We start from the raw sequence: 71700 nt of genomic DNA, 5'->3' as shown, positions 1-71700 counted from the left end.
CACCACATGTTTATATAAGAGCTTAGTAGATTTATTTACTTTATTTTTTTTTCTTTTATATAGGAATTAGAAACACTGCTCCTGTCAGCTAATTGCCAAGTTATCTGCCAAGACACAAGAGTTTGCAAGTACATAAGTACCATTGGGATCACAGTAAAGTTGCCTCCCCACACCCCAAAATCTGAACTGAAGTCCCTGCAGCAAGGTATGGTGAGGTAGAGACTATTCAGCAACAGATGGGGGGGAGAGAAGAGTGAGCACCCCACAGGAAGAGATGTGGTACTGGGTGGGTCCTCAAAGTCCAGGTAACAGAAATTAGAACTGTGGCCACCCTATGAGTTAATGAGTTCTACGCAGACCGATTTCCCAGTTTGTCAGTCTGACACAGCATAGTGTGGTCAGGAAAGGATTTCATGTCACTTGTACTGTCCAGTCAATGATTCAGGGAAGGGAGCCAGGCAATATGTGACCAGCCACCACTGTATGAAGCTCAGTCTGAGAGCCAGAGCACCAGGAGAAAACTTTAGGTCCTTTTATGAGGAAAGAGACGGAGCAGCCTGTCCCGGATCTGTCTGGTTCTCACTCCGTAGATGATGGGGTTTAGCATGGGGGGCACCAGGAGGTATATGTTGGCCATGAGAACATGGAAATGGAGGGCCACATTGTGGCCAAACTGCTGCGTGAGGAAGGAGAATAGACCGGGGATGTAAAAGGCTAAGATGACACAGAAGTGAGAGCCGCAGTTCCCAAATGTCTTGAGCCGGGTGTCCTTTGTGGGGAGGCTGAAGATGGTCCTGAGGATCTGGGTGTAGGACACAGCGATAAAAAGCATATCCAGACCAGTCACAAAGAATACCAAAAAGAGGCAGTAGTAACTACTGATGAGGGTATCGTTGCAGGCCAGCTCACAGTACGTGTGGGGAATGATGTTGGTTGTGCAATATGGCCACCGCCTCGCCAGGAAGGGAGTGGGCAGTACGAGCACACAACCACGCAGCACCACGGCCAGGCTGATCATGGCCACCACATGGTTTGTCAGGATGGTGGAATGTCTCAGGGGATCGCAGATGGCCACGTAACGATCCAAAGCCATGGCCACAAAGATCCCAGACTCCATCGTTAAGAAGCAGTGAATGAAGTACATCTGGGTGAGGCAGGCACTGAAATCGATCTCCCTGGAATTGAACCAGAAGATGCTCAGCATTTTGGGCAGGGTGGATGTAGACAGGACCAGATCAGAGACAGCCAGCATGCAGAGGAAATAGTACATGGGCTCATGGAGGCTCGGTTCTATCTTCACAATGAACAGGATGGTGAAGTTCCCCAAGATGGCTATGGCATACATGGTGCAGAAGGCGATGGAGATCCAGACGTGGGCTATCTCCAGGCCAGGAATGCCCAGCAGGATGAAGGTGGAGGGGTTGGTGAAGTCGGTTGTGTTGGAATCTGACATGGAGTAGGGGAGAAGGTGTCCAACTCTGAGGCAGAACCGTGTCTCCTGTATATACCATACATTCCCCTGACTTCCTGTATGTGCCCAAGCTCTAGGGTGATGGTCGTAGTACAAATTCCTGGATGGAGAGACAATGTTAATATGAGACACTACATGAACTCCTGGAGGTGTTCTCATGGGTGAAGCAGATTTGTCGCTCTTCACACACTGTTAAATGGTGTTTTCATAATACAGGGAAATGAATTATGAACAACTGACCCTACTAATGCCTATTCTATATATTATGTTGCTCCATGCATCAATAATTCCTACACATTGTGGTGTGGGTAACATTAATAGGCATGAGCAGGTAATGCAATGAAACCCAGGCTAGAGGGTCTATGCTGTAGGGATTTTCCCATTCCCCCAGTTGCTCAAAATCTGAGAATGAAAAAAATCCAAACCTTTGCCAAGACATGTGCCGGGGGAAACATCCCAAGTGCTACAAACCACAGGGGGAAAAAAACCTGTGAATCCTTGCTAGCAGCTCCATGGAAACACTTGCTCATTCACAGCAGTGGCTAAAACAAAGACAATGTTCAGATGTCAAAGGAATAGGGTGGAGAATAGGCTGCTCTGGACACCCACTGACTTTTGGTCACCCAGTCTATATAAAGAACATAACAAATAAAATGGAGGGTTCCGTGACAGGGTATGAGAATGGGGAGGTTGCCATATGTGGACAGAATAAAAAGTCAGGGAGTATTTAATGTAGAGAAGAGACAAAGAAGGGAACATATGATCGATGAGAGAAAAATAAAGAATGGAACTGTTTATATTAAAATGGACAAACAGAGAACAGTTCCCAACCAGCGATATCTATTGGCACTTATTACTACAAATGGGCTAATTCCCCAAAGCTGGGGCAAATTATCAGCTAAACTGATTGGGAGGAAAAAATACAGACAGGGAAATGAGAATAATTGGGAGTTCTTTAAGAAGAGTTCCTTAGATAGCTAACTATCCTCGATTCCACGATCAAAAAGTGCCCAATTTTGGCTAGAAACCCAGTTCAGTGGCAAATTGAAGGCAGCAATAACAGGGTGGAAAGCAATATAGAACTAATGGGATAAAGGGAAAATAGATGGCAAGAAATACATATTGGAAGGTCTGAAAATTAATTAGGGGCATAAAAAACATTGAGGAAAAATAAAAATAAATCCTAGAAAAGGTTTAAGCCAATTCCTAGTGGGCGAAAAGAAACTTGTTAAAGTTGCAGAAAAGGCAGATGTATTCACAGTATAGTTTTGTTCTGCATTTGGAAAGAAGTGTTATGATGTACACATATCACATGAGGTGATGAAATACTTTCTAGTCCATTAGCAGTCAAGGAAGCTGTTAAAGAGCATGTATAATGGAACCTTAGAGTAACGAACATCAGAGTTACAAACTGACCAATCAACCACACTTCTCGTTTGGAAGCAGAAGCACACAATCAGGTAGCAGCAGAGCCCAAAAAATATAAAAAAGGTAGATACACGACAGTTCTGTGTTAACTCTAAACTATAAAAGAAGACAGGAAAGTTAAAAAAAAAGATTTGACAGGGTTAGGAAATAATGGAAAAGCTGGTCTGGGATTAGTTAACAAAAAAGTCTAGGAATATCATTAATGTCAGTCAACAACAGGGTTTATGGAAAACCAGTCTTCTGAAATAAACCCAGTTTCATCCTTTAATGAGAGTGCCTTTGGCTGATCAAGGAAACTGCACAGGTGCAATAGACTTTGATTTCTCTGAGGCATTTAATTTAGTAAGGGAAAACATTCAGATAAAAACGAACACTCTACAATATCAGTGAAGCACACCTACAATGGATTAAAAACTGGCAGATTCAGACAGCAGCTGCCAATGGGCCGTTGTCACCGAATGGGGCTGTTTCTAGTGGGGTTCTGTGGGATCAGTTCTAGGCCCGATGCTATCGAATATTTCAATCAGTGATCTGGAAGCAAATAGACAATCACTGCAGATAAAATTTGCAGACGACCCAAAGACTGGCAGGGCAGTTACAATGAGGCTGCCAGGGCAGGCACACCGATTGATCTGGAGCGTTTTAATACAGCCAAAAGAGAAGTTATCATCTCGGAACAGGGAATGCAGGCCCAACCCCCAGACTACGGGACTGTATCATGGAACAGAGGGGCCTGAGTAGGGTTTTGGCGTCACTGTGGACAACCAACATATCGTGAGCCCCCAGTGCGATGCTGTGATGAAAAGGGTGATGTGCAGTAGCGTAGCTGGGAGGGTGCAGGGGAAGCAGTCGCTTCCCCTCAGCACATTTTCCAAAAGCGGCGCCTTAGTTAGGGGTTACCGTGGCGCCAGCGGGCGGGGCCCACGCTCCGCTCTGAGCTTGGCCTGCCGGGCCGGCACAGAGAGGGCAGTGGCAACAGTGAAGGTTACTGAGCATGCTCAGTTCCTGTGAACATGCTCAGTACACCCAAAGTCAACCAAAGTAGGGAATTGGGAGCAGGAGCTGTTTGTGTCCTTACACTGGCACTGGGCTCCTGCAGGCAAGGGGGGGTGGCACTGCCGGAGGAGCCATGAGGGGGGCCACGGGGGCGGCGTGGCCGGAGGAGCAAGGGAGGGTCTGCGGGGGTGGTACGGCACGGCCGGAGGAGCCATGGGAGGGGCGCAGCGCGGCCGGAGGAGCGAGGGGGGGCGCAGCATGGCAGCCCACAGCACGGCCGGGGGAGCCATGGGGTGGGGGGGCGGCGCAGCTGGAGATGCGGGGGGGCACAGCGTGGCAGCCTGCAGTGCATCCGGAGGAGCCATTGGGGGGCGGCGTGGCCGGAGGAGCCATGCGGGGGGGGGGCACAGTGCGGCTGGAGGAGGAGCCAAGGGGACATGGCCAGAGGTTGAGCCAAGGGGGGGCACCTTTTTAATGTTTGCTCCCCCTGCTCTTGGAACCTGGCTACGCCACTGGTGATGTGCTCCTTGGATACATAAACAGGAGAGTGGAGAGTTGGAGCAGGGGAAGGATTTTACCTCTGCACATGGTATTGGTGCAAAACAACTGCATCCAATTCTGGGGTCCACATTTTAAAAAGGATGTTGAAAAATTGGGAGAGAGTGCAAAAAAGAGCCACAAAAATGCTTTGAGGCTGGAGAAAATGCCTGGCAGTAAGAGACTTAAAGAGTTACACCTACTTATGTTATCAAAAAGACGATCAAGTGAGACGTTCATGAGAAGAACAATGTGGGTTATAATGGGATCTTTAATCTAGCGGAGAAAGGCAAGACCCAATGTCTGGAAGCTGAAACCAGACAAATTCCAAGGACAAATGGTTAGCACTGAGAGTTATAATAAGAGAATGAACAGAATAAACACTCATGAGTCTGACGAAGTGGGCATTCACCCACGAAAGCTTATGCTCCAATACCTCTGTTAGTCTATAAGATGCCACAGGACTCTTTGTCACTTTTTACTGATCCAGACTAACACAGCTACCCCTCTGATACTTGAGAATAAACACCGAGGGTGATTAATCATTGAAACAAACTGCGAAGGGAAGTGGTGGGTTCCCGAGGTCTACATGTCAGATAAAGACTCAATGCTTTTCTAGAAGATCTGCTTGAGGCCTTGTCCACACTTACAAGTCTACAGCTACCATAGGGCTTCAGTGTAGACACTACTTACAAGGACAGCAGGGGTTCTCCCGGCTGCGCAGGTAATCCACCTCCCAGAGAGGTGGTAGCTAGGTCGATAGAAGAATTTTATGTTGATCTCATTCTCTCTACACCGGGGTTAGGTTGCTATAGGTCCATCTTTCATGGCTGTGGATTTCTTTTTGTTATTGCAAAAACCCCACAGAAATGCAGTTTTGGGTTTCATTAACAGGAGCATAACATGCAAGTCATAGGAGGTGATAGTATTCTTCTACTCGGAACAGGTCTGGCCTCAGCTGGAGTTTTGTTTCTAGTTCCAGGTACCAGTGTATAGAAAGGATGTAGAAAAACTGGAAAAGATCCAGAGGTGACAGACAAAGCTGATCCAAGGAATGGAATACCAACCATACGAAAAAAAGGCTGAAGGAACTGGGTGTGTCTAGTTTGGAAACAGGAGATTAGAGGGGGACATGATAGCAGTCTTGAAACACTTGAAAGGGTGCCATAAAAGAGATGGAGAAATGTTCTCTCACCACATAGCACAAGACAAGAGGCAATGGGTTCAAACCACAGCACAGCAGAGTTAGATGAAATCTGAGGAAAAAATTCCTTAGAGTCAGACCCGGAGGGCAATGGAACAGTCGCCTCGGGAGGACATGGAAGCTCCCTCGCTGGAGGTTTTCCAAAGGAGGCTGGACAGTCATCTGTCCTGGATGCAACAAATCCTGCTTCTTGGCAGGCAGTTAGTCTACATGACCCCTGTGGTGCCTTCTCACCCTGTGTCTCTGTGATTCTATGATGTAAAATCCTACTGTAGACGAGGGCTCAATGAAACACAAGTTATGGAGCCCAATACAGGGGTAAAACTAGGTGAAATTTACTGGCCTGTGTTAAACAGTAGGTCAGACTGAACATCAAATGGGCCGTTCTGAACTTGAACCCTATGAATCGGTGGATAAAGAAACTAGATGAAGCATTTACATGTACTCTGTCTCATAACACACGCAAAGGGAACATTCAATTACATTGATAGTCTGAATATATAACACTGATAACAGAAAATGGTTTACATAATACCTATTTTGCCTGTAGGACTCCTTGCCACAGACATTATTGGAGCAAAGAGCTTAGCTGAATGGGATTCATAAATGGATTTGTGCTGGTGGCACCACCTTTAGTTAAGGGGACTGACACTTTGCATTAGAAGACCTCATTTTGAGTTGCATATGAGTTTGCCAAACTCTAAGCGTTTGGACTGATATTTACCACACTTTGCATCAGCTTATGGCCGATTTTTTTTTTTTTTTTTTTTTTTTAAGTTTCAGGCCTAACATTTCAATGACTTCTTGAATGAAGCTAGGAGAGAAGATGTCTTGCCCATGCTGACGAATTCTTATAATTGCCGCAGTGAGGAGCCCTGGCACCTCCACATTCTCCAGCAGATAAAAGTCAGGTAACATCCCCCCTGTTAACAGCAAAAGGAACAGGAGTACTTGTGGCACTTTAGAGACTAACAAATTTATTTGAGCATAAGCTTTCGTGGGCTATATCCCACTTCTTCGGATGCATAGAATGGAACATATATTGAGGAGATATATATACACACACATACAGAGAGCATGAACAGGTGGGAGTTGTCTTACCTGTTAACAGCCAGAGCCCTGGGTTTGTTGAGCAGGTGAGCTCCTCAGCAAGAGATGGGTACCTGTGAATTCTGAGATGGAAGTGTCTTCCCTGGGAATCCACCTCAGGTAGCCGTGTCCCACACCTCTGTCACCCCAGCATCTGCAGCAGATTCCATGCCGAGAGCCGACACAGGGGCATAGATTCATAGATTCATAGATTCTAGGACTGGAAGGGACCTCGAAAGGTCATCGAGTCCAGTCCCCTGCCCGCATGGCAGGACCAAATACTGTCTAGACCATCCCTGATAGACATTTATCTAACCTACTCTTAAATATCTCCAGAGATGGAGATTCCACAACCTCCCTAGGCAATTTATTCCAGTGTTTAACCACCCTGACAGTTAGGAACTTTTTCCTAATGTCCAACCTAGACCTCCCTTGCTGCAGTTTAAGCCCATTGCTTCTTGTTCTATCCTTAGAGTCTAAGGTGAACAAGTTTTCTCCCTCCTCCTTATGACACCCTTTTAGATTCCTGAAAACTGCTATCATGTCCCCTCTCAGTCTTCTCTTTTCCAAACTAAACAAACCCAATTCTTTCAGCCTTCCTTCATAGGTCATGTTCTCAAGACCTTTAATCATTCTTGTTGCTCTTCTCTGGACCCTTTGCAATTTCTCCACATCTTTCTTGAAATGCGGTGCCCAGAACTGAACACAATACTCCAGCTGAGGCCTAACCAGAGCAGAGTAGAGCGGAAGAATGACTTCTCGTGTCTTGCTCACAACACACCGGTTAATACATCCCAGAATCATGTTTGCTTTTTTTGCAACAGCATCACACTGTTGACTCATATTTAGCTTGTGGTCCACTATAACCCCTAGATCCCTTTCTGCCGTACTCCTTCCTAGACAGTCTCTTCCCATTCTGTATGTGTGAAACTGATTTTTTCTTCCTAAGTGGAGCACTTTGCATTTGTCTTTGTTAAACTTCATCCTGTTTAACTCAGATCATTTCTCCAATTTGTCCAGATCATTTTGAATTATGACCCTGTCCTCCAAAGCAGTTGCAATCCCTCCCAGTTTGGTATCATCCACAAACTTAATAAGCGTACTTTCTATGCCAATATCTAAGTCGTTAATGAAGATATTGAACAGAGCTGGTCCCAAAACAGACCCCTGCGGAACCCCACTCGTTATGCCTTTCCAGCAGGATTGGGATCCATTAATAACAACTCTCTGAGTACGGTTATCCAGCCAGTTATGCACCCACCTTATAGTAGCCCCATCTAAATTGTATTTGCCTAGTTTATCGATAAGAATATCATGCGAGACCGTATCAAATGCCTTACTAAAGTCTAGGTATACCACATCCACAGCTTCTCCCTTATCCACAAGACTCGTTATCCTATCAAAGAAAGCTATCAGATTGGTTTGACATGATTTGTTCTTTACAAATCCATGCTGGCTGTTCCCTATCACCTTACCACCTTCCAAGTGTTTGCAGATGATTTCCTTAATTACTTGCTCCATTATCTTCCCTGGCACAGAAGTTAAACTAACTGGTCTGTAGTTTCCTGGGTTGTTTTTATTTCCCTTTTTATAAATGGGCACTATATTTGCCCTTTTCCAGTCTTCTGGAATCTCTCCCGTCTCCCATGATTTTCCAAAGATAATAGCTAGAGGCTCAGATACCTCCTCTATTAGCTCCTTGAGTATTCTAGGATGCATTTCATCAGGCCCTGGTGACTTGAAGGCATCTAACTTTTCTAAGTGATTTTTAACTTAACTGTTTATAATATAGGTCTGTGCAATCCCATGGGGTTTCGCTCAGCCTCTAGTGCAGAATCAACATTTGGATGTAAACAGGCTGGAGATAAGCCTGTCTGCACTTCTGTGCTATTTATCCAGCTTTAGCAGTAAACAGTAATTAAGGGAACTTCCTAAAGGGAGATGAGAACTCTTGGGCTCTGTCCTCAGAGACGAATTGGCTGCTCTGTGTATTTGTGTATATTTAAAATATATAGTTAATTAGGAAGAAAACAGGGACAATGCCTAGATCTCCATAGGGCCTGATACCCTATGGATATCTAGGAGGGATGGGTAGATATTAGACACACAATTCTGGAGAATGATGAGTGAGGGGAGATACAAGAAAAAATAACAGGAGTACTTGTGGCACCTTAGAGACTAACAAATTTAGATACAAGTACTTTCTCCAGGCACACTGTGTTACCCGGGGTTCTTTTAACCCAAAGCTCTTGGTAACTTTTACTCTGTGCGAGGTGGTGTCAGGAAATAAATCAGGGGAGACACGGCCTTCCGACCGATAGATGGCTGGCACAAACAGGTCAACACAAGAGTGCTTTCACTTAAAGCTAAACTTTACTTACTCTCAAGCACTTACACATGTCCGCAACAAGATTAGTAAAACACTCCCAACCTTTGATAATTACAAAAGCTGAGTGTGGCTCTCGAGTGACACAGCGGCAGGCTTCCGGTGGCCAAATCTTCCGTTTGCCAGTGGGGACCATAAGATGTATCCAGTGGGAGAGTCCAAAAAGAGTCCAGAAGAGTCCTCAAGTGAGTCCAACTGTCTCAAGCTTTTCCCCTTATTTATACATTAGTAATAGAATGACATGTCCCTTAAAGAAACTTTGAGAAGTAAGCAGTTTCAATGATCAAGCAAGAGGTTCCTTCTGATTATTGATTAACCAGGTGTGGGTTTTTCCCTGAGACCCCAATAGACATTCCTGGGGCATATCCTGCTTTTCTAAAATGCATGTATCAGCAACTTCAACACAATTCTTATCAGAAAGGACATGGGGTCAAGCTGCCCTTTCTGTTGCACCCGAAAACTCTCCCCCCTCCCCGCCTTGGTCAAGCTGAGATTGCTGCATGGCCAATTTACAGCTTGCTGACTAGGCCGCCTTTAACAATAAGCCATAGTGGTTTCAAGCACTTTACTGGTTTGCCAAAGTCTCCCCTTACAACTGGACGGTTTCTAATGCATCAGAGATCTGTAATTCTCATGAGCAACTATCATCATGTTGTGCAGCACCTTTAATTGAAAGATTTTGAAAACACCTAGCAAAGGAAAGTGACTATTAACATATCCCCATTATACAGATAAGTAAACTGAGGCACAGGGCGACATGAATTGACACAGAGATTGAGTGTCAGAATGAGAGACAGAACCCAGGAGACCTGACTGCCCTGTCTTAACCACGGTCTCTCCATCATGCCAAGAGGGAAATGGAGTCCCGCTCTGGCAGGGATGGTCCGTTGGATGGGATGCAGAGGAAAGGTTGGAAGAGGGAGCCTTATCCTTTGCCATCCTTTAAGATGAATCTGAGGTTTTCAGAACTATCTGCTATCTGAGAGCTCCCCGCTCCTGTGAGGTGTGAACTCCAGGACTCCACTTCTGTTCCCACTCAGAAACCTGCCAACACATCACAGTCACTGGGGTCACTTCGGGGCAACAGACTCAGGAAAATGAACACCAACAGAATGCTCCTGTGGATAGAGTGTAGTCAGGGGCCTGACCTGGGAACGGAGGCCTGGCCCTCCCCCCACAGCTGCCCTGGAACAAGGAGGGCCCTGTAGGCTGGATAGAGTCTGGAGTAGTGTTTGCATTGGATTTGTTCTCTCCCTCTCGCTTCATTTCCTCCCAGTGTCTCCTAGGTGGAATTGAAATCTAATGTTCCAGGCTGAGTCAGACTTTCCAGGACTGCCGCAGCTGGAGGGCACTTGTATTCCCACAGCTGAACTCTCTGCCTGCACATCTGACTCATCGGGGATATTTCTCCAGTGGGTTTTTCTCACCTGGGTTTTTCTCAACTGGGTTTTTAAGCACTGAAATGAGACTGAATCAATTCTCCTGTCCAAGCCGAAAGGGGGTCGCCATGTGCACCTGTATTAAAGTTACGAACACTCTGTAGTTGGCCAGCATGGTTTGACTTTCATCTGTAGCTAAAGGCAAAGAGGAGGGGCCAGGCCCTGATTTACCTCGATAATTGTGTTTATTATTTATGATAATTATTTGTATTTTGGAAACTTCCAGAGACCCCGCTCCAGTTCAGGGCCCCTTCTGCTGGGCCCTTCACAAATACAGAAAGAGAAACAGCCCTGTCCAAAGAAGCTTATAAATCAAATTCAGACAAGACACAGCTACTGTGTGCAACAAACCACAAAGTGGGTGGACGGGAGAGGTTGAGGAGGAACAGCACTCAGAATGGGTGGTTACGTAGGCTGCGGGGTGGGTGTGAGACAACTGAAACGCACAGCCCTGCCCTGGCTGTTAGAAGTGTGTCCTGGGCCTTTAAGAGCAGGGCACATGTTTGGGAAACAAGGCTGGGACTACAGAGAACTGGCCAGTGAGTAGCAGCTGCACCAGACAGACAGCTGGGAGCACATGGCTCTCCCTTATCTTGTGTAACTCTGCTTTACTTGCATATAAACAGGACAAACCTATTTAGCAATTGACACCTGACAGGACATATTTTGTACACCATTTGTTGCAATTGTATAACTGGTAGCAACATGATAAAACTGGTCATTATTCAATCATACAGCATCACACCATGTTCTCGTCCCACGATGATATGAGAGCTGTTAGCCACTAAAGCAAGGGGCATTACCCAGGCTCTAGCAGGGCAAGCAGCTGGGACATTAGAGCCACTGGAGGACGGGAAGAACAGATAAAAAACGGTTTTACTGCAAGGTCCCTACTCCTTATACAAAGACAGAAGGAAAGAGTTCTTTAAAAGTGAGCGGTGGACGTCCGTGAAGTAGACTGTTTCCTCCAGCATAGCCAGCCAGCATCCTTGGCTTTGAACCTTAACTTCTGTTTGACTAAAGCATCTTCCAAAAATGCATCCAGGGCTAGATCTACAAAGGCCCTTAGGAAAATATTGAATTTAGGCACTAATGCCTTTCTCAAAAACCCAGCTCATCTGCTGTCTAACCCTGTAGGAGCCTAAGATTCCACCAGTAGCTTTCACAAAGCAACCTGAGCACTGACGCTGCCCCACAGCTAACGAGCTGCTCAGAGTCGTCACTCAGGCCTCAGTTCTGGTGGGATTCTCCAATGTGGTGTTCCCCCACCCATCTCCCCAGCAAGCCTGATCCCTTAGGCATCCTCAGATCATGTCTCCTGCGTGGGGCCTTGCAGTTCAGGACTGTGTGTACGTACAATGCACTAAAAGTTTATTTGTTCAAAATGGGACAGCTCCAGACAGAGATACTGTGTACCCAACTGCAATTCTCATTTGCCTGCTGCTCAGGGTGCTCATGTGGGATTTTTTTTTTTAAATATATGCAGACATACCCATCTCATAGAACTGGAAGGGACCCTGAAAGGACCCAGAATGAGGCACAGACAAATATTATCCTTGCAGGGGACTCCAGATAGATTTGTAGATTATATGGCCACGAGGGACCCTGCTCTGAGTTCCTGCATCACACAGGCCATAGGACTGCCCTGGATTAATCCCTGTTTGAACTAGAGCACATCTTTGAGAGAAAAAATCCCATCTTGATTGCCAGCTGTCTAGGCTGTTCCCCACTCTGACACTTCGAGTGCAGAAGGTGGGGGCTACAAAAGACCTTAAAAGTAACTGCCACTAAAGGCTGCCATAAAACATCCCCAAGGTTACAGATTCCCTGGCCGTGGACTGTTATCGCTGCCACCACCCAAATGCAAAAACCTCCCTGAGAACCCAGGAAAGAGCACTTGGGAATTCCTTCCTGTGAGGTGCCCTCAAGCTCTTTTAATCTGACCCCTGGAGAGAGCTTGAAAAAACAACAACCCAGCTGTTGATACCAGCTGAGAAGTGTGGAACCTTAGTTCCTCTCAGTAATTGGGCTGAGCAGAACTAGACACATGCACACAGAATCTCCACCTTTAACTCCATCCTCTTTTGAATCCACCGTCAGGTTTCTGAAAATTGCTATCAAATCCCCCTTCACTCTTCTCTTCTGCAGACTAAATAACCCCAGTTCCCTCAGCCTCTCCTCATAAGTCGTGTGCCCCAGCCCCCTAATCATTTTCGTTGCCCTCCGCTGGAGTCTCTCCAATTTGTCCACATTTAAACCATTGCAATTTGCTTGACGTAGTTCAACATGACATTCAGATTAACAAACTAGCACTAAAAGCAGCAAAGAGTCCTGTGGCACCGTATAGACTAACAGACGTATTGGAGCATGAGGTTTCGTGGGTGAATACCCACTTCGCCGGATGCATGTCGACATTTCAGGGTCCTTTCTAGTTCTATGAGATAGGTATGTCTACATACATTAAAAAAAAAATCCCAACTGAGCAGCAGGCAAATGAGAATTTCAGTTGCGTACACAGTATCTCTGGCTGGAGTGGTCCCATTTTGAACAAATAAATTTTTAGTGCAACATTTTGGGTCTGGGCAGGTTGAAAGGAACACAAGAAATTCAATGCTGAATGATGCTTGCTACTCAATGCCACCGATAGCAAATTAACAGACTCCCTGTTATTCTTTGTGGACTCCTACTGCTAAGGAGAGAGAAGGGGCCCAAGCTGAGTTGGGAGTGGAGCGGTGCCGACCAGAGCCAGAGGGGCCAGGGGATCAGCCCAGGGAGGAGAGCTGTGTAATCAGGAAGGCCAAAGAAAACATGGTGTTTCAGCCAGCAAGGGATGTGTAGGGTAACAAGAAGGGTTTCTACAGGTATGTTAGCTACAGGAAGGTGGTTAGGGAAAGTGTGTGACCATTACTGAATGGGGGAGGCAACCTAGTGACAGATGATGTAGAAAAAGGTGAAGTACTTAATGTTTTTTTTCCTTCAGTCTTCACAGACAAGGTCTTCTCCCAGACTTCTACACTTGGCAACACAAAAGGGAAGTCATGCCTGACTAACCTGATTGTCTTCTATGCTGAGATAACTGGAGCTGCGGATATGGGGAAAGTGGTCCTTATGTGTCCTTAAGTAACTTCCCACAAAATGTCAAACATGTTTATATAAGCACTGACCCCCCCCACATCATAAGGAAATTCCTATCTTTCATGTACTGAATATATATATATATATATATGTATACATATATATATATGTATTCATACCTGCTTCTGTATTTTTCACTCCATGCATCCAATGAAGTGGGCTGTAGCCCACGAAAGCTTATGCCCAAATAAATGTGTTAATCTCTAAGATGCCACAAGGATTCCTCGTTGTTGTTGCTGATACAGACTAGCACGGCTACCCTTGTGAAACGTGTCTTTACATGTTTCAATGCCTCACAGCGGCATCCGTTGCCCATATTTTTGCTGAGTGTGTTTCTTCCATTGTGAGAGCTAAGTGTCCTTGAAGGGCCATCAACACATAGCTGTCTGTCCTTAATGTAAATGTTACCTGAGGAGTGTTACCCAAAAATACAACACATGCATAAGATACAAGACCCTGGCAAATATTAATAACTTCAGATAGAAAGATGATAAATGTAAGTGTAAGCAGTGTCAGGATGAGCTCTACCCTGACATCTGGTGGTGAATTATGGCGAGTGTGGAAAAGAACTCCAGGGGCTGATCTTGTTTGCATAGGCACACCCACTCGCCTGGCATGGAACAACAGCAACTGAAAGTGGTTACTTTGGCTGGTGTGGGATCCCCAGTTTCTCTATTATTGGGGCAGGAAGAATAAAGTTTTGTTACCCTGATTCTGTGAATCAAGGCCAGTGGAACTGTTGTATGACAGAAGGACTGAGTGAGTCCTTCACCATTACCTAAGTAGCACTTGCTTGACAAGGGGCATGGGTTACAAAACCCAGTGAATTGAGAGAGGATGGGGACAGGTATTTGTACCTGATGGTATGGGCCCCCTCTGAGGGTTTGAAACACCAATTGCACCACCTCCTCTCTCCACTGTTGAATGTCAGAGCTAACTTTGATTCCATTAGGAGTCTAGTTACAGGCTGCTGAGCTGAATTCACTTTGGGCCAATGGTGCACCAGCACTAGGGCTCCCCTACTATTGAGCTGAAATCACTAAGAGCTGAAATCACAAAAGAGCTAAAGTTATTAAGAGCTGAGATCACTGAGTGAAGTGTTAACAAGTGGGGGAGCCTGAAGCTATATTGCTCAGCAGCTGGTGGAGCAATTTGTGGGGACGACTGGAGGAGCAGCGAGCGGCGTGGAGCCTTGTGGGGCCGGTTGGAGTGGCCCAAGGAACGGCGAGCGGAGCTGTTTGCGGGGACGGCTGGAACGGCTCACAGGTCACGGAGCGGAGCGGAGCGGAGCAGCTTGTAGAGCGGAGCAGTTCGTGGGATGGCAGGAAAGTGGACTGGCTCGTGGTGGAGGCTGCGGCGGAACCCCCACGGAGAAACAGACGGCTGGCCAGCCTCGGATCACGTAAGGTGCCCCTTAACACCCTGCGTGCCCCCCCTTTTTGCTCTGGGGCTGCACTGACCAGGGACAGAGACTTTGGGGGTTGTTGGACTTTTGGGACTTTGGGTGGTTGCTGGACCCAAGAGACTTTGGGGGTGTTGGACTTTGGGGACTCTGGGTGATTTTTGGGTTGTTGGATTCAAGAGACAAAGGGAAAGGACACAGCCCAGTTTGCTGGGGTGGGTTTTGCTCATGGTTTGTGTTATGAATCCTGTTTGTGGTGTTTTTTCCAATCTTATGCTGATGTCGTTTACCTCCTGTTATTAAACATTTTCTGCTACACTCAGACTCCGTGCTTGCGAGAGGGGAAGTATTGCCTCTTAGAGGTACCCAGGGGGGTGGTATGTAATTGTCCCAGGTCACTGGGTGGGGGCTCGAGTCGGTTTTGCATTGTGTTATTGAAACAGAACCCCTAGATACAGAACCCGGCCCTTGTTGCTGCCAACTTAGATGGGCAGAAGTGTTACATTTTTGGGGGCTCGTCCGGGATTCCCTGGGTCAGTACCCCTCGCAAGCACCTGTTGAGTGTTCCACTGCATTGGGAAACAATTGTGGTTATATTTTGAGGAAATTACTGTTTGTATAATGGCTAATATGTCAGGTTTGTTGGGCCCCGGCCCTGCAGCCTCTAGCTCAGGGGCCGCAGCCTCAGCCAATGATTGGGCAAAAGCACTGGGGCAAATATTGGAAAAGGTTGTGCTGTCCCAGGCTATGTTAAACTCTTGTCGTGAGTTAAGATTATTTGCTGGGGCAGAGGAGTTTGAACCCTGGTTGGAGCATACCACTGAAATGCTGCAGGAGTGGGCCGTACCTGATGCAGAAAAGCGAAGATGTCTAATAGAGAGCCTTAGTGGCCCAGCATTAGATGTGATTCGCACCCTGAAGCTCATTGACCCTGGGGTCAGTGTGAAGGACTGCCTAGAGGCCCTTGATCATACCTTTGGGAGCGTAGAGGGCCCTGAAGACAGTTACTGTAAGTTCCTTAATTCCCGACAGCAAATTGGCGAGAAGATTTCAGCCTATATACAGAGGCTGGAGAGACTGCTTCAGAGAGCTGTCATGAGGGGAGCAGTAACTGCTGAACAGATGGATCGGACCAGACTGGCTCAAATTGTAAGAGGAGCTCAGTATCAGAACCCGATTCTACTCCATCTCCGGCTAAGAGAACGACGGGAGCATCCCCCAAGTTATTCCCAGCTGATAAAGGAGGTCAGAGAAGAGGAAGAAAGGCAGGCTGCCAGCGAGTTTTGGGAAGCCCAAACTTTGGAGCCAGCCGGCACAACACCACTGCAAACGGCTAGTGTACTGATGGTGAGCACCACAGAGGAATTTGCCCAACAAATGCAGGTCCTGACAGAACGGATAGCTGAACTGCAAAGCACCATTGACCGAGCTAAGACTTCCAGGAATAAGGCGCCTCTGACTGTGGCGATGGAGAAGTCAGCATTTAGAGCCACCATCCCACCTGGGCGAAGGGGGAAAGGACAATTCTTCTGCTACCGATGTGGTCAGGATGGACACAGTGCTGGCAAGTGCCATAATGAAGAAAACCCCTCCTTAGTGTATGGAAAGCTAAGGATCAGTTGGGAGAGATCCGGTAGCTGCCAGAGAGTCCGGGGACGGGGACCACCCAGGCCTGCAGGATTTGAAGATTCCCCCAGAAGCGACCGTCCAGCTGGGATCCCCGCAGGACTGATAGGGCCTCGAGCAGAGGTCATGGTGAAGATTGAAGGGGCGGAGTGTAAAGCCGTGCTTGACACTGGATCTCAAGTGACTATTATATTTCAGTCATTCTACCAACAGATGCTTAGGCACCTGCCTATACAGCCACTGACTGGCGTTGGTCTGTGTGGCCTCAGCATGGATGAATACCCCTACCAAGGGTATGTCATAGTGCACCTGGAATTCCCAGAGGAGGTTGCTGGGGTAAGAGAAGAGGTGGACACAGCTGCATTAATATGCCCTGACCCTAAAGGGACCTCTGATGTGTCTGTGCTGATAGGGACCAACTCCAGTCTCTTCAAGGTGCTCGCGGATTACTGCAGACGACGGGCTGGGGACCAGTACCTGAATACCCTGATGATCCATACGCTTTGTGCTGAAGCCTATAGGAAGATTGAGGGTGCTAAAAAGGAGACATCTGATCTACCAATTGGGGTGCTGAAGTACATGGGCACAACCCCCTTAGTAGTGCCTGCAAGGACAGAGCAGGAAGTGCTTGTCATGAGTACCCGGCTGAAAGGCAGTAAAGGGGCATTAGCAATGGTAGAGCAGCCAGTTGAAGGAGAGCTCCCGGAAGGAGTGCTGGTCCCCAGTGGAGTCATAACCCTACCTGCTGAAGCCCAGGAAAAGGTGACTATACTGATTGCTAATGAAACAAGTCGAGATGTTGTTGTGAAGCAAGGACAAAAGATAGCAGACCTCTTCGAGCCTGAATCAATTGTAAAACCCCAGTGTGAGACTCAAGTTCCGACAATAGACCCGGCAAAGTTTGACTTTGGAGATTCACCGTTGTCCGAGGAGTGGAAAGATCGCCTGAGGAGGAAACTTTGTGAAAGATCCAAGGTGTTCTCATTGCATGAGTGGGATGTGGGATGTGCAAAAGGAGTAGAGCACAACATCAGACTACATGACTCTCGACCTTTCAGGGAGAGATCTAGGAGGATTGCCCTCTCCGAGATGGAAGATGTGCGACAACATCTTCAGGAGCTGGCTGCGAATGGCATCATTACAGAGTCCCGCAGCCCATACGCCTCACCCATTGTGGTGGTCCGTAAAAAGAATGGGAAAATCCGGATGTGTATTGACTACCGCACCCTAAACCGCCGTACTGTGGTTGACCAGTACACAATGCCCCGAGTCCAAGATGCCTTAGACTGTTTGCTAGGAAGCCAGTGGTTCTCTGTGTTGGATCTTCGGAGTGGATACTACCAGATCCCTCTGGGTGAAGAAGATAAGGAGAAGACAGCCTTCATCTGCCCATTAGGGTTTTATCAGTTTGAACGCATGCCCCAAGGGATTTCTGGAGCACCTGCCACATTTCAACGTCTTATGGAGAAAGTTGTGGGAGACATGAATTTACTGCAAGTGTTAGTTTATTTGGATGACCTGATTGTGTTTGGAAGAACCTTGGAGGAGCATGAAGAAAGACTTCTTAAAGTGCTTGATAGGTTAGAGGATTATGGTTTGAAGCTTTCAATTGACAAATGCCAGTTCTGCAGGACCTCAGTGAAGTATGTGGGTCACATCGTGTCCCAAGAGGGTGTGAGTACTGATCCCGATAAAATAGAAGCACTCACTACATGGCCATGTCCAAGTAACTACAGAGAACTCAAGACCTTTCTTGGGTTTAGTGGCTACTACCGCAGATTTGTGAAAAACTATGCTACGATTGTAAAACCTCTGAATGATCTTACCAGGGGATACCAGTCCAGCAGGAACAAATCTAAGACCAAGAATAAGGGGAGGTCCCCAAAGCCTCCTGTGCAGAGACACTATGGCCCCTTCGAACCATTTGGGCCACGGTGGGATGAGAGATGTGAAAGGGCTTTTCGAGAAATCATTACTTGCCTAACTCATGCTCCAGTCCTAGTCTTTGCTGACCCAAGCAAACCATTTATCCTGCATACTGATGCCAGTTTGGAGGGTCTGGGAGCAGTACTGTACCAGGAACTGGAAGGAAAACGTAAACCTGTAGCCTTTGCCAGCCGAGGACTGTCTGATAGTGAAACTCGCTATCCCACCCACAAGCTGGAGTTCTTGGCCTTGAAATGGGCCATCACTGAGAAATTTCGAGACTACTTATATGGTGCTCAGTTCCAGGTGTGGACAGACAACAACCCACTGACCTATGTGTTAACAAGTGCTAAGCTGGATGCTACAGGGCAAAGATGGGTGGCCGCTTTGGCTAGCTATGACTTCAGCATTCAATACCGATCAGGGAGAAGCAATGTAGATGCAGATGCATTGTCCAGGCGTCCACAGGCACCAGGAGTTGCTGTGATACCCACAGATGGAGTGAGGGCTATTTGCAGTGTGAGTCGCCGGGAGCCAGAGTCCCATGAAAGTCTTCATGGATGTGCTGCCGAAGCTTTGGGCCTGCCCCCTGAATGCGTGCCTTCTGCTTCAGTGAACTATATTGCGTTGGACCAATCTCCTTTGCCCATGCTCAATGCGGCTGACTGGCAGGAAGCCCAGCTGCAAGATATTGACATTCGTGATACACTACTTGCCAAAAGGGAGGGGCGAAGCCCAGCTGTGGTTGTCCCACCTAACCCGGAGGGTAAACTACTATTGAGAGAATGGACCAAACTAAAACTGATTCAGGGAGTGCTACACCGAGTGACCACAGACCCTTTACAAAAGCAACGAGCACAGCTAGTGCTGCCAAAAGAGTACAGAGCCCTGGCCATGAGGGCCCTGCATGATGACTTTGGCCATTTAGGGATGGAGAGGACCCTGGAACTTATTCGTAGTAGGTTCTATTGGCCTCGGATGGCTGAAGATGTTCGCAGGAAATGTGAGACCTGCGCTCGATGTGTTCAAAGGAAAACTCTGCCCACGAGGGCTGCATATCTGAAGAACATCACCAGCAACAAACCTCTGGAGCTGGTATGCATTGATTTCTTGTCTTTAGAAGTATACAAGAGAAATATTGGGAACATTCTAGTAGTGACTGACCATTATACGCGATATGCGCAGGCATATCCCACACGTGATCAGAGGGCCATCACTGTTGCTCGAGTACTGTGGGAGAAATATTTCTCAGTTTATGGATTTCCAGCCCGGATACACTCGGATCAGGGGCGGGACTTTGAGAGTCACCTTCTGAAGGAGGTGCTGAGGATAGCGGGAATTAAAAAGTCTAGGACAACGCCTTATCACCCTCAAGGTGATCCACAGCCAGAGAGGTTCAACCGAACCCTATTAGATATGTTGGGGACTTTGCGGCCAGAGCAGAAGGCAACCTGGAGCCAACATGTCGCATTTCTGGTGCACGCCTACAATGCCACAAAGAATGATGCTACAGGAGTCACCCCATATCTCTTAATGTTTGGGGGAGAACCAAGATTACCCATAGACCTGTGCTTTGGTGTATCAGAAGATGGAGATAGCTATGAAACTCATCAGCAATATGTATCCCGACTAAGAGAAAAGCTGCGGGATGCTTATCACTTAGCTACATCTGCGGCTCGGAAGACCGCAGACCGGAACAAACATCGATATGATGCTAGGGTACGTCTGCAAGAACTCCAGCCGGGGGACAGAGTCCTGCTGCGAAATTTGGGTATTACTGGCAAACACAAGATAGCTGACAGATGGAAGGCAATACCTTACTTGGTGATGGAAAAGCTAGGAGATCTGCCGGTCTACAAGATCAAACCTGAAGATGGTCCAGGGCAGACAAAGACAGTGCATAGAAACCTTTTGCTCCCTGTGGGGGAATTGGTAGACACCCCATATGAGATGGGCCACAACAGGGCAATCGGGCGGAACGAAGGTGCTGGACCAAAGCTGCCCTCCAACGTGGACAGCCAGCCCCCTGCAGCTAACCTACCCCTATGCAGCACATGCGAGAGTGAGTCTGAGGAGGAAGACACAACCATGGTGTATCCTGGGATGGAGACAAGATTTCAGTCTCGATCAGCATCAAAAGAGAGCTCCTCCTCTTCCGCCCTAAACCCCATGGCAGAAGTATTTAGGCCCATTCCTGACACCACTGGGCCACTGGTGGGACCCCCATGTGATGACACACACAGGTTATTGGACAGTGGAGACATACAGGTGGAGGATGTCCTGGGCACCTTGGACCCTCCACTGTTAGAACTAGAACTGCAGGGGCCTATGCCAGTAGCCGAGGGGCCCTCAAAGGAAACCTCCCCATCTGTCGTTCAAGACGCTGTCCACTCTACCACGGTAACAGAGAGTCTCAATAGACGAGACAGGGTAATAAGACCAGTAAAACGGTTGACTTATGATGCACCTGGGGTGACTAGTGAGGAACCAATATGTTTAGCACACAGGCTTGTGGAAGCTAAAGTGGGCTATCTGAGGCCCTTTGGAGGGAACCAGTGAGTTGGTATATAGGGTGTGATTTGTCGGGACGACAAATTCTCGGCTGGGGGGAGGATGTAAGCAGTGTCAGGATGAGCTCTACCCTGACGTCTGGTGGTGAATTATGGCGAGTGTGGAAAAGAACTCCAGGGGCTGATCTTGTTTGCATAGGCACACCCACTCGCCTGGCATGGAACAACAGCAACTGAAAGTGGTTACTTTGGCTCGTGTGGGATCCCCAGTTTCTCTATTATTGGGGCAGGAAGAATAAAGTTTTGTTACCCTGATTCTGTGAATCAAGGCCAGTGGAACTGTTGTATGACAGAAGGACTGAGTGAGTCCTTCACCATTACCTAAGTAGCACTTGCTTGACAAGGGGCATGGGTTACAAAACCCAGTGAATTGAGAGAGGATGGGGACAGGTATTTGTACCTGATGGTATGGGCCCCCTCTGAGGGTTTGAAACACCAATTGCACCACCTCCTCTCTCCACTGTTGAATGTCAGAGCTAACTTTGATTCCATTAGGAGTCTAGTTACAGGCTGCTGAGCTGAATTCACTTTGGGCCAATGGTGCACCAGCACTAGGGCTCCCCTACTATTGAGCTGAAATCACTAAGAGCTGAAATCACAAAAGAGCTAAAGTTATTAAGAGCTGAGATCACTGAGTGAAGTGTTAACAAGTGGGGGAGCCTGAAGCTATATTGCTCAGCAGCTGGTGGAGCAATTTGTGGGGACGACTGGAGGAGCAGCGAGCGGCGTGGAGCCTTGTGGGGCCGGTTGGAGTGGCCCAAGGAACGGCGAGCGGAGCTGTTTGCGGGGACGGCTGGAACGGCTCACAGGTCGGGGAGCGGAGCGGAGTGGAGCGGAGCAGCTTGTAGAGCGGAGCAGTTCGTGGGATGGCAGGAAAGTGGACTGGCTCGTGGTGGAGGCTGCGGCGGAACCCCCACGGAGAAACAGACGGCTGGCCAGCCTCGGATCACGTAAGGTGCCCCTTAACACCCTGCGTGCCCCCCCTTTTTGCTCTGGGGCTGCACTGACCAGGGACAGAGACTTTGGGGGTTGTTGGACTTTTGGGACTTTGGGTGGTTGCTGGACCCAAGAGACTTTGGGGGTGTTGGACTTTGGGGACTCTGGGTGATTTTTGGGTTGTTGGATTCAAGAGACAAAGGGAAAGGACACAGCCCAGTTTGCTGGGGTGGGTTTTGCTCATGGTTTGTGTTATGAATCCTGTTTGTGGTGTTTTTTCCAATCTTATGCTGATGTCGTTTACCTCCTGTTATTAAACATTTTCTGCTACACTCAGACTCCGTGCTTGCGAGAGGGGAAGTATTGCCTCTTAGAGGTACCCAGGGGGGTGGTATGTAATTGTCCCAGGTCACTGGGTGGGGGCTCGAGCCGGTTTTGCATTGTGTTATTGAAACAGAACCCCTAGATACAGAACCCGGCCCTTGTTGCTGCCAACTTAGATGGGCAGAAGGGTTACATAAGGAAACAGGATAATCATATTTAGCAAATCATAACTTTTCCATTGACACCTGACAGGACATATTTTTTATAACATTTGTTGCAATGGTATAACATTGGTAGCAACAATGATAAAACTGGTCATTATTCAATCATATCATTATTCAATCAGCATCCCACCATGTTCTCGTCCCATGATGGTGGGAGAGCTGTTAGCCACCTAAGCAAGGGGCATTACCCAGGCTCTAGCAGGGCAAGTAGCTGGGACATTAGAGCCACTGGAGGATGGGAAGAGCAGATAAAAAAACTATTTTACTGAAGGGACCCTTCTCCTTATACCAAGACAGGAGGAAAGACATTTTTAAAAGTGAGAGGTGGACGTCTGGGAAGTAGACTGTTTCCTCCAACGTAGCCAGCTAGTCCCCTTGAAGAAGGAGAAACCAGGGAACAACAGACCAGTCAGCCTCACCTGGAATAATCATGGGGCAGGTCCTCAAGTAATCTATTTTGAAGTACTTGGAGGAGAGGAATTTAATCAGGAACAGTCAACATGGATTCACAAAAGGCAAGTCATGCTTGACCAACCTGACTGTCTTCTATGATGAGATAACAGGCGCAATGGATATGGGGAAAGTGGTCCTGACTTGCCACAAGATGTCAAACATGTTTATATAAGAGCTTAGTAGATTTATTATTACTTTAATTTTCTTTCTTCTATATAGGAATTAGAAACACTGCTCCTGTCAGCTAATTGCCAAGTTATCTGCCAAGGCACAAGAGTTTTCAAGTGCCTAAGTACCATTGGAATCAAAGTAAAATCCCCCCTGACTCCCCGCTGCACGAAAATCTGAACTGAAGTCCCTGCTGCAAGGTATGGTGAGGTGGAGACAATCCAGCAACTGATGGAGGGAAGGGAGACGAGTGAGCGACCCACTGGAAGATATGGGGCACTGAGTGGGGCCTCAAAGTCCAGTTAACAGAAATTAGAACTGTGGACACCCTATGAGTTAATGAATTGTACACAGATTAATTTCCAAGTTTGTCAGTCTGACAGAGAATAGTGTGTCAGGAAAGGATTTAATGTCACTTTTACTGTACAAACAGAGATTCAGGGAAGGGAGCCAGGCACCATGTCACCAGCCAGCAATGTATGGAGCTCAGTCTGAGAGCCAGAGCACCAGCAGAAAACTTTAGATCCCTTTATGAGGAAAGGGACGGAGTAGCCTGTCCCGGATCTGTTTGGTCCTCACTCCATAGATGATGGGGTTTAGCATGGGGGGCACCAGGAGGTACACGTTGGCCATGAGAACTTGGAAATGCAGGGCCACATTGTGGCCAAACCGCTGTGTGAGGAAGGAGAATAGACCGGGGATGTAAAAGGCTAAGATGACACAGAAGTGGGAGCCGCAGGTCCCAAAAGTCTTAAGCCGGGTGTCCTTTGTGGGGAGCCTGAAGATGGCCCTGAGGATCTGGGTGTAGGACACAGTGATAAAAAGCACATCCAGACCAGTCACAAAGAATACCACAGAGAGGCCGTAGTAACTACTAACACGGATGTCAGCGCAGGCCAGCTTCACCACAGCCATGTACTCGCAGTGCGTGTGAGGAATGATGTTGGTACTGCAATATGGCCACCGCCGCGCCAGGAAGGGAGTGGGCAGTACGAGCACACAACCACGCAGCACCACAGCCAGGCCGATCTTGACCACCACATGGTTTGTCAGGATGGTGGAATGTCTCAGGGGATCACAGATGGCCACATAGCGATCAAAAGCCATGGCCACGAAGATCCCAGACTCCATCGTTAAGAAGCAGTGAATGAAGTACATCTGGGTGAGGCAGGCACTGAAATCGATCTGCCTGGAATTGAACCAGAAGTTGCTCAGTGTTTTGGGCAGGATGGACGTAGACAGGACCAGGTCGGAGACAGCCAGCATGCAGAGGAAATAGTACATGGGCCCATGGAGGCTCAGCTCCATCTTCACGACAAACAGGATGGTGAAGTTCCCCAAGACGGCTATGGCATACATCGTGCAGAAGGGGATGGAGATCCAGATATGGGCTGCCTCCAGGCCAGGAATGCCCAGCAGGATGAAGGTGGAGGGGTTGGTGAAGTCAGTTGTGTTGGAATCTGACATGGAGTAGGGGAGAAGGTGTCCAACTCTGAGGCAGAACGGTGTCTCCTGCATGTACCGTACGTTCCCCTGACTTCTTGTATGTGCCCAAGCTCTCGGGTGATGGTCGCAGTAAAAATTCCTGAATGGAGAGACAATGTTAATATGAGACACTACATGCACTACTGGAGGTGTTCTCATGGGTGAAGCAGATTTGTCACTCTTCACACACTGATAAATGGTGTTTTCATAATTCAGGAAAATGAATTATGAACAACTGACCCTACTAGTGCCTATTCCATATAGTATGGTGCTCCATGCAACAAAAATTCTTACACGTTGTGGTGTGGGAAACATTAATAGGCATCAGCAGGAAATGCAATGAAACTCAGGCTAGAGGGTATATGCTGTAGGGATTTTTCCATTCACCCAGTTTCTCAAAATCTGAGGGTGAAATAAATCCAAAATTACCTAGGGAGGTGGTGGAATCCTTCCTTAGAGGGTTTTAAGATCAGGCTTGGCAGTGCCCTGGCTGGGATGATTTAGCTGGGATTAGGTCCTGCTTTGAGCAGAGGGTTGGACTAGATGACCTCGTGAGGTCCCTTCCAACCCTGATATTCTATGATTCGATGAACTGCTACACACCACGGGGGGAGGGGGGAAGGGAAACACAGTGCATCATTGCTAGCAGCTCCATGGAAACACCTGCTCATTCACAGCAGTGACTAAAAGAAAGATAATGTTCAGATGTCAAAGGAATACGGTGGAGAACAGCCTGCTCTGGACACACACTCAGTTTTGGTCACCCAGGCGCTATAAAGAACATAGCAAATAAAAAGGGGGTTTCCAAGACAGGCTATGAGAATGGGGGAGGTTGCCATATGTGGACAGAATGAAAAGTCTGGGGCTATTTAATTTAGAGAAGAGACAAAGAAGGGGATATATGATAGAGGAGAACAAACTAAATATTGGAACTGATCACATTCCAATGGACAAACAGAGAACAGTTCCCAACCAGTAATATCTATAGACACTTAGTACTCCAAAGGGGCTAATTCCCCAAAGCTGCGGCAATTTATCAGCAAAACTGATTGGGAGGAAAAAATATACACAGGGAAATGAGAATAAAAATGGGGAGTTCTTTAAGAAGAGTTCATTAGATAGCTAGAAATCCTCGATTCCAGAATTAATAAGTGCCCAACTTTGGCTAGAAAGCCAGTTCAGTGGCAAAGTGAAGGCAGCAATAATGGTGGGGAAAGCAATACAGAACTAATGGGATAAAGGGAAAATAGATGGCAAGCAATACATATTGGAAGTTATGAAAATTGATAAGGGTCATAAAAAATATCAGAGAAAAATCAAAAGAAAACCTAGAAAAGGTTTAGGCCAATTCCTAGTGGATGAAAAGAAACTTGTTAAAGTTGCAGAAAAGGCAGATGTATTCATGATATGATTTTGTTCTGCTTTTGGAAAGCAGTGTTATGATGTACACATATCAAATGAGGTGACGAAATACTTTCCAGTCCATTAGCAGTCAAGGAAGCTGTTAAAGAGCATGTATAATGGAACCGTAGACTTAGAAAATCCGGAGTTACGAACTGACCAATCAACCACACATCTCATTCGGAAGCAGAAGCACACAATCAGGCAGCAGCAGAGATGAAAAAATAGAAAAAGGTAAATACAGGGCAGTTCTGTGTTAATTCTAAAGCATAACAAAAGAAGGGAAAGTTTAAAAAAAAAAAGATTTGACAAGTTTAGGAATCAATGGAAAAGCTGGTCTGGGATTAGTTAACAAAAAAGTCTAGGAATATAATTAATGCCAGTCAACAACCCGTCTTCTGAAATAAACCCAATTTCATCCTTTAATGAGAATGCATTTGGTTGATCAAGGAAACTTCACAGGTGCAATAGACTTTGATTTCTCTGAGGCATTTAATTTAGTAAGGGAAAACATTCAGATAAAAATGAACACTCTACAATATCAGTGAAGCACACCTACAATGGATTAAAAACTGGCAGATTCAGACAGCAGCTGCCAATGGGCCATTGTCACCGAATGGGGCTGTTTCTAGTGGGGTTCTGTGGGATCAGTTCTAGGCCCGATGCTATCGAATATTTCGATCAGTGATCTGGAAGGAAATAGACAATCACAGTAGATAAAATTTGCAGACGACCCAAAGACTGGCAGGGCAGTTACAATGAGGCAGCCAGGGTAGGCACATTGATTGATCTGGAGCGTTTTAATACAGCCAAAAGAAAAGTTATCATCTCGGAACAGGGAATGCAGGCCCAACCCCCAGACTACGGGACTGTATCATGGAACAGAGGGGCCTGAGTAGGGTTTTGGCGTCACTGTGGATGACCAACATATCGTGAGCTCTCAGTGCGATGCTGTGGTGAAAAGGGTGATGTGATCCTTGGATGCATAAACAGGGGAGTGGTGGGTTGGAACAGGGGGAGGATTATAGCTCTCCATATGGTATTGGTGCAAAACAACTGCATCCAATTCTGGGGTTCACATTTCAAAAAGGATGTTGAAAAATTGGGCGAGAGTTCAAAAAAAGAGCCACAACAATTCTTCGATGCCGGAGAAAACACCTGACAGTGAGAGACTTAAAGAGTTACACCTACTTCTGTTATCAAAAAGAGGATCAATGGAGACATTAATGAGAAGAACAATGTGGGTTTTAATGGGCTCTTTAATCTAGCGGAGAAAGGCAGAGCAAGACCCAGTGGGTGGAAGCTGAAGCCAGACAAATTCCAAGGGCAAATGATTAGCATTGAGGGTGATAATAGGAGAATAAACGCAAAAGAAACACTGAGGGTGATTAACCATGTGGACAGACTGCAAAGGGAAGTGGTGGATTCTCCAACTGCGCATGTCTCCAAATCCAGACTGGAGGCTTTTATAGAAGATCTGCTTGAGGGTTTGTCCACACTTAGAAGGCTAAAGCTACCATAGGGCTTCAGTGTAGACACTACTTATAAGGACAGCTGGGGTTCTCCCAGCAGCGTAGTTAATCCACCTCCCCAAGAGGTGGTAGCTAGGTCGATGGAAGAATTTTATGTTGACCTCATGCTGTCTACACTGTGGTTAGATTGCTATAGGTTCATCTTTCAGGGTTGTGGATTTTTTTTCTTATTGCAAAAACCCCACAGAAATGAAGTTTTGGGATTCATTAACAGAGGCATAACATGAAATCATGGGAGCTGGTAGTATTTTTGAACTCAGGGCTGGCCAGGCCTCAGTTGGAGTATTGTGTCTATTTTGGGGCACCAGTGTATAGAAAGGATGTAGAAAAACTGGAAAAGATCCAGAGGTGAGAGACAAAGCTGATCCAAGGTATGGAATAAAAACCATACAAAAAAAGGCTGAAGGAACTGGGTGTGTTTAGTTAGGAAAGAGGAGATTAAAGGGGGACATGACAGCCATCTTCAAACACTTGAAAGGGTGCCATAAAAGAGATGAGAAATGTTCTCTCTTGCCATATAGCACAAGACAATAGGCAATGGGTTCAAACTACAGCACAGCAGAGTTAGAGGAAATCTCAGGAAAAACTTCCTAAGAATCAGAACAGGAGGACAATGGAAGAGACGCCTCGGGAGGACATGGAAGCTCCTTCACTGGAGGTTTTCCAAAGGAGGCTGGACAGTCATCTGTCCTGAATGCAACAAATCCTGCTTCTTGGGAGGCAGTTAGACTAGATGACCCTTGCGGAGCCTTCTCACCCTGTGGCTCTGTGATTCTATGATGTAAAATCCTACTGTAGACGAGGGCTTAGTGAAACACAAGTTATGGAGCCCAATACACGGGCAACTAGGTGAAATTTAATGGCCTTGTGTTATACAGGAGGTCAGACTGGATGATCAAATGGGCCCTTCTGGCCTTGAACACTATGAATCTATCGATAAAGAAACTAGATGGACCATTTACATATACTCTGTCTCATAACACACGCAAAGGGAACATTCAATTACATTGATAGTCTGAATATATAACACTGATAACAGAAAATGGTTTACATAATACCTATTTTGCCTGTGGAACTCCTTGCCACAGACATTATTGGAGCAAAGTGCCTAGCTGAATGGGATTCGCAAATGGATTAGCCATTGAAAGTTTTGTGGGTGGCACCATGTTTAGTTAAGGGGGCTAACACCTTCCATTAGAAGACCTCATTTTCAGTTGTGTATAAGTTTGTCAAATTCTAAGTGTTTGCACTGAATTTTACCGTACTGGGCATCTGCTTATGGCTGAATTGGTTTTTGTTTGTTTGTTTTTTTAAAGTTTCAGGCATAACAGTTTGACAATTTCTTGAATGAAGCTAGAGGAGAAGATGTCTTGTCCATCCTGACAATTTCTTATAAACTGCCACAGTGAGGAGCCCTAGCACCTCCACCTTTTCCAGCAGATAAAAGTCAGGTAACAGCCCTCCTCTACCCCCCCCCCCCACGTTAACAGCCAGAGCCCTCAGCAAGAGATGGGTACCTGTCAATTCTGAGGTGGAAGTGTCCTCCCTGGGAACCCCCCTCAGGTAGCCGTGTCCCACACCTCTCTCACCCCAGCATCTGCAGCAGCATCCCACGCCGAGAGCCGACACATGGGTGTGCACCATTTATAATATAGCTCTGAGCAATCCCAGTGGGGTTCACTCAGCCTCTAGCAGAGAAGCAGCATCTGTGTGTAAACAGGCTGGAGACAAGCCTGTCTGCACTTCTGTGCTATTTATACAGCTTTAGGAGTAAATAAGGGATCTTCCCAAAGGGAGATGAGATCTCTTGGGCTCTGTGCTCACAGAGAAATTGGCTGCTCTGTGTATTTGTGTATATTTAAAATGTATAGTTAATTAGCAAGAAAACTCAGGATAATGCGTAGATCTCTGTAGGGCCTGATACCCTGTAGATATCTAGGCGGGATGGGTAGATATTAGACAGACAGATCTGGAGAATGGTGACTCAGGGGAGACATAAGTACTTTCTCCAGGCACACTGGACTGACTCCAAGGCATCAGAGATCTGTAATTCTCATCAGTAACTATCATCGTGCTGTGCAGCACCTTTCATTGAAGGATTTTGAAAACACTTCGCAAAGGGAAGTGATTATGAACATATCCCCATTATACAGTTAAGTAAACTGAGACACAGGGTGACATGAATTTTCCAACGTAACACAGGGATTGAGTGTCAGAATGAGAGACAGAACCCAGGAGACCTGAATGCCCTGCCTTAACACCGGTCTCTCCATTACCCCAAGGGGGAAATGGACTCCCACTCTTGCAGGGATGATTCGTTGGGTGGGATGCAGAGGAAAGGCTGGAAGAGGGAACCTGAGCCTTTGCCATCCTCTCAATGGAAATCTGAGGTTTGCAGGACTATCTGCAGTTTGTGAGCTCCCCGCTCCTGTGAGGTGTGAACTCCAGGACTCCACTTCCGCTCCCACTCAGAAACCTGCCAACGCATCACAGTCACTGGGGTCACTTCGGGGCAACAGACTCAGGAAAATGAACACCAACAGAATACTCCTGTGGATAGAGGGCAGCCAGGGGGCCTGACCTGGGGACAGAAGCCTGGCCCTCCTCCCACAGCTGCCCTGGAACAAGGGGGGCCCTGTAGGCAGGATAGAGAGTGGATTAGTGTTTGCATTGGATTTGTTCTCTCCTTCTCAGTTCATTTCCTCCCAGTCTCTCCCACGTGGAATTGAAATTGAATGTTCCAGGCTGAGTCAGACTTTCCAGGACTGCTGCAGCTGGAGGGCGCTTGGATTCCCGCAGCTGAACTCTTTAATAGCAGGGCACATGTTTGGGGGAACAAAACTGGGGCTAGAGAGAACGGGCCAGTGAGTAGCAGCTGCACCAGACAGACAGGTGGGAGCACTTGGCTCTCCCTTACCTTGTGTAACTCTGCTTTACTTGCATATAAACAGGATAATCATAATGAGCAAATCATAACTTTCCCATTGACACCTGACAGGACATACTTTGTACAACATTTGTTGCAATTGTATAACTGGTAGCAACAATGATAAAACTGGTCATTATTCAATCATACAGCATCCCACCATGTTCTCGTCCCATGACGGTATGAGAGCTGTTAGCCACCTAAGGAAGGGGCATTACCCAGGCTCTAGCAGGGCAAGCAGCTGGGACATTAGAGCCACTGGAGGATGGGAAGAACAGATAAAAAACTGTTTTACTGCAGGGACCCTGCTCCTTATACAAAGACAGGAGGAAATAGTTCTTTAAAAGTGAGAGGTGGACGTCCGTGAAGTTGACTGTTTCCTCCAGCATAGCCAGCCAGCGTCCTTGGCTTTGAACCTTAACTTCTGTTTGACTAAAGCATCTTCCAAAAAGGCATCCAGGGCTAGATCCACAAAGGCACTTAGAAAAATACATTATTTAGGCGCTAATGCCTTTCTCAAACCCCAGCTCATCTGCTGTCTGACCCTGTAGGAGATTCCACTAAAAGCCTTCACAAAGCAACCTGAGCACTGACGCTGCCCCACAGCTAACGAGCTGCTCAGAGTCGTCACTCAGGCCTCAATTCTGGTGGGGTTCTCCAATGTGGTGCTCCCCCGCCCATCTCCCCAGCAAGCCTGATCCCTTAGGCATTCTCAGATCATGCCTCCTGGGTGGGGCCTTGCAGTTCGGGAATTTGTGTACGTACAAGTGTGTGTGTGTGTGTGTGTGCATGTCTGCCTGTCTGTGCGCACATGCATCTCTCTGTGTGTGTGCAACTGTGTTTGTGCACGTGTATCGCTGTGTGTGAGTGCATGTGGATAAGTGTGTTTTATGTGCACATGTGTCTATGTATTTGCACCCCCAGAATATCCCATAGACCAGTGGCTTAGCGCCCTCGCTTGGAATGTGGGAGATTCAAATCCCTAATCCCCTAAAAGGTTATTTGTACAAAGTGGAAGAGCTCCAAATGGAGATACTGTGTGCCCCATGTGAAATTCTCATTTGCATGCTGTTCAGGGTGCTGACGTGTGATGTGGGAGACGTGTGTTTATGTCCCTACTCCAAATACGGTAGAGCAGAGATTTTGGATCTAGGTCTCCCACGTCTCTCTCGGGTCTTCCACAAGAAAACGCTGACCTGTTCTAGGCATCTCGCTCTAGGAGAGGGCTCATAGCTGACAGTCTCATGTAGAAATAGGCTCCTCTCATCAGCCGGACTTCTGGAGACAGACATCAGTGGGAGTTAGGTTCTTAAGGACCTTAGTGAACCATGAGAAAAAACCTACTGGATGATGATTCCCCATGGATGTTTCCTTGCTGAGATCTATCAGTTAGCCAGTTCTCACTCCATCTAATGAGTGCTCTAATGACATTGTCTAGTGCTAGTTTGTTAATCTGAATGTCATGTTGAACTACATCAAACAACTTGCAATGGTCTAAAAGTGGACAAATTAGAGAGAGTCCAGCAGAGGACAATGAAAATTATTAGGGGGCTGGGGCACACGACTTACGAGGAGAGGCTGAGGGAACAGGGTTTATTTAGTCTGCAGAAGAGAAGAGTGAGGGGAGATTTGATAGCAACTTTCAACTACCTGAAGGGGGGTTCCAAAGAGGATGGAGTTAAAGGTGGAGGTTCTCTGTAAACATGTCTAATTCCGCTGAACCCAATTACTGAGAGGAACTAGGGCTCCATACTTCCCAGCTGGTATAAACAGAAGTTTTGTTTTTTTTCTTCAAGATCTCTCCAGGGGTTGGATTAAAAGAGCTTGAGGGCACCTCACAGGAAGGAATTCCCAAGTGCACTTTCCTGCATTCTCAGGGAGGTTTTTGCATTTCGGTGTTGGCAGCGATAACAGTCCACGGCCAGGGAATCTTTAACCTTGGGGCATTTTAAGGCAGCCTTTAGTGGCAAGTACTTTTAAAGATTCTTGCGGACGCCCACATTCTGCACTCGAAGTGTCAGAGTGGGGAGCAGCCTTGACAACTGACAATCAAGATGGGATGTTTGTTCTCAAAGATCTGCTCTAGTTCAAAAAGGAATTAATCAAGGGCAGCCCTATGGCCGGCGTGATGCAGGAGGTCAGAGCAGGGTCCCTCGTGGCCATATTATCTACAAATCTATCTGGAGTGCCCTGCAAGGATAATATTTGTCTGTGCCTCATTATGGGTCTTTGCCACACTCTGGGTGCCACATTTCAGGTCTGGGCAGGTTGAAAGGAACACAGGAGATTCAATGCTCAATCATGCTTGCTACTCAATGTGACTGGTAGCAAATGAACCAGACTCCCTGTTATTCTTTGTGGACTCCTACTGCTAAGGAGAGAGAAGGGATCCAGGCTGAGCTGGGAGTGGAGCAGTGCCGACCAGAGCCAGAGGGGCCAGGGGATCAGCCCAGGGAGGAGAGCTGTGTAATCAGGAAGGCCAAAGAAAACATGGTGTTTCAGCCAGCAAGGGATGTGTAGGGTAACAAGAAGGGTTTCTACAGGTATGTTAGCAACAAGAAGGTGGTTGGAGAAAGTGTGGGAACCTTACTGAATGGGGGAGGCAACATAGTGACAGATGATGTGGAAAAAGCTGAAGTACTCAATGCTTTTTTTCCTTCAGTCTTCAAAGACAAGGTCAGCTCCCAGACTGCTGCCCTGGGCAACACAGTATGGGGAGGAGGTAAGCAGCCCTCCGTGGTGAAAGAACAGGCTGACGACTATTTACCTGATTGCCAAGTTATCTGCCAAGACACAAGAGTTTGCAAGTGCCTAACTACCATCGGGATCACAGTAAAATTGCCCTCCCCACCCCAAAATCTGAACTGAAGTCCCTGCAGCAAGGTGTGGTGAGGTAGAGACAATTCAGCAACAGATGGGGGGGGGGGAAGAGTGAGCGACCCACAGGAAGAGATGGGGCACTGGGCGGGTCCTCAAAGTCCAGTTACCAGCAACTAGAAGTATGCCCCCCCTACGAGTTAATGAATTGTACGCAGACCGATTTCCCAGTTTGTCAGTCCGACACAGCATAGTGTGGTCAGGAAAGGATTTAATGTCACTTTTACTGTACAAACAGTGATTCAGGTAAGGGAGCCAGGCAACATGTCACCAGCCAGTTCTGTATGGAGCTCAGTCTGAGAGCCAGAGCACCAGGAGAAAAATTTAGGTCCCTTAATGAGAAAAGAGCCGGAGTAGCCTGCCCCTGATCTGTCTGGTCCTCACTCCGTAGATGACGGGGTTTAGCGTGGGGGGCACCAGGGAGTACATGTTGGCCATGAGAACATGGAAATGGAGGGCCACATTGTGGCCAAACCGCTGCATGAGGAGAGAGAAGAGAGATGGGATGTAAAAGGCTAAGATGACACAGAGGTGGGAGCTGCAGGTCCCAAAAGTCTTGAGCCGGGCGTCCTTTGTGGGGAGGCTGAAGATGGCCCTGAGGATCTGGGTGTAGGACACAGTGATGAAAAGCATATCCAGACCCCTCACACAGAATATCACAAAGAGGCCATAGTAATTACTGATACGGGTATCGTTGCAGGCCAGCTTCACCACAGCTATGTGCTCACAGTGCGTGTGGGGGATGATGTTGGTTCTGCAATACGGCCACCGCCTTGCCAGGAAGGGAGCGGGCAGTGCGAACACACAACCACGCAGCACCACAGCCAGGCCGATCTTGGCCACCACATGGTTTGTCAGGATGGTGGAATGTCTCAGGGGATGGCAGATGGCCACGTAGCGATCCAAAGCCATGGCCACAAATATCCCAGACTCCATTGTTAAGAAGCAGTGAATGAAGTACATCTGTGTGAGACAGGCACTGAAATCGATCTCCCTGGAATTGAACCAGAAGATGCTCAGCGTGTTGGGCAGGATGGACGTGGACAGGACCAGGTCAGAGACAGCCAGCATACAGAGGAAATAGTACATGGGCCCATGGAGGCTCGGCTCCCTCTTCACAATGAACAGGATGGTGAAGTTCCCCAAGATGGCTATGACGTACATGGTGCAGAAGGGGATGGAGATCCAGACATGGGCTGCCTCCAGGCCAGGAATGCCCAGCAGGATGAAGGTGAAGGGGTTGGTGAAGTCGGTTGTGTTGGAATCTGACATGAAGTAGGGGAGAAAGTGTCCAACTCTGAGGCAGAACCGTGTCTCCTATTTGCCCAAGCTCTAGGGTGATGATCACAGTCAAAATTCCTGCATGGAGAGACAATGTTAATATGAGACACTACATGAACTCCTGGAGGTGTTCTCATGGGTGAAGCAGATTTGTCACTCTACACACACTGATAAATGGTGTTTTCATAATTCAGGGAAATGAATTATGAACAACTGACCCTACTAGTGCCTATTCCATATATTATAATGTTCCGTGCATCAATAATTCCTACAAATTGTGGTGTGGGTAACATTAATAGGCATCAGCAAGAAATGCAATGAAACCCAGGCTAGAGGGTCTATGCTGTAGGGATTTTCCCATTCCCCCAGTTGCTCAAAATCTGAGAGTGGGGAAAAATCCAAACCTTTGCCAAGACATGTTCCGGGGGAAACGTCCAAAGTGCTACACACCACAGAGAAAAAAAAACTGTTTATCCTTGCTAGCAGCTCCATGGAAACACCTGCTCATTCACAGCAGTGGCTAAAACAAAGATAATGTTCAGATGTCAAAGGAATACGGTGGAGAATAGCCTGCTCTGGACACACGCTCAGTTTTGGTCACCCAGTCTCTATAAAGAATATAGCAAATAAAATGGGGGGTTCTGTGACAGGGTATGAGAATGGGGGAGGTTGCCAAATGTGGATAGAATAAAAAGTCAGGGACTATTTAATTTAGAGAAGAGGCAGAAAAGGGAGCATATGATCAATGAGAGAAAAATAAAGAACGGAACAGATTATATTAAAATTGACAAACAGAGAACAGTTCCCAACCAGCGATATCTATTGGCACTTATTACTACAAATGGGCTAATTCCCCAAAGCTGTGGCAAATTATCAGCTAAACTGATGGGGAGGAAAAAATACAGACAGGGAAATGAGAATAAAAATTGGGAGTTCTTTAGGAAGAGTTCATTAGATAGCTAACTATCCTCGATTCCACAGTCAAAAAGTGCCCAATTTTGGCTAGAAACCCAGTTCAGTGGCTAAGTGAAGGCAGCAATAACAGGGTGGAAAGCCATATAGAACTAATGGGATAAAGGGAAAATAGATGGCAAGCAATACATATTGGAAGGTATGAACACTGATTAGGGGCGTAAAAAACATTGAGGAAAAATAAAAATAAATCCTAGAAAAGGTTTAAGCCAATTCCTAGTGGGCGAAAAGAAACTTGTTAAAGTTGCAGAAAAGGCAGATGTATTCACGACATAGTTTTGTTCTGCATTTCGAAAGAAGTGTTATGATGTACAGATATCACATGAGGTGATGAAATACTTTCCAGTCCATTAGCGGTCAAGGAAGCTGTTAAAGAGCATGTATAATGGAACCTTAGAGTAACGAACACCAGAATTACGAACTGACCAATCAACCACACTTCTCGTTTGGAAGCAGAAACACACAATCAGGCAGCAGCAGAGCCCCAAAAATATGAAAAAGGGCCCGATGCTATCGAATATTTCGATCAGTGATCTGGAAGGAAATAGACAATCACTGCAGATAAAATTTGCAGACGACCCAAAGACTGGCAGGGCAGTTACAATGAGGCAGCCAGGGCAGGCACACCGATTGAGCTGGAGCGTTTTAATACAGCCAAAAGAGAACTTATCATCTCGGAACAGGGAATGCAGGCCCAACCCCCAGACTACGGGACTGTATCATGGAACAGAGGGGCCTGAGTAGAGTTTTGGCGTCACTGTGGACGACCAACATATCGTGAGCTCTCAGTGCGATGCTGTGGTGAAAAGGGTGATGTGATCCTTGGATGCATAAACAGGAGACTGGTGGGTTGGAACAGGGGGAGGATTATAGCTCTGCATATGGTATTGGTGCAAAACAACTGCGTCCAATTCTGGGGTCCACATTTAAATAGGATGTTGAAAAATTGGGCGAGAGTGCAAAAAAGAGGCACAAAAAAGCTTTGAGGCTGGACAAAAAGCCTGACAGTGAGAGACTTAAAGAGTTACACCTACTTCTGTTATCAAAAAGATGATCAAGTGAGAGGTTCATGAGAAGAACAATGTGGGTTATAATGGGCTCTTTAATCTAGCGGAGAAAGGCAGAGCAAGACCCAGTGGCTGGAAGCTGAAGCCAGACAAATTCCAAGGCCAAATGATTAGCATTGAGAGTTATAATAAGAGAATGAACAGAATAAACACTCATGTGTCTGACGAATTGGGTATTCACCCGGGAAAGCTTATGCTCCAATACGTCTGTTAGTCTATAAGATGCCACAGGACTCTGTCACTTTTTACAGATCTAGATTAACACAGCTACCCCTCTGATACCTGAGAATAAACACTGAGAGTGATTAATCATTGGAACAAACTGCAAAGGGAAGTGGTGCATTCCCAAGTTCTACATGTCAGATAAAGACTCAATGATTTTCTGGAAGATCTGCTTGAGGGCTTGTCCACACTTAAAAGGCTACAGCTACCGTAGGGCTTCAGTGTAGACACTACTTACAAGGACAGCCGGGGTTCTCCAGAATGCGTAGTTAATCCACCTCCCAGACAGGTGGTAGCTAGGTTGCTGGAAGAATTTTATGTTGATCTCATGCTGTCTACACTGGGGTTAGGTTGCTATAGGTCCATCTTTCATGGCTGTGGATTTCTTTTTGTTATTGCAAAAACCCCACAGAAATGCAGTTTTGGGTTTCATTAACAGGAGCATAACATGCAAGTCATAGGAGGTGATAGTATTCTTCTACTCGGAACAGGTCTGGCCTCAGGTGGAGTTTTGTTTCTAGTTCCAGGTACCAGTATATAGAAAGGATGTAGAAAAACTGGAAAAGATCCAGAGCTGACAGACAACGCTTATCCAAAGTATGGAATACCAACCATATGAATAAAAGGCTGAAGGAACTGGGTGTGTTTAGTTTGGAAAGAGGAGATTAAAAGTGTGACATGATAGCGGTCTTCAAACACTTGAAAGGGTGCCATAAAAGAGATGGAGAAATGTTCTCTCTTTCCACATAGCACAAGACAAGAGGCAATGGGATCAAACTACAGCACAGCAGAATTAGATGAATTCTCAGGAAAAACTTCCTAAGAGTCAGAACAGGAGGGCAATGGAACAGTCACCTCGGGAGGACATGGAAGCTCCTTCGCTGGAGGTTTTCCAAAGGAGGCTGGACAATCATCCATCCTGGATGCAACAAATCCTGCTTCTTGGCAGGCAGTTAGTCTACATGACCCTTGCGGAGCCTTCTCACCCTGTGGCTCTATGGTTCTATGATGTAAAATCCTACTGTAGACGAGGGCTTAGTGAAACATAAGCTATGGAGCCCAATCCACGGCCAACTAGGTAAAATTTACTGGCCTGTGTTATACAGGAGGTCAGACTGGATATCAAATGGGCCTTTCTGGACTTGAACCCTATGAATCGGTGGATAAAGAAACTAGATGAAGCACTTACATTTACTCTTTCTCATAACACATGCAAAGGGAACATTCAATTACATTGATAGTCTGAATATATCACACTGATAACAGAAAATGGTTTACATAATACCTATTTTGCCTGTAGAACTCCTTGGCACAGACATTATTGGAGCAAAGAGCTTAGCTGAATGGGATTCACAAGTGGATTGGCCATTGAAAGTGGTGCTGGTGGCACCACCTTTAGTTAGGGGGCTGACACCTTCCATTAGAAGTCCTCATTATAATTGCGTATGAGTTTGCCAAACTCTAAGCGTTTGGATTGAAATTTATCACACTGGGCATCTGCTTATGGCCGAATTGTTTATTTTATTTTATTTTAAGATTCAGGCATTACAATTCGATGACTTCTTGAATGAAACTAGGAGACAAGATGTCTTGCCCATGCTGACGAATTCTTATAATTGCCGCAGTGAGGAGCCCTAGCACCTCCACCTTTTCCTGCAGATAAAAGTCAGGTAACAGCCCCCCTGTTAACAGCCGGAGCCCTGGGTTTGTTGAGCAGGTGAGCTCCTCAGCAAGAGATGGGTACCTGTGAATTCTGAGATGGAAGTGTCTTCCCTGGGAATCCCCCTCAGGTAGCCATGTCCCACACCTCTCTCACCCCAGCATCTGCAGCAGCATCCAACGCTGAGAGCTGACACAGAGGTGTGCACCATTTATAATATAGCTCTGTGCAATCCCGGGGGGTTCGCTCAGCCTCTAGCAGAGAAGCAGCATTTGGATATAAACAGGCTGGAGACAAACCTGTCTGTGCTTCTGTGTTCTTTATCCAGCTTTAGGAGTAATCAGTAATTAAGGGAACTTCCCAAAGGGAGATGAGAACTCTTGGGCTCTGCCCTCAGAGACGAATTGGCTGTTCTATGTATTTGTGTATATTTAAAATATATAGTTAATTAGGAAGAAAACAGGGGATAATGCCTAGATCTCCATAGGGCCTGATACCCTGTAGATATCTAGGAGGGATGGGTGGATATTAGACAGACAGATCTGGAGCATGGTGAGTGAGGGGAGATACAAGCGCTTTCTCCAGGCACACTGAACTGCCTCTAAGCCATCAGAGATCTGTAGTTCTCATCAGTAACTATCACCATGTTGTGCTGCACCTTTCATTGAAGGCTTTTGAGAACACCTAGTAAAGGAAAGTGACTATTAATATATCCCCATTATACAGATAAGTAAACTGAGGCACAGGGCGACATGAATTGACACAGAGATTGAGTGTCCGAATGAGAGACAGAACCCAGGAGACCTGACTGCCCTGCCTTAACCACGGTCTCTCGATCACGGCAAGAGGGAAATGGACTCCCGCTCTGGCAGGGATGGTTCGTTGGGTGGGATGCAGAGGAAAGTCTGGAAGAGAGAGCCTTATCCTTTGCCATCCTCTCAAGGGGAATCTGAGGTTTTCATAACTAGCTGCTGTCTGTGAGCTCCCCGCTCCTGTGAGGTGTGAACTCCAGGACTCCACTTCCGCTGCCACTCAGAAACCTGCCAACACACCGCTGGGGTGGCTTCGGGGGAACAGACTCAGGAAAAGCAACACTAACAGAATACTCCTGTGGATCGAGGGCAGCCAGGGGGCCTGACCTGGGAACAGAGGCCTGGCCCTTCCCCCACCACTGCCCTGGAACAAGGGGGGCCCTGTAGGCTGGATAGAGACTGGAATAGTGTTTGCATTGGTTTTGTTCTCTCCCTCTCGCTTCAATTCCTCCCAGTCTCTCCCAGGTGGAAATGAAATCTAATGTTCCAGGCTGAGTCAGACTTTCCAGGACTGCCGCAGGTGGAGGACACTTGGATTCCCACAGCTGAACTCTCTGTCTGCTCATCTGGCTCATCGGGGTATTTCTCCAGCGCAGAGAACCTGGGTTTTTAAGCACAGGAATGAGACTGTACGAATTCTCCTGTCCAAGCTGAAAGGGGGTCGCCATGTGCACCTGTATTAAAGTTACTAACACTCTGTAGCTGGCCAGAATGGTTTGACTTTCGTCTGTAGCTAAAGGCAAAGAGGAGGGGCCAGGCCCTGATTTACCTGGATAGTTGTGTTTATTATTTATGATCATTATTTGTATTGTGGAAGCCTCCAGAGGCCCAGGTCCAGTTCAGGGTTCCTTGTGCTGGGCCCTTCACGAACACAGAAGGAGAAACAGCCCCTGCCCCAAGGAGCTTATCAATCAAATTCAGAGAAGACACAGCTACTGTGTGTAACAAACCAGAAAGTGGGTGGATGGGACAGGTGGAGGAGGAACAGCACTCAGAATGGGTGGTTACGTAGGCTGCTGGGTGGGGGTGAGACAGCTGAAATGCACAGCCCTGCCCTGGCAGTTAGAAGTATGTCCCAGGCCTTGAAGAGCAGAGCACATGTTAGGAGAAACTAGCCTGGGGCTAGCGAGAATGGGCCATTGAGTGGCGGCTGCACCAGACACACAGCTGGGAGCGCATGGCTCTCCCTTACCTTGTGTAACTCTGCTTTAGTTGTAATCACACCTCCCTTCTTTGAGTGCAGACTGTGACTCCTTCTTATGAATTCCCAAGACAACCCCTGGTACCAGTGGGGAGACCAGAGGAGAGGGCAGAGGTAACAGGGCAGTGGTGAAGGAAGGAAGAAGCCACATGGAGATGGAACACTATTTTCGGTCAAGGGTGTGAAAAAAACCCACCTCTGACTGACCAAAGGGCCGTGTGAACAGTGCTAGGACAGCGGGAGATGCTCATTGGGAGTGGTTTAATTATGCTGGCCAGAGAGCTCTCTCTCATCGGCATAGAGCTGCAACATGGGAGACCTTACAGTGATATAGCTATGCTGCTGTAAGGTCTGTAGTGTAGAAAAAGCCTCAGTCAGGCAGAGGGAGCAGGTTATTACACAGTTTTTTCAGAAATGTGAAGAGTCTTGCGTAGCGCAAAAGAGCAAAACATTCCAAGGGTCCCTGGGATTCCTTCTCCCACATGCCTCCCTTCAGAGGCTTTGTCTTTCAGGATGAAGACGCTTTTTATTGGCCATGTGAGGCCCATGTACTCTATTTCTGCTTCGAGACACCCCACCACTGGGATTGCCAGTCCATTAACTGCTGTTAGACATACATACTGTGTGCTATGCATGGTCAGCTCCTTGGCCTTCAAGTATTTTTGAAAATGCAACTCAGTAATGGTGGTGACTTCGGAGCCAGTATCTAACAAACATGTGGTTTTCACCCCGTTATACATACTTCAGCAGTTAGTCTCCAAATGCTCACTTACAGAGTTCGCTAGATATGCTGGCACTTCCCACGTTCCTCTCAACACTGCCTGCAGAGTGACTTTCCTCCAAGGACAGGACTACAAATCCTTCTGCCACTGCTTGGCCTTCTACTGTAGATGCTTTATCACCAACCAGTTGTTAGGGGGTGTAGACGTTCCAGGATGAGGCTTGTCCCTTACAGGGGCGGGCAGCCAACCGTAGTACAGGGCTCAGGCCCTCAGGCAGGGGCTGAGCAAACCAATAATAGCTCAAGGCTCAGGCCCTTAGGCAGGGGCTGAGCAAACCAATAATAGTTCAAGGCTCAGGCCCTTAGGCAGGGGCTGAGCAAACCAATAATAGCTCAAGGCTCAGGCCCTTAGGCAGGGGCTGAGCAAACCAATAATAGTTCGAGGCTCAGGTCCTTAGGCAGGGGCTGAGCAAATAAATAATAGTTCAAGGCTCAGGCCCTTAGGCAGGGGCTGAGCAAACCAATAATAGCTCAGGGCTCAGGCCCTCAGGCAGGGAGGAGGAGAGACTGCCACCCGGCGAGGGGGTGGCAGGGGGGAATACAGGCCCACCCACTCCACTGTGTTCCAGCCCGGGGCCCTATCAGCAGCAGTCCGTCTGCTGCTGGGTCAGTGGGGATCCTGACCGCAACACACTGACATGGGTTCGGGGTCGGCTATCCCCGGGCCACTTCTCATCTCCTCCTCCATGGGTACCTGCACATCCTGAGGCTCGTCTGCCGTGTCCCAGACCATGGGCTCCTCCTCCGGGCACCGAGCACTGTGTAGGTTGATCGTTTCCTCCGGGCCCTCGGCGGGGGGAAGCTCAGGCCTCTCCTCTGGATACCGGGCTCGGGGCCGGCTCAGCCAGTCCTCCTCAGGACACCGGGCTCTGGGCCGGCTCGGCCAGTCCTCCTCAGGATACTGGGCTCTGGGCCGGCTCGGCCAGTCCTCCTCAGGATACCGGGCTCTGGGCAGGCTCAGCCAGTCCTCCTCAGGATACCGGGCTCTGGGCAGGCTCAGCCCAGCGGGAGCTCGGGCACCAGCGTCTGTCCTCTCCCGCGGCCGGCCAGCAACTGAGTGCTGTGGCTTGGCCTTTATACTTCCTGTCCCGCCCCTTGACTTCCGGGGGCGGGGACAGGCCGCGGTGACTCCGCCCACTCTGGAGGCTGTTCTGGCTCGTCCCTTACAGGGGCAGCTGGGAGCCACGCCGCCTCGCTACAGGGGGCTTATTCCTTCACCTGCTCACTTCCCTGGTCCTTCTTGCATGAACAGAGAGAAACAATACCCAAAGTCCGAAGGTGCAAACAATTCAATGTTTATTGGGGTGAACTTCCAGCAAGCATGATTCCAATTTCCTTCCTTAGTGTCCCCCTTCCCAGCTCTGACACCACAGAGCCTTGCCTGTATCCCTGTTCCCTTTCCCTGTTCCCATTTCCCCCCTTCTTAGCAAAACATGATTCCAATTCCGACACACCCATTCCCTGTTCCCCACTGGTTTTGAGTGCCTGGGACTCTGTTCTCCTTCTCAGTTGACATTCTCAGCTCGTATGCCCTGACCTTTCATAAGTGTAAGTCATGGCTGCTATGACATTGCAGGGGCATGTGAGTAGATAACCTGTTACTGGACTCCATTTTTGAAAAACAGTGTTTTTCCTCTGAAAGGCATGGGAACTAAGTTTGGAGACAAATGATCCCCTCCATATGCAAAAGCTATTTAAGGCAGGGGAGTGACATCATCATGGTTATTCACTGAATCCCTGCCCAAAGAGACTCCTGGAAAGACTTGAGGAACAAGGACTGAATCGGAGGGAAGGGCTGGACCCAGGCTAGAGAGCATGTGAAAAGAATATCAGGGGTTGTTAAGCTGCAAGCAAGTGCAGTTTGCCTCTTAAGAACCTGTAGCTTGCTTGAATTAACAATTAGAGTGTGGATTTGCTACTCATATCCACTCTCTTTAGGATATTATGCTTAGATTGCATTTTTGGTTATTTGCTAGGTAATCTGCTTTGATCTGTTTGATGTCCCTTATAATGGCTTAAAATCTATCTTTTCTAGTTAATAAATTGGCTTTTGCTTTATCACAAACCAGATGTTAGGGGGCTTATTCCTTCACCTGCTCACGTCCTTCTCGCATGAACGGAGAGCAACAATACCCGAAGTCCGAAGGTGCAAACAATTCGATGTTTATTGGGGTGAACTTCCAGCAAGCATGATTCCAATTTCCTTCCTTAGTGTCCCCCTGTACAGAGCCTTGCCTGTATCCCTGTTCCCTTTCCCTGTTCCCATTTCTCCCCCTTAGCAAAACATGATTCCAATTCCCACACACCCATTCCCTGTTCCCATTCCCCCCTTCCAGCTTGACTGCAGACTATACAGTAAAACTTGAGTTCTGCTTAGCTATACCTTAACCAATCATTTTACTGAAATTTAACTAACCAATCCTAACATATTGTAACATGATTATTTAACCAATTATATCCCACCACCTTAATTGGTTTACACCCAACAAAATTAATTATACAGCAGACAGAAACAATCACAGAACCAGACAGAGACCATGCAAATAAACAATAGGGAAGTGGGGACTACAGTGATGAACCGAAAAAAAAATGAGGATTTCACACCCCAGCTATTGATAAGTGAGTTCTTGCAGACAGGATGCTATCAAACTCAGTTTTCTTTAAATCTTCTAGGCTCTTCCCTTTTTCTGGAGGTGATAGGAATATCAGGACAGGATTGTGTTCCTAACAGCCCCTTAGCACCTTATTTCCATGTGACTAGTTTGGAACGTGAGGATGTGACTTCCCAGCTTATGGCTGCCTCTGCTGCATAGCCAAAGTCCTTAACCTAGGAACAGGGCCTCAGACTGTCACAGTGAGAAAAGGCCCTTACACCGGCAGACAGTGATTTTGATTCCTTCTTTGTACCTCTATAACTAGCTACGTGATAAGAATGCACTTAAATTCTTAAAATATAGGCCTTTGCAGACAGGCCTAAATAGCTATATTCTAACACCAGTATGTGGGAATTATAACTTGGAGCAAAACATTGTATTTTCTCTCTCCACATTGAGGGAGGGGACAAATTTCACAAGCTTACGCTGTGCAGATCTGTTCAGCACAAGACAATATAATTTTGGGTTTACACTACAAAGGGAGGTGTGCTGTGGAGCAGCTGGGCAGTTCCTTAGCAGTAGCCTCCCCATGCAGAGGTGATCACAGCAGCCTGTAAGTTCTGCAGCTGGGTGGGTCCCTACCTGTGTGTTTTCTGGTGAAAGAGTGAGCTTGGCAACTTATCACAGAACCACAGTGTGAGAGGGAGCCCAGGCTGGTGGGTCTGGGGGCTCAGTGGTACCCCAGTTGCAGGTGGCATCCTGAGGGAACTCATCACACCCGGTTCAGTGGGAAAGTGAATGCAGCAATTGGGGGCGGGGGAAGCGACACAGGGGGGAAAAGATAGCAAGTAATAGAAAATGGAATGTATGAAAATGGATAAGGTACATTAAAGACATCATGGAAAAAATACATATTCGGAAGGGCTTAGGATAACAAAAGAAAATTATTAAGTATATTAAGAAGAAAAGAAATCCTAGAAAACGTTTAGGTCAATTCCAAGAGGGAGAAAGCAAACTTGTTAATGGGCTGGTCTACACTGGGCGGGGGGCGGAATCGATCTAACATATGCAACTTCAGCTACGCTATTCACATAGCTGAAGTTGAAGTATCTTAGTTCAACTTACCCGACTGTCCTCACGGCGGCAAGTGGACCGCCGCGGCTCCCCCGTCGACTCTGCTTACTCCTCCTGCCGAGGTGGAGTCCGGGCATCGATTCGGGGATCAATTTATCGCGTCTAGATGATCCCCGATAGATCGATTACTATCCGCCGATCCGACGGGTAGTGTAGACGTAGCCAATGTTGCAGAAAAAGTAGATGTGTTCAAGAAATATTTTTTATCTGCATTTGGAAAGGAGTAGCATGAAATACTCATATCACAAGCAGTGATTAAATACTTTCCAGTACATTAGCAGTCAAAGAGGATGTTAAACACCATTTATAGTAGAACCTTAGAGTTACGAACACCAGAGTTATGAATGGACCGATCCACCACATATCTCATCGGTTGGAACAAGAAGTACACAATCAGGCAGAAGGAAAGCAAAAAAAACAAACAAACCCAAAAAGGCAAATACGGGACAGTACTGTGTTAAAGCCATTGTCAGTTGGCCATTGTCATCAAATGGGGGGGGGGGGTTCTAGTGGGGTTCTGCAGGGATCAGTTCTAGGACCAAATCTGGAGGCAGGACCATTCAGTCTAGATCGCCATTTATTGCATCAGAGTTGCTACAAGCTTGCAAGCTGTACCACCCGTCCCCCTCCTCCCTAACACTGAGGAGTGAGCCCCAAGGTTTGTTTGTGTTTTCCATTTATTGTAAGCATTCACCCTTCCCCTACCCAGTTCTAGTCTTGGTTTTGACCCAATAATTATCCTTAAATTGCCCTGCTAAATTCTCCACCCTGTTTACTGTTTATTACTGCCATGAGCTTTTTACATAAGAACGGCCCTACTGGGTCATACCAAAGATCCATCTACCCCAGTATCCTGTCCTCTGACGGTGGCCAGTGCCAGGTGCCCCAGAAGGAATTAACAGAACAGGGAATCATCAAGTGATCTATCCCCTGTCACCCATTCCCAGCTTCTGGCAAACAGAAGCTAGGGACACCATCCCTGCCCATCCTGACTAATAATTTTTGCCTAATCGGGGTTGTTTTTGATCACTTGGTTGGGTAGCTGTTGCAGATTTCTGTGTACCTGTTTAGCATCTACAAGCTTATGGTACCGGGCTTCCAGAGGCAGCTTTAGACTCAATGTCAGACAGAGCCAGTCCCCATCATCCTGTGTTTGAATTTTGCAGTTCACCAGACAAGGATGATGCCTGACAAAGTCAGCCCTCCCACAAGGTTCATGGGGAGAAAACCATACGTAATAATGGGCTCTGTAATCTAGCGGAGAAACGCAAAGCAAGGCCCAATGGCTGGAAGCTGATGCCAGACATATTCTAGCTGGAAATAAGGGCCAAATGTTTAGCATTGAGGGTAATTAACTATTGGGACAAACTGCGAAGGGAGTGGTGGATTCTCCAACTCCTCATGTCTGCAGATCCAGACTCGATGAAACATATACTTGAAGGCTTGTCTACACCTAAAACGTTACAGTGGCATTGGTGCTGAACTTCAGCGTGAACACTACTTACACCAATGGCTGGGTTCTCCCGAGAGGTGAGATGGGAGGTTGATAGAAGAATTCTTCCCTGAACCTCCTGCTTTCTACACCGGGGTTAGGTTGATATAGCTACATCTCTGAGGATGTGGATTTTTTTGCTATTGCAAAAAAAAAAGCAAATGCAATTTTCAGTTGTATTAACAGAGGCATAGCTTGCAAGTCATGGGAGGTGCAAGTACCAATCTACTTAACGCTGGTTAGACCTCATCTGGACTATTGTGTCCAGTTTGGGTTACCCATGTATAGAAAGGATGTAGATAAACTGGAAAGGATACAGAGTTGAGAGACAAAGATGATCCAAGGGATAGAATTCAAGCCATAGGAACAAGGGCTAAAGGAACTGGGTATGTTTAGTTTAGAAAAAATGGACATTAGGTGAGGACACACTAGTGGTCTTCAAGTACTTGAAAGGCTGCTATAAAAAAATGGAGAACAATTGTTCTTTCTTGCCACCCACTTCTACTTCCCCTACCAGTAGAGGAGCGGAAGTGGAGCCCCGGAGTTCACACCTCACAGGAGCGGGGAGCTCACAAACCCCAGCTAGTTCTGGAAACCTCAGATTCATCATGAGAGGATGGCGAATGCTCAGGCTCCCTCTTCCAGCCTTTCCTCTGAATCCCACTCAACCAACAGTCCCTGCCAGAGCCGGAGTCCATTTCCCTCTTGGTGTGATAGAGAGACTGTGGTTAAGGCAGGGCAGTCAGGAACCCAAGGTTCTGTCTCTCATTCTGACACTCAATCTGTGTGTCACATTAGACAATTCATGTCGCCCACTGCCTCAGTATACCTATCTGTATAATGGGGATATGTTCATAGTCACTTTCCTTTGCTAGGTGTTCTCAAAATCCTTCAGTGAAAGGTGCTGCACAACATGATGATAGCTACTGATGAGAATTACTGATCTCTGATCCCTCAGGGACAGTTCAGTGTGCCTGTAGAAAGAGCTTGTCTCTCCCCTCAGTCACCATTCTCCAGATCTGTCTGTCTAATATCTACCCATCCCTCCTAGATATCTACAGGGTATCAGGCCCTATGGAGATCTAGGCAGTATCCCGAGTTTTCTTGCTAATCAACTACACTTTTTAAATATACACAAATGCACAGAGCAGCCAATTCCTCTCTGACACAGCACAGAGCCCCAGAGTTCTCATCTCTTTTCGGGAAGGTCCCTTAATTACTGTTTACTCCTGAAGCTGGATAAATAGCACAGAAGTGCAGACAGGCTTATCTCCAGCCTGTTTACATCCAAATGCTGCTTCTCTGCTAGAGGCTGAACGAAACCCCGTGGGATTACACAGAGCTATATTATAAACGGTGCATGCCCCTGTGTCAGCTCTCAGCGTGGGATGCTGCTGCAGATGCTGGGGTGAGAGAGGTGTGGGACATGGCTACCTGAGGGGGATACCCAGAGAAGACACTTCTGTCTCAGAATTCACAGGTACCCATCTCTTGCTGAGGAGCTCACCTGCTCAACAAGCCCAGGGCTCCGGCTGTTAACAGGGGGGATGTTACCTGACTTTTATCTGCTGGAGAACGTGAAGGTGCCAGGGCTCCTCACTGCGGCAATTATAAGAATTTGTCAACATGAGCAAGACATTTTGTCTCCTTGCTTTATTCAAGAAGACGTTGAATTGTAATGCCTGAAACTTTAAAAAACAATTCAGGCATAAGTAGATGCCCAGTGTGGTAAATTTCAGTCCAAACTTTTAGCGTTTGGCAATCTCCTACGCAATTAAAATGAGGTCTTCTAATGGAATGTGTCAGTCCCCTTAACTAAAGGTGGTGCCACCAGTGCCATTTTCAATGGCCAATCCACTTGTGAATCCCATTCATATAAGCTCTTTGCCCCAATATTGCCTGTGGCAAGGAGTTCCACAGGCAAAATATGTATTATGTAAACCATTTTATTTTATCGGTGTTATATGTTCAGACTTTCAATGTAATTGAATGTTCCCTTTGTGTGTGTTATGAGACAGAGTAAATGTAAATGCTTCATCTAGTTTCTTTATCCACCGATTCATAGGGTTCTAGTCCAGAAAGGCCAATGATGCCACCTCTATTATGGCACCTTTTTATGTATTGGAAGACCGCTATCATGTCCTACCTTAATCTCCTTTTTCCAAACTAAACACAACCACTTCCTTCAGCCTTTTTTTTTTGGTATGGTTTGTATTCGATAACTTGGATCTGCTTTGTCTCTCACCACTGAATCTTTTCCAGTTTTTCTACATCCTTTCTATACACTGGTGCCCCAGACTAGACACAAAACGGCAGCTGAGGCTGACCATCTCCGGGTAGAAGAATACTATCACCTCCTATGACTTGCATGTTATGCCTCTGTTAATGAAACCCCAAACTGCTACTATAGCAACCTAACCCCAGTGTAGACAGCATGAGGTCAATGGAAAATTCTTCCACTGATCTAGTTACCAACTTTCGGGGAGGTGAGTTACCTGCGCTGCCGGAAGAACCCCGGCTGTCCTTGTAAGTAGTGTCTACACTGAAGCACTGCGGTAGCTGTAGACTTTTAAGTGTGGACAAGCCCGCAAGCAGATCTTCCAGAAAAGCATTGAGTCCTCCACTTCCCTTTGCAGTTTGTTCCAATGGTTAATCACCCTCACTGTTTATTCTGTTTATTCTCTTATTATCACTCTCGGTGCTAATCATTTGCCCTTGGAATTTGTCTGGCTTCAGCTTCCAGCCACTGGGTCTTGCTCTGCCTTTCTCCGCTAGATTAAAGAGCCCATTAAAACCCACATTGTTCTTCTCATTAATGTCTCCATTGATCCTCTTTTTGATAACAGAAGTAGGTGTAACTCTTTAAGTCTCTCACTGTCAGGTGTTTTCTCCGGCGTTGAAGAATTGTTGTGGCTCTTTTTTTGAACTCTTGCCCAATTTTTCAACATCCTTTTTGAAATGTGAACCCCAGAATTGGATGCAGTTGTTTTGCACCAATACTGTGTGCAGAGCTATAATCCTCCCCCTGTTCCAACCCACCAGTCTCCTGTTTATGCATCCAAGGATCACATCACCCTTTTCACCATAGCATCGCACTGAGAGCTCATGATATGTTGGTCATCCACAGTGACGCCAAAACCCTACTCAGGCCCCTCTGTTCCATGATACAGTCCCGTAGTCTGGGGGTTGGGCCTGCATTCCCTGTTCCGAGATGATAACTTCTCTTTTGGCTGTATTAAAACGCTCTAGATCAATCAGTAATCATGCCCTCGCTGCCTTATTGTAACTGCTCTGCCAGTCTTTGGGTCGTACCCATATTTTATCTGCAGGGTTTGTCTATTTGCTTCCAGATTAGTGATCAAAATATTCGATAGCATCGGGCGTAGAACTGATCCCACAGAACCCCACTAGAAACAGCCCCATTTGGTGACAACGGCCGATTGGCAGCTGCTGTCTGAGATCTGCCAGTTTTTAATCCATTGTAGGTGTGCTTCACTGATATTGTACAGTGTTCATTTTTATCTGAATGTTTTCCCTTAGCAAATTAAAGGCCTCAGAGAAATCAAAGTATATTGCATCTGTGAAGTTTCCTTGATCAGCCAAATGCATTCTCATTAAAGGATGAAATTGGGTTTATTTCAGAAGACGTGTTGTTGACTGACATTAATTATATTCTTAGACTTTTTTGTTAACTAATCCCAGACCAGCTTTCCCACTGTTTCCTAACCCTGTCAAATCTTTTTTTTTTTAAACTTTCCCTTCTTTTTTTATGCTTTAGAGTTAACACAGAACTGCCCTGTATTTACTTTCTTCTACTTTTTGGGCTCTGCTGCTGCCTGATTGTGTGCTTCTGCTTCTGAATGAGAAGTGTGGTTGATTGGTAAGTTCGTAACTCTGATGTTCATAACTCTAAGGTTCCATTATACATGCTCTTTAACAGCTTCCTTGACTGCTAATGGACTGGAAAGTATTTCATCAGCTCACGTGATATCTGTACATCATAACACTTCTTTCCAAATGCAGAACAAAACTATATCGTGAATACATTTGCCTTTTCTGCAACTTTAACAAGTTTCTTTTCGCCCACTAGGAATTGGCTTAAACCTTTTCTAGGATTTATTTTTATTTTTCCTCAATGTTTTTTATGCCCTAATCAGTGTTCATACCTACTAATATGTATTGCTTGCCATCTATTTTCCCTTTATCCCATTAGTTCAATATTGCTTCCTCCCCCCCACCCCCAATTATTGCTGCCTTCACTTTGCCACTGAACCAGTTTTCTAGCCAAAGCTGGGCACTTTTTGATTGTGGAATCGAGGATTGTTAGCTATCTAATGAACTCTTCTTAAAGAACTCCCCATTTTTATTCTCATTTCCCTGTCTAGATTTTTTCCTCCCAATCAGTTTTGCTGATAATTTCCTACAGCTTTGGGGAATTAGCCCTTTTGTAGTACTAAGTGTCTATAGATATTACTGGTTGGGAACTGTTCTCTGTTTGTCCATTGGAATGTAATCAGTTCCAATATTTAGTTTGTTCTCCTCTATCATATATCCCCTTCTTTATCTCTTCTCTAAACTAAACAGTCCCAGACTATGGCACCCTCCCCCATTCTCAATGCCTGTCTTGCAACCCTCCTTTCTATTTGCTAACATTGTCTTTGTTTTAGTCCCCGCTATGAATGCAAGTGTTTCCATGGAGCTGCTATCAATGATGCACAGTTCTTTTATCCTGCGGTGTGTACGAATTGGGATGATTCCCTCGGCATGTCTTCGAAAAGGTTTGGATTTTCTTCACTCCCAGATTTTGAGCATCTGGGTGAATGGGGAAATCCCTACAGCATAGACCCTATACCCTGGGTTTCATTGCATTAAGGAAGAATGATGGAACACCACTATCCACACCTGTGTTTCCTGCTGGTGCCCATTAAGTTTTCCCACACCATAACATGTAGGAATTATTGATGCATGGACCACCATCTTATTTGGAATTGGCATTAGTAGGGTCAGTTGTTCATAATTCATTTCTCTGAATTATGAAAATGTCATTTATCAGTGTGTGAAGAGCGACAAATCTGCTTCACCCATGACAACACCTACAGTAGTGCATGTAGTGTCTCATATTAACATTGTCTCTCCATTAAGGAATATTTACTGCGACCATCACCCTAGAGTTTGGGCACATACAGGAAGTCACGAGAACCTACGGTACATGCAGCAGACACCGTTTTGCCTCAGAGTTGTACACCTTCTCCCCTACTCCATGTCAGATGCCAACAAAACTGATTTCACCAACCCTTCAACCTTCATCCTGCTGGGCATTCCTGGCCTGGAGATGGCCCATGTCTGGATCTCCATTCCCTTCTGCACCATGTACGCCATAGCCATCTTGGGGAACTTCACCATCCTGTCCATCGTAAAGACGGAGCCAAGCATCCATGTGCCCATGTACTATTTCCTCTGTATGCTGGCTGTCTCTGACCAGGTTCTGTCCACGTCCATCCTGCCCAACACGCTGAGCATCTTCTGGTTCAATTCCAGGGAGATCGATTTCAGTGCCTGCCTCACCCAGATGTACTTCATTCACTGCTTCTTAACGATGGAGTCTGGGATCCTGGTGGCCATGGCTCTGGATCGCTACGTGGCCATCTGCAAGCCCCTGAGACATTCCACCATCCTGAGAAACCCCGTGGTGGCCAAGATCGGCCTGTCTGTGTTGCTGCACAGCTGTATGCTTGCACTGCCAACTCCCTTCCTGGCAAGACTGTGGCCATATTGCAGAACCAACATCATCCCCCACACGCCCTGTGAGCACATTGCTGTGGTGAAGCTGGCCTGCGCTGACATCCGTGTCAATAGTTACTATGGCCTCTTTGTGGTATTCTTTGTGACTGGTCTGGATGTGCTTTTTATCGTTGTGTCCTATACCCAGATCCTCAGGGCCATTTTCAGCCTCCCCACAAAAGACGCCCGGCTCAAGACGTTCGGGACCTGCAGCTCCCACCTCTGTGCCATCTTAGCCTTTTACATCTCTTCTCTCTTCTCCTCCCTCACGCACCGTTATGGGCACTATGTGGCCTTGCATTTCCACATTCTCATGGCCAACATGTACCTCCTGGTGCCCCCTGTACTAAACCCCATCATCTATGGGGTCAGGACCAAACAGATCTGGGACAGGCTGCTCTGTCTTTTTACTCATAAAGGGACCTAAAGTTTTCTCTTCGTACTCTCAGAGCAATCTCTGTGCAGTTCTGGGTGGTAACATGGCCCTGGGCCCTCTTCTGTGAATCACTGACTGTACATTAAAGGAGATATTAAATCCTTTCCTGACCACACTGTGCTGTGTCAGACTTACAAACTGCAGAATCGGCCTCTGTACATTAATTGGGTGGCCACATTTCTAATTGCGGGTAACTAGACCTTTGAGGTCCCACCCACTGCCCCATTTCTTCCCCCGAAGACTCTGCCTCGGTTGCCCGCTCTTCTCCTCCCGTCTTCACCCACTGAGTTTTCTGCACCTCCCCATACTTTCCTGCAGGGACTTCATTTCAGATTTTGGAGCAGGGGGTTGGGGGCGGGGGCAACTTTAACTGTGATTCCAGTGGCTACTTACGCACTTGAAAACTTAGTGTTTTGGCAGATAACTTGGCAGTTAACTGACAGGAACAGTGTTTCTAATTCCGATATAGAAGAAAGAAATTAAAGCAATAATAAATCTACTAAGCTCTTATATAAACATGTTTAACATCTCGTGGAAAGTCACTTAAGGAAACTGGTTAGTTTTCAAATTGTAATGGATATTCTTTGTTACTTACTCTGCAGAGAGAGAGAGATCCCATCAGGCCTCCTGGGTTCTTGTGGGCTGTACCAGGGGCAGGTACATCTAGGATCTGTATAGGCACCGACTTCACCTCTGGCAGGTGGTTGCTCGACACCCCCCCCACCGCCCCATGCCCTGCTCCCACTCCACCCCTCCCGCAAACCCCGCCCCGCCTCTTCCTGCCCCAACTCTGCCCCATTCCACCCCCTTCCCCAAGTCCCTGTCCCTGCACACCTCTTCCTGTCTCTGCTCTGCCCCACCCCATTTCCCAAGTCCCCGCCCCTTCCCCACAATGCGCCACATCCCCACTCCTCCCGCTCCCTCCCAGAGCGTCCTGAGCACCGCAAGACAGCTGTTTCTCAGCAGGCAGGAAGCCCTGGGAGGGAGGGGGAAGAATTCAGCAGAGCCGCCAGCGGGTGAGACACATTGGGAAGAGGGGGGAGCTCGGCTGCCGGTGGGTGCAGAACATCCTCTAATTTTTCCCTGTGGGTGCTTCAACCCCAGAGCACCCATGCAGTCGGCACTTATGTGTATAAGAACATCAGAGTGGCCATACTAGGTAAGACCAGTGGTCCATCCAGCCCAGTATCCTCTCTTCCAACTTTTTGCAATACCAGGTGCCTCAGAGGTAATGAACAGAACAGGGAAATTCGGAGTGATCTATCCCCTGTCATCCAGTCCCAGCTTCTGGCAAACAGAGGCCATTGATGGATCAATCCTCCATGAACTTCTCTAGTTCTTACTGAAATCACGTTATAGTTCTGGCCTTCACTACATCCCCCGGCAAAGAGTTCCACGGGTTGACTGTGAAGAAATACTTTCTTATCTTTGTTTTAAATCTGCTGTCTATTCATTTCATTGGGTGACCCCTAGTTCTTGTATTATGTGAAGGAGTAAATGACATATCCTTATTTAATTTTTCCACACCAGTCATAATTTGGAGCCCTCTCTCATATCCCCCCTTAGTCATCTCTTTCCCAACCTGAGAAGTCCCTGTCTTTTTAATCTCCCTCATACTGAAGGTATTCCATAGCTTTTATCATTTCTGTTGCCCTTCTCTGTCAATTTCTGAATCCAATATATCTTTTTTGAGATGGGGTGACCAAATCTTCATTTAGTATTCAAGATGTGGGTGTACCATGGATTTATATAGAGGCAATATGATATTGTCAGTCTCACCAAGGGCAAGTCATGCCCGACTAACCTAATTGCCTTCTAAGAGGAGATAATTGGCTCTGTGGATGAGGGGAAAGCAGTGGGTGTGTTATTCCTTGACTTTAGCAAAGCTTTTGATACAGTCTCCCACAGTATTCTTGCCAGCAAGTTAAAGAGGTATGGGCTGGATGAATGGACTATAAGGTGGATAGAAAGCTGGCTAGATCATCGGGCTCAATGGGTAGTGATCAACGGCTCCATGTCTAGTTGGCAGCTGGTTTCAAGTGGAGTGCCCCAAGGGTCGGTTCTGGGGCAGGTTTTGTTCAATATCTTCATTAATGATCTGGATATCTTCATTATGTTCATTAATGATCTGGAGGATGGCGTGGACTGCACTCTCAGCAAGTTTGCAGATGACACTAAACTGGGAGGAGTGGTAGATACGCTGGAGGGTAGGGATAGGATACAGAGGGACCTAGACAAATTAGAGGATTGGGACAAAAGAAACCTGATGAGGTTCAACGAGGACAAGTGCTGAGTCCTGCACTTAGGATGGAAGAATCCCATTCACTGTTACAGACTAGGGACCAAATGTCTAGGAAGCAGTTCTGCAGAAAAGGACCTAGGGGTTACAGTGGACGAGAAGCTGGATATGAGTCAACAGTGTGCCCTTGTTGCCAAGAAGGCTAACGGCATTTTGGGTGTATAAGTAGGGGCATTACCAGCAGATCGAGGGATGTGATCATTCCCCTCTATTCGACATTGGTGAGGCCTCATCTGGAGTACTGTGTCCAGTTTTGGGCCCCACACTAGAAGAAGGATGTGGAAAAATTGGAAAGAGTCCAACGGAGGGCAACAAAAATGATTAGGGGGTTGGAGCACATGACTTATGAGGAGAGGCTGAGGGAACTGGGATTGTTTAGTCTCCAGAAGAGAAGAATGAGGGGGGATTTGATAGCAGCTTTCAGCTACCTGAAAGGGGGTTCCAAAGAGGATGGATCTAGACTTTTCTCAGTGGTACCTGATGACAGAACAAGGAGTAATGGTCTCAAGTTGCAGTGGGGGAGGTTTAGGTTGGATATTAGGAAAAACTTTTTCACTAGGAGGGTGGTGAAGCACTGGAATGCGTTACCTAGGGAGGTGGTAGAATCTCCTTCCTTAGAGGTTTTTAAGGTCAGGCTTGACAAAGCCCTGGCTGGGATGACTTAGTTGGGAATTGGTCCTCCTCTGAGCAGGGGGTTGGGCTAGATGACCTCCTGAGGTCCCTTCCAACCCTGATATTCTATGATTCTATGATTATTATCTAGCCCTTTCCTAATGATTCCCCGCATTCTGGTAGCTTTTTGAGTGTTGTTGCACACTGAGTAGATGTTTTCAGAGAACTATCCACAATGACTCCAAGATCTCTTTCTTGAGTGGTAACAGCTAGTTCAGACCCCATCATTTGATATGTATAGTTAGGATTATATTTCGCCATGTGCATTACTTTGCATTTATCAACACTGAATTTCACCTCCCATTGTGTTGCCCAGTCACCCAGTTTTGTGAGATCCCTTTGCCACTCTTCAGAGTCTGCTTTGAAGTTAAGTATCTGAGTAATTTTGTATCATCTGCATATTTTGCCACCTCACTGTTTACCCATTTTTCCAGATCAGTTTTTAAATATACAGAAATACACAGAGCAGCCAATTCCTCTCGGACTCAGCACAGAGCCCAAGAGTTCTCATCTCCCTTTGGGAAGGTCCCTTAATTACTGTTTATTCCTGGATAAAAAAGACAGAAGCACAGACATGGAAAGAGAGACATTAGCTAGAGTGTCTCCAGTCTCCAACCTGTTTACATCCAGATGCCACTTCTCCTCTAGAGGCTGAGCGAACCCCCCTGGGATTGCCCAGAGCTATATTATAAACTGTGCATGCCCCTTTGTCAGCTCTCAGCGTGGGATGCTGCTGCCGATGCTGGGGTGAGAGAGGTGTGGGACACGGCTACCTGAGGGGGATTCCCAGGGAAGACACTTCCGTCTCAGAGTTCACAGGTACCCATCTTTTGCTGAGGAGCTTAGCTGCTCGACAAGTCCAGTGCAACATGGGCGTGCTGGGATAGAGAATAGGTCTGTGGTCCTTTCCGCTCTGCACAGACATTAAACATCAAAGGACTCTTGCTACAGGTGACGTTTGCTTCAATATCACTTTTTGCTGGGTCCCCCCCCCCCCCGCCCATAGGCTGATGGCCACAAATCCCAAGGTGGCTGCATTTCAGTGGCACAGTGGATCCTTCAGGACAAAAGTTTTCAATAGATGGACAATACAAGGCCGAATTCTGACGCTGTGGTCTGTAATTTGCTCAGGTCTCACTGAGGCAAAACACCCCTTGGAGTAAGAACTGAGTAAAGACCTCACGAGCCAGTTCTGTGTGTTAATGCACAGAGACTGTCCCCTCCTCCTCTTGCATTTCAGGGCTCTGGCTGTTAAGAGGGTGCAGGGGAGGAGGGGGCTGTTCCCTGACTTTTATCTGCTGGAAAGTAAGGAGGTGTTACGGCTCCTCACTGGAATAATTCTAAGAATTTTTCAACATGGGTAAGACATATTTTCTCCTAGCTTCATTTGAGAAGTTGGCTGAATTGTTATGTCTTATACTTTCAAAAAAAAAAAAAAAAAAAAAACCCAAAAAATTCAGCTGGAAGCAATACCCAGGTTGGGAAATTTCAGTCCAAACGGTTAAAGTTTGGCAAACATGTAAGGAACTGAAAATGAGTTCTCCTAATTGAATGTGTCAGACAGCCTCAATCCATTTGTGAATCCCATTCATCTAAGTTCTTTTCTCCAACAATGTCTGTGGCAAGAAGTTCCACAGGCAAACAGTGTAAACAATTTTCTTTTCTGAGTGTTACATGTTCAGACTTTCAACGTAATTGAATGTTCCCTTGTTCGTGTGTTATGAGACGGAGTAAATATAAATGCCTAATCTTCTTTCTTTATCGATAGATTCATAGTGTTTAAGGCCAGAAGGGACCATTAGATCATCCAGTCTGACCTCCTGTATAACACAAGCCATTACATTTCATCCAGTTACCCCTGTATTGAGTACCATAACTTGTGTTTGACTAAGACCTGGTCTACACTAAGATTTTACATCATAGAATCATAGACTGAAAGGGTAAGGGACCACAAGGGTCATCTAGTCTATCCCCTTCCCAAGAACCAGAATTTGTTGTGTCTAAACTATCCCATACAGATGACTATACCATCTCCTTCGGAAAATCTCCAGCGAAGCAGCTTCCACAACCTCCTAAGGTGTCTCTTCCATTGTCCTCCTGTTATTACAGTTAGGAAGTTTTTCCTGAAATTTCATTTAATCTGCTATGCTGAAGTTTGAACCCACTGCCTCTTGTCCTGCCCTCTGTGACAAGAGAGAACAACTTTTCTCCATGTTTTTTTATGGCAGCCTATCAAGTATCTGAATACTGCTCTCATGTCACCCCTCAATCTGCTCTTTTCCAAAGTAAATATAGCCTGTTCCTTCAGCCTTAGCTCATATGGTTTGTATTCCATCCCTTGGATCACAGTTATCTCTCACCTCTGGATCCTTTCCAGTTCCTCTACCTCATTCCTATACATTGGTGACCCAAACAGTACTCCAGCTGAGGCCTAATCAGCATTGAATAGAGCAGTACTATCACCTCCCATAACTTGTATGCTATGACTGTGTTAATGCAACCCAGAATTGTATTTCCTTTTTTTGCAATAGTAAGAACATCCACACTTCTGAGAGATGTAGCTATACCAACATTACCCCAGTGTATCTTCCATTAAAGCATCCAGTCTGGATCTGGAGAAGTGCAGAGTTGGAGAATCCACCACTTCCCTTCACAGTTTGTTCCAACAGTTAATCACCCTCAGTGCTAAACATTTGGCCCTATTTTCAACTGAAATTTGTCTGGCTTCAGCTTCCAGCCATTGGGCCTTGCTCTGCCCTTCTCCGCTAGATTAAATAGCCCATTATTACTCACGGCTTTCTCCCTATGAAAGTCTCTGCTTGATCGTCTTTTTGATAAGATAAAATAGATGAAGCTCTTTAAGTCTCTCACTGTCTGGCATTTTCTCCGGCCTCTTTTCTGCACCCTCTCCAATTTTTTAACCTCTCTTTTGAAATGTGGACCCTGGAACTGGACGCAATCGATTTCTCCAATGCCAGGTGCAGAGGTAAAATCCTTCCTGTGCTCCAACTCACCACTCCCCTGTTTATGCAGCCAAGGATCACATCTGCCCTTTTGGCCACAGCATCGCATTGGGAGCTCACAATGAGTTGGTTGTCCACAGTGACCCCTAAATCCTTTTCAGCATCCCTGCGTTCCATAATACAGTGCCCTAGTCTGAGGGGTGGGCCTGCATTCCCTGTTCCAAGACGATCACTTTGCATTGTCAGGATTAAAACATTTTGTTTGTTTGCCTGGGCCCAGCTCACCTAATGTTATCCTCAATCGTTATGCCTCCCCTGTTCTCCTCATTGTAATCACTCTGCCAGTCCCTGGGTTGTCTGCTAATTTTATCTGCAATAATTTTAAATTTGTTTTCAAATTAATGATGAAAATATTGAATAGCATCGGGCCTAGAACTGATCCGTGCAGAAAATAAGAACATAAGAATGGGTATACTAGGTCAGATCAAAGGCCCATTTACCCCAGTATCCTGTCTTCTGACAGTGGACATTGCCAGGCGCCCCAGAGGAAATGAACAGAACAGGGAATCATCGTGTGATTCATCCCTTGTCGCCCATTCCCAGCCACTGCAAACAGAGGATAGGGACACCATCCCTGCCCATCCTGGCTAAAGGCTATTGATGGACCTATCCTCCATGAACTTATCTAGTTCTTTATTGAACCCTGTTAGAGTATTGACCTTCACAACATCTTCTGGCTAGGAGTTCCCAAGGTTGACCATGCGTTGTATGAAAAAATACTTCCTTTTATTTGTTTTAAACCTGTTGCCTATTAATTTCATTTGGTGACTCCTTGAGCTTTTGTTATCAAAAGGAGTAAATAACACTCCCTTATTTACTTTCACCACAGCAGTCATAATTTTATAAACCTCAATCATATCTCCTCGTAAATCGTCTCTTTTCTAAGCTGAAAAATCCCTGTCTTATTAATCTCTCCTCATACGGGGAAGCCGTTCCATTTCCCTAATAATTTTTATTGCCCTTTTCTGAACCTTTTCCAATTCCAATATATCTTTTTTGAGATGAGGTGACAACATCTGCATGCAATATTCAAGATGTGGGCGTACCATGGATTTATATAGAGGCAACATGATATTTTCTGTCTTATTATCTATCCTTTTCTTAATGATTCCCGACATTCTGTTTGCTTGTTTGACTGCCGCTGCACATTGAGCAGATGTTTTCAGAGAACTCTCCACAATGAATCCAAGATCTTTTTCTTAAGTGGTAACAGCCAATTTGGAGCAGTTTTAAAAATAAGGGCTGGGGGAAAGCCAACAGGTGCGCAGGACAGAGACATCTCTTAGGGGAGGATCTATTAATACTGTTTCTCTATGTCCTAGTAGGGAGGAGAGGATGGAAGATGATATAATACAGGCAGGAGCTGACGAGAAACAGTCACATGAAAAAGAGTCCTATTCAATTACATCATGTAATGGCAGACAGTTAAAAAGTGATAATTTTATAAAGTACTTACATACAAATGCTAGAAGTGTAAATAATATAATGGGTGAACTAGAGTGCCATGTATTAAATGAGGATATTGACATCATAGGCATCACAGAAATCTGCTGGAATGAGGATAGTCAATGGGACACAGTAATACCAGGGCACAAAATCTATCAGAAGGACAGAACAGGTCGGGTAGGGATGGTGTCCCTAGCCTCTGTTTGCCAGAAGCTGGGAATGGCCAACAGGGGATGGATCACGTGATGATTCATTCTGTTCTGTTCATTCCCTCTGGGGCACCTTGTATTGGCACTGTCAGAAAAACAATACTGGGCTAGATGGACCCTTGGTCTGACCCAATATGGCCATTCTTATATTCTTATATTCTTATGTTCTCTACGATCTTTTTAATTTTAAGTGCCAGCAATTTTGGTTCCATTTCAGTTTAGGTGGAGCCCGTCCTTCCTATAAAGGTTCCCCTTTCCCAAAAGTTTCCCCACTTTCTAATAAATCTAAACCCCTCTTCCCTACACCATCATCTTATCCACACATTGAGACCCTGCAGTTCTGTCTGTCTAATGGGCCCCGTGCATGGAACTGGAAGCATTTCAGAGAATGCTACCATGGAGGTCCTGGACTTCATTCTCTTACCTAGCAGCCTAAATTTGGCCTCCAGGATCTCTCTCCTATCCTTTCCTATGTCATTGGTACCTACATGTACCACGACCACCTCCCCAGAATTACAGATACATCTATCTAGATGTCTCAAGAGATCCGCAACCTTCACACCAGGCAGGCAAGTCACCATGTGGTTCTCCCTGTCGCCGCAAACCCAGCTATCTATGCTTCTAATGATTGAATCCCTCATAACTATTACCTTTCTCTTCCCAATAACTAGAGTTCCCTCCCCTGGAGAGGTATCCTCAGTACAAGAGGATACCAAGACATCATCTGGAAAGAGGGTCCCAACTATGGAATAATTTCCCTCGGCTCCAGTTGGATGTTCTTGTTCCCTGTGACTTTCATCCTCCTCAACATTATAAAGGCTGTTATACCGGGGGTGGGACTGTTCTAATGTGTCCCAGAAAGTCTCATCTATGTACCTCTCTGTCTCCCTTAGTTCCGCCAGTTTAGCCACTCTGGTCTCCAAGGCCAGTATGCGGTCTCTAAATGCCAGGAGCTCCTTTAACAGAATGCACACATATGCCATCTGCCAGGCAGGTGATCACACATGCTGGAATGGGTGCAATAAATTGGGTAGACCCCACTCTGTTGATGGATTTCTGCTTGCATTCTCTTTTTACTACTGCAGTTCCTTGCATTGTTGATGTTTTGTTTTTATCAGGTGGTTTTTTTTGTATTTAAGTTTAGAGAATGTTAAGTGTATCTAGCTCCCCCCCCACACACACTCCCTCACAAAACTCCCCTGTTAGCCACCCCTGTTTGCTAGCTCCTCTGGTCGCTTAGGAGTGGGCTTTTTAAAACCCTGCTCTTCCTGAGTAGCCCCGCCCCCTGGTTAAGGGTTGATGGGGGCTAAAGGGCTTAAGGATGAAAGCCTCGTTAAGAAGCTCTCAGCCTTGCCTATCAGGCCACTAGACTCATCACATGGTCCTCCAAATAAACAGACCACATGGTATATTTCAGTCAATCAGCAAGCACACCACAAACACAAACACACACACACACTACAGACAACAAACTTACCCCAAAGGACACACAATCGATCCTCCCTCACCTGGAGAACTCCCTCGCAAAACTCCCCTCTTAGCCATTCCTGTTCGCTAGCTCCTCTGGTCGCTTAGGAGCAGGCTTTTGAAAGAACTCCATCGGAAACACCCCCATTCGCTAACAATAGCCCATTGACAACTGCTTTCTGAGATCTGTCAGTTAGCCAGTTCTTGTCCATTTAATGTGTTCTCTAGTGATATTGTAGAGTCTTCATTTTTTTATCTGAATGTTTTCTCCTACTAAATGAAATGCCTTAGAAAAATCGAAGTCTATTGCACCTGCGTAGTTCACTTGCCCAACAAAACATGTACTCTAATTAAGGGATGAAATTGAGTGCATTTGACAAGAGCCGTTTTCCATAAACCATGTCGTAGACTGGCATTAATTATATTCCTAGACTTTTTTTTAACTAATCCCAGACCAGCTTTTCCATTGTTTCCTAACCTTGTCAAATCTTTTTTTAAACTTTCAATTTATTTTTAAATAGTCTACGTTAAACACAGAACTGTCCTGTATTTGCCCTTTTTTTCTGTTTTGGCTCTGCTGCTGCCTGATTGCGTACTTCTGCTTCCGAATGAGGTGTGTGGTTGATCTGGCAGCTCGTAACTCTGGTGTTCGTAATTCTAAGGTTCTACTGTAGATGCTCTTTAATACTTAGTCCTTCCTTTAGTGCAGGGGACTGGACTAGATGATCTTAAGAGGTCCCTTCCAGTTCTATGATTCTATCCTCCCAGACTGTTAATGAACTGGAAAGTATTTCATCACCTCATGTGATATGAGTAACTCATACTGCTTCTTTCCAAATTGAGAAGAAAACTATTTCTTGAACACATCTATCTTTTCTGCGACAATAAAAAGTTTTCTTTCTCCCTCTAGGAATTGGCCTAAACCTTTTCTAGGATTTCTTTTGTTCCTAATTTACTTAAAAAGAACCTTTTTGTTATCCTTAGCCCCACCGAGCATTGATTCTTCCCTGCACTAAGTGTCTATACATATTACTGGTTGGGAACTGTTCTCTGTTTATCCATTTAAATGTAATCAGTCATATTCTTCATTTTGTTCTCCTCTATCATATATTTTACTCTTCTCTAAACTAAACACTCCCAGACTTTTCAGTCTCACCGCATATGACAGCCTCCCCCATTCTCAGAGCCTGTTTCGGAAATCCCCTTTTCTATCTGCTGTATTCTTTATAGAGACTGGGGCTATGGCTACACTGGTGCTTTACAGCACTGCAACTTTCTCGCTCAGGGGTGTGAAAAAACCAATCCCCTCGTGGAGGTGGAGTATCTGCAGCACTGGGAGAGCTCGCTCCCAGAACTGGCGCACGACTACACTCGCACTTCACTCCCGCGGCAGCGCTTTGAAGTTTCGAGTGTAGCCACGGCCAAAGTTACAAAAACTGAGCTCATATCCAGTGCGGAAAACTCTCCATCCCATTCCTTAGGGATCCGAACATTGCCAGTGTTTTGGCCACTGCTGCGAATGAAAAGGTGTTTCCGGGGAGCTGCTATCAATGCCTCCCAGGTCTTTTCCCTGAATGATGTTCTTGTTGGCATGTTTCCCCCTTGCACATGTCTTGGCAAAGGTTTCATTTTTTTCCACTCTCCGATTTTGAGCTACCGGGTGAATTGGGAACGCCCTATAGCATGGTTCTCTAGCCTTGGTTTCATTTCATTAAGGAACAATGAGGAATAGCCACTATCCACACTGGTGGTTCCTGCTGGTGCCTATTAAGGTTTCCCACACTACGAAGTGAAGGAATTATTAACGCATAGAGCACCATAAAACATGGAATTGGCATTACTAGGGTCAGTTGTTCATAATTCATTTCTCTGAATAATGAAAATATCATTTTTTCAAAGTGTGAAGAGCAACCAATTTGCTTCACCCATGAGAACAGCCTCCAGGAGTGCATGTAGTGCCTCATATTAACTTTGTCTCTCCGTCCTGGCATTTGTATTCTGACCATCACCCTAGATCTTGGGCATGTACAGGAAGCCAGGGGAACATATGGTACATTCAGGAGTTGGACACCTTCTGCCTCAGAGTTGGACACATTCTCCCCTACTCCATGTCAGATTCCAACACAACTGACTTCACCAACCCCTCCATCTTCATCCTGCTGGGCATTCCTGGCCTGGAGGCAGCCCATATCTGGATCTCCATCCCATTCTGTGCCATGTACGTCATAGCCGTCTTGGGGAACTCCACCATCCTGTTCATCGTGAAGAGGGAGCCGAGCCTCCATGGACCTATGTACTATTTCCTCTGCATGCTGGCCGTCACCGACCTGGTCTTGTCTACGTCCATCATGCCCAAAACGCTGAGCATCTTCTGGTTCAATTCCAGGGAGATCAATTTCAATGCCTGCCTCACCCAGCTGTACTTCCTTCACTGCTTCTCAGTGATGGAGTCTGGGATCTTTGTGGCCATGGCTTTCGATCGCTACGTGGCCATCTGCCATCCCCTGAGACATTCTACCACCCTGACAAACGCTGTGGTGGCCAAGATCGGTCTTGCTGTGGTGCTGCGCGGTGGCATGCTCGTAATGCCCCATCCCTTCCTGGCGAGGCAGTGGCCATATTGCAGAAACAACATCATCCTGCACTCGTACTGTGAGCACATGGCCGTGGTGAAGCTGGCCTGCGCTGACACCCATGTCAGTAGTTACTACGGCCTCTTTGTGATATTCTCTGTGATTGGTCTGGATGTGTTTTTTATCACTGTTTCCTATATCAATATCCTTTGGGCCATCTTCAGAATCCCCACAAAGGACGCCCGGCTCAAGACTTTTGGGACCTGCAGCTCCCACCTCTGTATCATCTTAGCCTTTTACATTCCAGGACTCTTCTCCTTCCTCATGTACCGATTTGGTCACAATGTGGCCCCGCATTTCCACATTCTCATGGCCAACGTGTACCTCCTGGTGCCCCCCATGCTAAACCCCATCATCTATGGGGTGAGGACGAAACAGATTCGGGATAGGCTGCTCTGGCTCTTTGCTCATAAAGAGACCTAAAGTTTTCTCCTGGTGCTCTCGCTCTCAGACCGAGCTCCAAGCCGAGCTGGCTGATGACATGGTGCCGGACCCTTTTCCCTGAATCACTGATTGAGCTGTCAAGGAGACATTAAACCCTTTCCTGACCTTACTGTCATGTGTCAGCGTGACAAACTGGGGACCCTGTCTGTGTACAATTCATTAACTCATAAGGTTGTCATCTTTCTAACTGCTGGTCATTGGACTTCTCAGGCCCCACCCCTGCCCTGCCTCTTCCCTCAACCTAGGGAGGTTGTGGAATCTCCATCTCTGGAGATATTTAAGAGTAGGTTAGATAAATGTCTATCAGGGATGGTCTAGACAGTATTTGGTCCTGCCATGAGGGCAGAAGACTGGACTCGATGACCTCTCGAGGTCCCTTCCAGTCCTAGAATCTATGAATCTATGAATCAAGGCCCTGCCCTCTTCTCCTCCTATTCCCCCAAGGCCCCAACACTGTTGCTTGCTACTCTCCTCCCCCCATCAGTCTGTGGGTCATCTCCCCCTTCCTCCCCCACACCAGCTAGACTCCCTCTTCTCCAGAACTGGGACAGGAGCTGCTGCAGCCTGACAAAGAGCCTCCAATGAGTGCAGCGCTGGGGCTGACAGGGCAATCAGAAGCAGAGAGGGAAGTCAGGAAGCTGTTTAAAAACAGCTGAGGTTTGGGAGCAGCGTTCCGAGGCAGGTGGTCAAGACTGTGCATCATACATCTTCTGAACCCTAAGGCTCAACTACAAAGTCCTGAGGGAAGAGTTCCATTTTGTTCCTCCCGGCTGGGAGCCTGGAGCAGGCAGAGCCCTACAATGGGTATGGGCAGGGAGCCTTGTGCCCTGAGCCAGGCCTCTGGTGAAGGACAAGGGATCAGCTGTGAAGCTGGGTGGACAACAGCTGAGAGAGGCAGAAGGATGGTCCCCTGCATTAGCTGGGAAGGCAGGATGCTGGGCAGAGGCCGGGGTGGCTTCGGTGGCTCACAGGGAGGGAGATAAACAGCACATCTTTGTTGGGGGGCTACTAGGCATAGCTACCAGGTAACTCAGGAGAGTGGAAGACCAAAGTGTCGAAGCTCTTTTGCTCTGGGCCTATCTGCACCCCCAAGCCCCATCTTGTGAACTCTCACCTACTTCTGTGCTCGCTGCTTACAGGCTTTGTAGCAAGCTGAAGCAGAAATGTAAGGGTCAGCTTTTCTAGCAGGCAGACTGCTGTAAACAGGCCTTGCAAGGCCACAAGATAAGCAGGCGTATGGGAACGTTCCTAATTGTAACTGCTAGAGAAGGGAGGGGTGGGAGGTGTAAGAGGGAGTAACAGGACAAAGGCTTACACAGAGACTGCTTGAAGTATAAAAGGTAAAAGTTATTTGTATTTGTTGCACTGGATTTGAGACATGCTGGTCTCCTAGTGCCATTTCAGAGCTCTGAAATAAACTTGGCTTGCTTTCTCCCCTCGGTGTCTTTATTGGTGCCAAGCACACCGGGCAACGGACCATTTGAAGTCCGCCTCGAGCACTTGGGCGGTAACATCTTCATTAGCCAGCTATTTACACACGTACATGGCACCTTATCTGGAGATACAGGGCACCCATTGCCCAAGGACTGAAGCTGAAATGTGAAGCTGAGTCTCATGTATGCTCTGCATGATGCTTTTGATCACTACCTCTAGAATCTCCTTAGCTAGTCTGCTAGGCAGCATTATCCCCATGTTATGAACAGCCTGAGCCACACAGTGGTAAAGTGATTTACCCAGGGCAACACAAGTAGTCAGTGGCAGAGCTGAGAATAGGGAGTTCTTACCCCAGAGGACCATTGCTCTGACCATGAATGGGCATTGCTTCTCTGGGCTCTATTAGATGCAGTGAGGCTATTTGTGTGTCATGATCAGTGGAGTTGCCGTCCTTCTTAAACAGGAGGAGTTTATTAAAGAAACAGTTACAAACAACAGCCACAAAACCAGGTTTCCACACAGCTGTTTTCAGCCTTGTCTTGGTGGTTTACCAGGGACCACATGCTGCCAGGATCTCTGCACAGTGCATAGAGCCCAAGGATGTTCTGCAAGGAACCAAATCAGTGCAGCACGTAATTCTATGGTCCTGATTAGGGGCTTTGGGTAGCAGCACACTAGAAATAATAAATAATCCTCTCCATTTAATGAATGGAGAAGCTCTGGCTCAGAGTGAGGAACTGACATACCCAAAGTCACCCCGAGAATCCATGGGAGAGTTGAGACTCTTCGCTCCCAGCTCACTGGTCTCTGCTGACAGTTTATCTCTAGTTAAATGACTTGGGACAAGTCCTCAGCTGGTGTAAGTGGTGCATCCCCACTGAAATCAGGGGAGATCCCCTCACTAGAGAAACCAATGGAGAGAGCGCACATGGTCTCTGTGTTGTTGCATGCACTGTATAAGCCAGGTCTGAGAGAGACTATGCAATGGATTGGCAGCTAGGGACTCATGGGCTATGTTTCTGGCTCAAGACACTTCCCTTCCAGCTGCCTCAGTTTCCCCATCTGTAAATGTGGAATACCTCCTGGGAGTAGTGAGCAATAGTCTGTGAAGCACCTATCAGCGGTGTCCATGTGTCACCATTCCTCAGTGGGACACAGCTGAGGATGCCAAATTCAGAACTGCTGAGAAATAGGGCAGACTCATCCCAAACTGTGACTATTCTATCATTAGATTATACCAAGCCAGAAACAAAAGTAAATTTATTTCTCACTACACTGGTGAATTAGAAGCAAAAAATGCAGTGTCCAGAGGCATGCCAGCCCTTGTCTCACCACCCGGACACTGAACTGCATGATGGGTGGCTGCTGAAAACCAATTGCACCACATATAGGGTCCTTCTAATCTCAAGAGCTCAGCCACATAGTCAGGCCAATATAAAATTCAGATCTTACCCAACAATCATGCTGCTGCCAATCCTTTAGTAACCAAAAACTATAGGATTAATAATAAAATAAAAGAAGAAAAGTTATAAATAGTTAATAGATAAGAAACATTCAAGTGATTTTTCAGTGTTCAGAGATCAGAATCATAGCAGTGCAGAGAAATGAAGACAAGATGGAGAGGTCTCGGGGTCCTTCTATATCCTCTGTTCTATGCATGGAATTTTATTGTTCCAAACAAAGCCCACAGCCCAGGTGCCTGGAAAGTTACTGGCCCAAGTGGGAGTCCAAGGTCACATGAGCATATCACATGTCCTTACATGCTTTGATGACTCACAAGGGCAGCCATTGCCCATATTCTTTCAGAGGCATGTTTCTTCTATGACCCATTGTGAGAGGTAAGTGTCCTTGTAGGGCCATCAACACATCGCTGTCTGGCCTTAAGATAAGTTCCAACTGAGGGGTGTTACCCAACAATACAACACATGTATAAGATACAAGTCCATGGCCAATAATCAGAACTACAGATATAAAGATGATACATGCATATAAACAGGATAATCATACTTAGCAAATCATAACTTCCGCATTGACACCTGACATGACATGCTTTGTACAAGATTTGTTGTAATTTCAAAACCATGGTAGCAACAATGATAATAATGGTCATATTCAATCATACAGCATCACACCATGTCCTTATCCCACGATGGTGCTACAGCTGTTAGCCACCTAGCAAGGGGGATTGCCCGGGATCTAGCAGGGCAAGAGCTGGGACACTAGAGCCACTGGAGGACGGGAAGAGCAGATAAAAACATGTTTTGCTGCAAGGAGCCTGGTCCTTGTACAAAGAAAGGAGGAAAGAGTTCTTTAAAAGAGAGAGGTGGATGTCCGTGAACTTGGCTGTGTAGTAGGAAGAGAGCCTGAGACATAGGCCTCATACCAGTCCTCGGAAACAAAGGTTTAAGCCCTGGGCTAAAGTAGTGGTCAAAGCTTTGCTGATAGAAATCAAAGACAAGCTGTGAGCAAGAAGCAGGCCCTGCCAACAGAATCTGGTGAGAACAGGGCTGCTATTGCAAAAACACACATTCCTAAGAGGTGCTGGGCACACAGCACTCATGCACACACGTTCCAGAGGGTGGTACCAGAGCACCTCAATACCAACACATTCCCCAAAGATAAGAAGAACACGCTGACCCATCTTAAAGATAACATCAGGATGACAGCTTGATGAAAGAGATGTTTTGATCAAAACAACGCATACAAGGTAATGGGTGGCACCTAGCTACGTCAGAGGGTGAACATAAGAACATAAGAACATAAGAAAGGCCATACTGGGTCAGACCAAAGGTCCATCTAGCCCAGTATCTGTCTACCGACAGTGGCCAATGCCAGGTGCCCCAGAGGGAGTGAACCTAACAGGCAATGATCAAGTGATCTCTCTCCTGCCATCCATCTCCATCCTCAGATGAACAGAGGCTAGGGACACCATTCTTACCCATCCTGGCTAATAGCCATTTATGGACTTAGCCACCATGAATTTATCCAGTCCCCTTTTAAACATTGTTATAGTCCTAGCCTTCACAACCTCCTCAGGTAAGGAGTTCCACAAGTTGACTGTGCGCTGCGTGAAGAAGAACTTCCTTTTATTTGTTTTAAACCTGCTGCCTATTAATTTCATTTGGTGACCCCTAGTTCTTGTATTATGGGAATAAGTAAATAACTTTTCCTTATCCACTTTCTCAACATCACTCATGATTTTATATACCTCTATCATGTCCCCCCTTAGTCTTCTCTTTTCCAAACTGAAGAGTCCTAGCCTCTTTAATCTTTCCTCATATGGGACCCTCTCTAAACCCTTAATCATTTTAGTTGCTCTTTTCTGAACCTTTTCTAGTGCTAGAATATCTTTTTTGAGGTGAGGAGACCACATCTGTACACAGTATTCGAGATGTGGGCGTACCATGGATTTATATAAGGGCAATAATATATTCTCAGTCTTATTCTCTATCCCCTTTTTAATGATTCCTAACATCCAGTTTGCTTTTTTGACCGCCTCTGCACACTGCGTGGACATCTTTAGAGAACTATCCACGATGACGCCAAGATCTTTTTCCTGACTCGTTGTAGCTAAATTAGCCCCCATCATGTTGTATGTATAGTTGGGGTTATTTTTTCCAATGTGCATTACTTTACATTTATCCACATTAAATTTCATTTGCCATTTTGCTGCCCAATCACTTAGTTTTGTGAGATCTTTTTGAAGTTCTTCACAATCTGCTTTGGTCTTAACTATAGTTTAGTATCATCTGCAAACTTTGCCACCTCACTGTTTACCCCTTTCTCCAGATCATTTATGAATAAATTGAATAGGATTGGTCCTAGGGTGGCACCTAGGACATGTCAGAGGGGCAACAAGTAACTTGTTTGTATGGGTGTATAAAGAGGTATCTCAGAGGGAGTGCCTTTGGCCAGCTGAGGGGATAGTGGAAAATCCCGCCACTAATTGAGTTGTGTCCATTGTCATGGGCCTACATGTCTTAGTAACCCTGTAGAGTCTGCCAGGTGCTATGCCGTGCTTCATCCCCAATAAGCCTGACCAAGTGCTTTCCCTACTGACACGGATCTTGTGGTCTCATTGGACAGTTCACTCGAGGTCCGTTGTGCCAGCTGCCTACACAGAACTGGGCAGGCACACAGAGGGAACACAAACACACAGTCTAACTGTGATGCTTATAAGAAGCACATAGGATCTTTTTCAGGGGAAAAGGCGATACGCCGCATTTATTGAAGATACAACAATTAGCATATGCATTCAATCACATACACACACACATTGTCCCGCCAGTCGATGTTATAGTTACCAGTCCAGAGTCCGGATCAATCTAATGGCCAGCTAGATTGATCACGAGTAGGTAGGAGCTGGGTTCTGTCGGTTGTGACACGATGCTCTGGGGAAGCTTTGGCAGGATGAACCCAAAGTTCCATGGGAAGGCACCTTGTTTATATAGTGATCTTCCTTCAGTGGGACCAATGAGTTTTCCACCGTCATGCCATAATCAATTGTTGTTTGATGAGTGTTTGTTTTTTCAAATTTTATTTTATTTTATTTTTTTATTAAGTCTCTCCGGGAGTTACCCCATGCTGGTTTTGATCACAGCGATCTTGTCCCCATTGATAGGTGCTTATCTCATTTTTAGAGTCATGAATCTGCCCTCCTCTGACATTTCAATAGGGCGTATTGCAATCTCCTGGTGCCCTTGCGCCTGTCTTCCGTTCCTCCCTAGAACATCTGGTTCAGTGATGGCCTTCACACATATCTCTTAACACACATTCCTCATTCACACACAACACAGAATTGATTTACACAGAGTACTTGAACAGGAACATCAAATTACAAAGCAAAAGAAAAGCAATCATTGAATTCTTTTACTTATTTTAAAATGCTAAACCTACAACAAAGCGGTGACCCTAAAACGTATGTCACTGCCTTGAAATCAACACAGACACAGATTCTGTCTGATGCATGTCTACCAATGGCCCATTAGGCCATACCTGAGCCAGAGTGGGGCCGAGCTAAGGAGAGAGGAGAGGCCTGGATGGAGGTGGAATCAGAGCCACACCGGCCAGAGCCAGAGGGGCCGGAGAAGCATCCAAGGGAGCTG

General features: G+C 46.5%; 5 protein-coding genes across 5 annotated transcripts; 2 read left to right on the top strand and 3 right to left on the bottom strand.

Moving 5' to 3' along the window:
• Positions 1–523: 523 nt before the first annotated feature.
• Positions 524–1453, bottom strand: LOC135873091 (olfactory receptor 52E4-like). The gene has a single exon (XM_065397568.1). It carries the CDS (start codon positions 1451–1453, stop codon positions 524–526), a length of 930 nt encoding a protein of 309 aa, XP_065253640.1.
• Positions 1454–23833: 22380 nt separating this feature from the next.
• Positions 23834–24832, bottom strand: LOC135886214 (olfactory receptor 52E4-like). The gene has a single exon (XM_065414054.1). The coding sequence runs from the start codon at positions 24830–24832 to the stop codon at positions 23834–23836; it is 999 nt and encodes a 332-aa protein (XP_065270126.1).
• Positions 24833–33868: 9036 nt separating this feature from the next.
• On the bottom strand, positions 33869–34807 carry LOC135888904 (olfactory receptor 52N1-like). The gene has a single exon (XM_065416702.1). It carries the CDS (start codon positions 34805–34807, stop codon positions 33869–33871), a length of 939 nt encoding a protein of 312 aa, XP_065272774.1.
• A 17153-nt stretch (positions 34808–51960) lies between these two features.
• Positions 51961–52959, top strand: LOC135895724 (olfactory receptor 52K2-like). The gene has a single exon (XM_065423870.1). The coding sequence runs from the start codon at positions 51961–51963 to the stop codon at positions 52957–52959; it is 999 nt and encodes a 332-aa protein (XP_065279942.1).
• Positions 52960–64192: 11233 nt separating this feature from the next.
• LOC135883352 (olfactory receptor 52K2-like) lies at positions 64193–65140 on the top strand. Its single transcript, XM_065410418.1, has one exon. It carries the CDS (start codon positions 64193–64195, stop codon positions 65138–65140), a length of 948 nt encoding a protein of 315 aa, XP_065266490.1.
• The last annotated feature ends 6560 nt before the right edge of the window (positions 65141–71700 follow it).

Source organism: Emys orbicularis, chromosome 1, assembly GCF_028017835.1.
Source record: "Emys orbicularis isolate rEmyOrb1 chromosome 1, rEmyOrb1.hap1, whole genome shotgun sequence".
In the NCBI taxonomy this organism is placed as follows: Eukaryota; Metazoa; Chordata; order Testudines; family Emydidae; genus Emys; species Emys orbicularis.
This window is presented reverse-complemented; position numbering and strand designations above follow the sequence as displayed.

Bases quoted from the DNA above. Each gene is read 5' to 3' on its own strand.
- LOC135888904 (XM_065416702.1), bottom strand. From the start codon at position 34,807: ATGTCAGATTCCAACACAACCGACTTCACCAACCCCTTCACCTTCATC.
- LOC135895724 (XM_065423870.1), top strand. From the start codon at position 51,961: ATGCAGCAGACACCGTTTTGCCTCAGAGTTGTACACCTTCTCCCCTAC.
- LOC135883352 (XM_065410418.1), top strand. From the start codon at position 64,193: ATGTCAGATTCCAACACAACTGACTTCACCAACCCCTCCATCTTCATC.
- LOC135873091 (XM_065397568.1), bottom strand. From the start codon at position 1,453: ATGTCAGATTCCAACACAACCGACTTCACCAACCCCTCCACCTTCATC.
- LOC135886214 (XM_065414054.1), bottom strand. From the start codon at position 24,832: ATGCAGGAGACACCGTTCTGCCTCAGAGTTGGACACCTTCTCCCCTAC.